Genomic DNA, 72,089 nt, shown 5'->3' with positions numbered 1-72,089 from the left:
ATTAGTTAAACGTAAAAGGTATGTGAGGCTAGTCCTTTATTTCTATGGCATGAATCCGATGGCATGATTTTTCTTTCTCCTCCATGAATCCTCTATACCCCGGAAAACTAAGAATCTATGTTCATGAATAGCCATATGAGATGAGAGATACATTATGAGCCAATAAAGATGAAGATGAGCTTAAGTCTAAAGATTCTAGAGTTCATGATATGATGTTCCTATAAAGTTAATGATGTCGTTTATTGTATACACTCACCTTATATACTATTTCCTTCAAGGTGTGGCAGAATACTTATAAATGTTCCATAATGGAATCGGGGGTTCACGACCTTATTTCACCTCGATAAAGTATAGCTATCTTTGAGTTACTATGCATGCATTATGACGAGTACATATTGATGATATTACACCGCGCCTATATGGTACGGGCAGCACCGTTAAGGCGGGCGGCTCATGGATATTACACCGCGCTTATATGGCACGGGAAACACCGTTAAGGCAGGCGGCTTATGGATGATTACATCGTGTCTATATGGCATGGATAGCACCACTAGTGGGCGGCATGAGATGGTACCCCGGACGCTGGAGGTCTGGATGCGGGCTAATGATTACCACACCGTACCTATATGGTCGGAAGGCTTATACATATATGCATACACGATATGATGATGATTATAAAGTAAGCCAGCATGCATTGTATCTTTTATATTTGACAGTTAGATACAGTTGTTCCTTATTTGATGCTTCATTTATCTCATTAACGTATTATTATTATTACTAATGCCTCTCATACTCTATACAATGTTCGTACTGACGTCCGTTTTCTTTGGACACTGTGTTCATGCCCAAAGGTAGATAGGGAGGTGATCTTCATCCATACTCATAAGAGCTATTAGCTGACTTGAGAGCACTCCATTGTTCTCGAGGTGCCTTTGATTATTCTTTTGTGTACATATGTATATTTTGGGGATGACGGGGTCCTGTCCCGTCCCTATGTCTAGCACTTTAGTAGAGGCTCGTAGATACGCAGGTGTGGGTTACATGGTCTCACGATGTTTCTGCTGAATATATATATGTGTATTATCATTTTGATGGCCGAAAGGCTTATGTATATAAAAGTATTTATGTTGTCAAATGAAAAATGATTTTCTTATGATTTGAGTATGATGAGTAATAGAATTAGTGGTGCTCGGTGGTTAGCCTCGGGTACCCGTCACGGCCCCTAGTTGGGTCGTGACATAGTTCACACTGCTCTCTGTTACGAGTCCTATCTAGAGATGGACAAAGTTGAGCGTGAAAGCAAAAGGCAACGTAACACATGTGGGTTTAGTGTTGCTTTATCTAGGGGCAAGATTGGTTTTTATCATGGGCAGTCTAGATCTACTCAGTCAGAATCAGTGGTGCAGTATTCTAGGGGTTATTCTGCTAGACAGGGCCAGCAGCAGATCCAAAGGAAAGGTAATAGCTCATATCAGTCAGGTTATCATCCGAGGTTTCTAACTGTGGTAGAAATCACAGTGGTCGTTGCTTTGGGGCAGATGGGGCTTGTTTTATTGTGGTGAAAAGTGGCATATTGCTAAATATTGTCCTAAAGGAAATTCTGGTGCTAGTCGAGCTACTACATAGCCGCAGGGAACTATTACAGCTACACAGGGTTAGATTCAGCCAGCTAGGACCGCTCCACAGGGTGTTCGTGGACAGGGTCGACAGGGTGCACAGGTTTCTCAGAGAGGGGGTGGACCGCCGAGATTCCTTGCTATGACCAGACAGGATGTCGAGGCATCTAATGCATAGTCACAGGTATTATTACTATTAGTTCTCACGGTGCATATGCTCTTATTGATCCCGGTTCTACGTATTCGTATGTATCTCCTTCTTCTGCTATATTCTTAGAATGGGGAATTGAGTCTATTAATGTGACGTATGTGGTAGAAACCCCAGTGGGGGGGTAGTATTTTAGTGGATAGAGTTAATAGAGATTGTGTGATATTTGTTCAGGGCAGGGACACCGTAGTTGATATATGTGTGTTACCGATGTCCACTTTCGATGGGATTATGGGCATGGATTGGTTGGCATCATGTTATGCATCGGTTGATTACTATGCTAAGCTTATACGGTTTAATTTTCCTGGAGAAACTTTAGTGTGGAAGGCATGACTCAAAGAAAAATAATATCTTATGTAAAGGCACGCCAAATGATTAATCATGGGTTTTTGGGTTTTATTGCCACCATTCATGATACTCGAGCGAAGAATGATACTATTGATAGTGTTCCTGTTGTTCGCGAATTTGCGGATGTTTTACCTGAAGATTTACCCGGCCTACCCCCGATGAGAGAAATCGAGTTCAGCATTGATTTAGTTCCAGGGACTCAACCTATCTCTATTCCTCCATAGCGTATGGCTCCAGCTGAGTTGAGAGAACTGAAGGCTCAACTCCAAGAGCTACTTGATAAGGGGTTCATTAGGCCTAGCGTATTGCCTTAGGGTGCACCTGTGTTATTTGTGAAGAAGAAAGATGGCATGATGAGAATATGCATTGACTACAGGCAACTGAACAAGGCGACTATCAAGAATAAGTATCCATTGCCTCGTATTGATGATTTGTTTGATCAACTACAGGATGCTACTCATTTTTCCAAAATCGACTTGAGATCAGGTTATCATCAACTGAGAATCAAGACTGAGGGCATCTCCAAGACAGCTTTTCGGACAAGATATGGGCACTTCGAATTTTTGGTGATGTCATTCGGGTTGACTAATGCCCCCGCATGATTTATGGACCTCATGAACAGGGTATTTAAGCCATACTTAAACCATTTTGTGATTGTGTTCATTGATGATATTTTGGTCTACTCTCGGAGTGAGGCTGAGCATGGACAGCACTTGAGAATTGTGCTACACACACTTAAGGAACGAAAGCTTTATGCCAAGTTCTCAAAATGTTAGTTCTGGTTGAGCACAGTTTCCTTTTTAGGACACGTGGTGTCCCGAGATGGGATTCAAGTTGATCTAAAGAAAATTGAAGCAGTTCGAGATTGGCCTCAACCCACTACTCCCACAGAGATAAGTAGCTTCATGGGACTAGCTGGATATTACAGAAGGTTTGTGGAGGGTTTCTCAAAGATAGCTGCTCCACTGACACGTTTAACTCAGAAAGGTGTGGTATTCCATTGGTCAGATGAATGTTCAGAAATCTTTCAGAAATTAAAGACTGCATTGACTACGGCTCTGATTTTGACCTTACCTACTGATGAGGGTGGTTTCACCATTTATTGTGATGCATCTCGAGTCAGGTTGGTTGTGTCTTGATCCAGAATGGTAAAGTGGTAGCTTATGCGTCTCGACAGCTAAAGAAACATGAGAAGAATTATCCAACTCATGACTTAGAATTGGCCGCAATTGTATTTACACTCAAGATCTGGCGTCACTATCTTTATGGTGAGCCGTGTGAAATCTATACTGATCACAAGAGTTTGCAATACATTTTCAAGCAAAGAGATCTGAATTTGAGACAACGACGGTGGTTAGAGTTACTTAAAGATTATGATCTTACTATTTTCTATCATCCTGGTAAGGCAAATGTGGTGGCAAACGCTTTGAGTAGAAAGTCTATGGGCAGCTTGGCCCGATTTTCTGCTGAAGAACGACCTATGGCTAAGGATATTCAGGCATTAGCCAACCGCAGAGTTCGGATTGATCATACAGTACAGGGCAGGTTACTTGCAGTTGTGGTTGTACAATCGTCCTTAGTGGGGCAGGTCAAGGCTTGCCAATATGAAGATCCCCGTCTTGCTAGACTGTAAGATCGAGTGCAAAATGGGGGCGTTAAGTCAGTCTCTATTAATAGCGATGGCGTGTTACGTTGTCATGGCAGACTATGTATTCCTGTGGTGGGTAATGTGAAGCAACTAATTCTTGAAGAGGCTCATAGCTCGCGATACTCCATCCACCCAGGTGCTACGAAGATGTACCAAGACTTGCGTGGATTATATTGGTGGAAAGGTATGAAGGTTGATATTTTGAAACATGTGACTAGTTGCTTAAATTGTCAGCAGGTCAAACATGAACATCAAAAACCCGGCGGAGTAATGCGAAACTTGATTATCCCAGAGTGGAAGTGGGAAAGGATTACGATGGATTTCGTAGTTGGTTTGCCGAATACTTTCAAGAAACATGACTCAGTCTGGGTGATTGTGGATAGACTCACCAAATTCGCTCATTTTATACCAGTTCAGGTTACTTATACCGCAGAGAAGATAGCAAATATTTACCTCCGTGAGATAGTACGACTTCATGGTATGCCTATTTCTATAATATCTGATCGAGGTGCACAATTTACTGCTGAGTCTTGGAAGTCTTTTCAGAAGTCGTTGGGTTCACAGGTCGAGTTGAGTACAGCTTTTCGTCCACGAACTGATGGACAGTCTGAGCGAGTTATTCAGATTTTAGAGGACATGCTTAGAGCTTGCGCGATTAATTTTAGTGGTCATTGGGACGATCAGTTGCCTTTGGCAGAGTTTTCTTATAATAACAACTAGCAATCGAGTATACAGATGGCGCCGTTTGAGGCTCTATATAGTCGCAGGTGTCGTTCACTAGTTAGATGGTTCGAACCGGGCGAAGCACAACTATTAGGTCCAGATCTGGTTCAGCAAGCCTTGGAAAATGTTGCATTGATACGAGAACGGCTTCGGACAGCACAAAACAGACAAAAGTCCTATGCAGATAAGAAAGTACGTGATATGGAGTTCATGAAGGGGAAAAAGTCTTTCTAAAAGTATCCCGTATGAAAGGAGTTATGAGATTCGGTCGGAAAGGTAAGTTAAGTCCTAGGTACATTGGTCTTTATGAGATTTTGGATCGAATTGGGTTGGAGGCATATAGACTTGCTTTACCTCCGAGATTGTCAGTTGTTCATCCTGTATTTCACGTGTCTATGCTAAGCCGATATGTTGGTGATGATAGCCTTAAGATTCAACCAGAGTGTCACGACCCAACCCCATGGGCCGTGACTAGTGCCCGAGCTGGACACCCGCACACACTCACTTACCAGAATCGGCATACAGATGGCTTATCCAGATACGAAGGTCAGACGTCGTCTCAAGCGGTCGCATATAAACAAATGTATCACACAGAAGCCGGCAAGGCTGTCGCAAAACACATCGCCCCAGAAATATATATATGTATGTACAAACAAGCCGATAAGGCTGTCACAGCAAATGGAACCGCTTAAGACATAAATCACACAGACACGACTGGACAGTAACTATTCACAACCCACTTGTATGTCTACAGGCCTCTAATAAATACAACAGAATCACATGACAGGACAGGGCCCCGCCGTACCCCTGAACATATACATACATATATATACCAGAATGTAGGCTCCATAACAAGGGGAGCACTCCAAAACAGCAGAATAGGTGTACTAAGCTGGCGGGTTACCAGAACGAGCGTCTGTACCTGCGGGCATGAAACGCAGCCCCCGAAGAAAGGGGGTCAGTACGAAATAGATACTGAGTATATAAAGCGTGAAATACAATAATCAGGATCATAACTGAAATAAGAAGTATGGAAAACGAGTACAAGAATCAAAATAACAAAATGCTTGTTTTTGAAACACAAATAATGCATGTCAAAATCATGTATAGGGCTCGGGAACATTGTCCCCACCCCGTCATTGGCACCACAGCACATCATACTCGAGAAGATTTCATATCCCCGTTACATCTCCGTAACACATCATAGCAACATAACACATCATAACACCATAACATACATAAACGGTACCCGACCCTCTAGTGGGGGACTCGGGGAAACCGTAACACATCATACTGCCGAATATAACATAGTGCGCACGATGACAAAATCGGCCCGGGACTCGGCGAAAGTTATAATAACAGTATGCACGAGCAGAGTAGTGAGAAACCATATGCACATAAATCAATTTTTAAGACTCGATAGACAAGTACACTTACCGACCCCTGAAGGATCAAAAACACGTTTCGAGTCAATCCGATTTAGTATAAGAAAGTTATGGGCATTTTACTACAGGAACCTCTACGAACGATTCAAAGCAATCCGAGACCGCCTACGAAAGTTACAGACATTATTCGCTTTAGAACTCCCTAAGAACGTATAGGAGCGATCCGAGCTCGTCTAGGAAAGTTAGAGACATTATTCGACATAAGACCTTTAAGAACAAAAAAAATTCTTTATACACGTTCATTATCCAATTATACAAAAGACCTAAGGACCATAGTTCGCCTATATTAGGAGTGTAACATCAAGAAGTGAATGAGAATCGTCGACATGCTCGGATCTCATGAGAGGAGTTACCCCGAGGTTTGTATCACATCTTATTTGCATCTAAGGCATGCCAAAAGAAAGAAAGGTAAACTTTACATACCTTGCCCGCTTCCTAAGCTAATCCCCACTCAAGTCTCGGGCTCCTCAAGATCTACAATAACGTCATTAAATATCAAACGTTAGCTACAAGTACTTAGGAATTCAATCCTAAGCTAGCACTTGTCTACAGAAATTTGGGCAGCATTTCCCCTGTAAATTCAACAACCCCGAGAATTCAACTCGGCCAAATCATCAACAACAATACCAACAGCCATATTAACAACATCAACAATTAATTCAAATCACATTATACCATTAGCAACTCCCTTTTACATAATTCGACGGCATTCCATCTACATTCACTTCAACTACATACAATCAAGCTAACTCCAATGCTCGCACACTCAAATACTATTCCGAAACCATTAAAACCTAACTCAAGAACACTTCAAACAATCCGCATGACATTCAAATGGCCCAACCAACACACACTACCCGAAACCTTCCAAATGCAACAAGAGCAATAACAACACACTTCCTTCTTTCAAATTCATGAACAACACCAACAATTCACACACTAACAACATTATTTTCCCTAAATACAAGAAGACTACATTAAAATCACATTGGCTTCTAAAACAACCCACAACAATTTCAACTTCAATTTGAATCATTAAAATCTCATTTTCATCATAGAATCCATGATGACAACAACCAAAATACTAGATAAAATTAGTTCATTCCTTGCCATGAAAAGCAGCCCATATTCGGCCACCACCCTAACACACAAAATTTCATGACTTTCATTCATTTCTACATACTACAACAAACACAAACCATCCATAACATATAAAAAGAAGATTAAACCTTACCTTTTTCCACTTATCTTCTTACTTGGCTAGGGTTGTAATTGTCACAAACAAATGGTTTGTTGACTTCAAAAACTATCTCACGTTAAAGAGGACCTTCCAAATGGTTGAATTGCTAGAAGAAAATATTTTTTTGATCAAGATTTTCCAAGTTGGTTGTTCGGCTAGCTATGGCCGAATAGCTCCTTTTTTTTCTCGAAGGTTCTTGAATTTTCTAAGGGATGAAGATGAAGAATATGATAAACTTATCATCTTTTATCTAATTATATTATGCATCCATGTGGGCCAAGTCCCACACCACACTACACGGCCACTTGGCCTTTTTTTTTTCCAAGAATTATTAACTTCCCATAATTCACTTTTAACCCCAAATCTTCCCTAATATTCCATACCAATGATACTTACAAGCAACTTGTGCACTAAAACAAAACTGGAAAATGGCCTTGTCCTTAACTTATCGCGGTTAGCTCGGAATGTCCCAATGTATAAAAATACGGGATATAACATCCTCCCCCCCTTTAGAACATTCGTCCTCGAATGTTGAATTAGTCTTATAGGGTCTTATGAATACTTCGGGGGAATTTTCTTTATAACTATCACACACAATCCACCTATCAACCAACATAACCAATTCAGAAATTTAAATTACCTATAGATATCAGAAACAAGTGAGGGTACTTTTTCATCTCTTCCTCAGCTTCCCAGGTTATCTCCTCGCTGTTATTGTTGCGCCACAATACCTTAACAGAAGCCACATCTTTAGTACGCAGTCTTCTCGCCTGACGATCTAGTATGGCTATCAGCTGTTCCTCGTAGGACAGCTCCCCTGTTACCTGGACATCATCTATGGGAAATATTCTGGAAGGGTCACTAATACATTTGCGAAGCATCGACACATGGAAGACCGGATGCACTGCTTCTAAATCAGACGGTAAGTCTAATTCATAAGCGACCTTGCCTAACTTGCGGATGATCTGATAAGGTCCAATATACCTCGGACTGAGCTTCCCCTTCTTGCCGAATCTCATTACACCCTTCATGGGTGACACTTTCAGAAATACCCAATCGCCAATCTGGAATTCTAAATGTCGACGTCGATTATCCGCATATGATTTCTGTCGACTCTGAGCTGCTAGTAACTGTTCCCGAATAAGCTTCACTTTATCCACTGCCTGTTGAACCATGTCCGGACCAATTAACTTAGTTTCACCCACATCGAACCAGCCGATCGGTGACCTGCACCTCCTACCATACAGAGCCTTATACGGTGCCATCTGGATGCTGGAATGGTAGCAATTATTATAAGAGAACTCAATAAGTGGCAAATGGTCATCCCAGCTACCCTTGAAGTCAATAACACAGGCCCGTAGCATATCTTCTAGTGTCTGAATAGTACGCTCGGCCTGTCCGTCAGACTGCAGGTGAAATGCGGTACTAAGACTTACCTGGGTCCCCAATCCTTCTTGAAATGATCTCTAGAAGTTAGCTGTAAACTGAGCACCTCTGTCGGATATAATAGATGTGGGAACTCCGTGAAGTCTTACTATCTCCTTAATATATAACCGGGCATAATCCTCAGCCGAATAGGTGGTCCTGACTGGGAGGAAATGGGCTGATTTTGTCAGCCTATCAACAATAACCCATATGGAATCATACCTCCGTGGAGTGTGTGGTAAACCTGTAATGAAATCCATATTAATTTCTTCCCACTTCCAAGTCGGAATCTCCATTTCCTGTAACAACCCACCAGGCTTCTGATTCTCGATCTTAACCTGTTGGCAATTTGGGCACTAAGCAACGAACTCTGTGATGTTCCTTTTCATACCATCCCACCAATATAAGCATCTGAGGTCATGGTACATCTTTGTTAATCCCGGATGAGCAGAATACCGAGCATAATGTGCCTCTCTCATAATCTGCCGCCGCATCTCTGCAACGTCAGGTACACATAACCTGCCTCTATATAATAATACTCCGTCAGGTGTAATCTCGAACGGGGTCCTCTCCTTATCAAGGGCTGCATCTCTGTACTGTGCCAGAACAGGATCCTCGTATTGGTGTCGCTTTATCTCTTCCATAATAGATGATTCGGCAACCCCTCGGACAGAAACTTTCGTACCTCAAGAATCGGCTAGACGAACTCCAAGATTAGCTAGCTGGTGGATATCACGTACCAATTTTCTCTTTTCTGGTTGCATATCTGTCAAGATGCCCAAAGACATACGGCTGAGCGCATCTGCTACAACATTGGCTTTCCTAGGATGATATAAAATGTCAACGTCATAATCTTTCAATAACTCGAGCCATCTCCTTTGTCGCAAATTCAGCTCCTTCTGCTTAAAGATGTACTGAAGGCTTTTGTGGTCCGTATAAATATCAACATGAACGCCATATAGATAATGTCTCCATATTTTAAAAGCATGAATTACCGCTGCTAATTCCAGGTCATGAGTAGGATAATTCCTTTCGTGCGGTCTGAGCTGCCGGGAGGCATAGGCTATAACTCGACCATGCTGCATTAATACACAACCAATCCCAACACCGGAAGCATCACAATAAATGACATACCCGTCTGGCCCCTCGGGGAGAGTCAGAACTGGAGCTGTAATCAACTTTTCCTTCAGCAACTGGAAGCTTCGTTCACAAGCATCGGTCCACTAGAACTTTGTTGCCTTCTGAGTTAGCTTCGTTAATGGTGTTGCAATCGAAGTAAAATTCTCCACAAATCTCCTGTAATACCCTGCTAATCCCAGAAAACTATGTACCTCAGTAGGCGTCGTAGGCCTAGGCCAATTCTTTACGGCCTCGATCTTCTTTGTATCGACCCGAATACCATCTGCTCCGACGATATGCCCCAAAAATGGCACTGAAGTCAACCAGAATTCACGTTTGGAGAACTTAGCATATAATTTCTATTGCCGGAGTGTTCCGAGTACTGTCCTCAGATGATCTGAATGCTCCTCTTCTGCTCCTCTCAGACAATCACGAACATGTCTAGGAACGGCCTGAATACTCGATTCATCAAATCCATGAACACTGCTGGAGCGTTGGTCAGCCCAAAGACATCAGTCTAAACTCATAGTGCCCATATCGGGTCCTAAACGTAGTCTTCAGAATATCTGCCTCTCTTACCCGTACCTGGTGATAGCCCGAGCACAAATCTATCTTCGAAAAATACTTAGCACCCTGCAACTGGTCAAATAAATCATCAATCCGGGGGAGGGGATATTTATTCTTTATGGTCACCTTGTTCAGCTGCCTATAATCAATGCACATCCGTAGCGACCCATCTTTCTTCATCACGAACAGTACCGGTGCTCCACAAGGTGATGTACTGGGTCTGATGAAGCCTTTCTCTAATAAATCCATCAGCTGCTCCTTCAATTCCTTCAGTTCTGCAGGTGCCATTCTGTAAGGAGGAATAGATATAGGCTTGGTTTCTGGCAGGACATCTATCATAAACTCTATTGTCTTTTCAGGAGGAAGGCCTGGAAGCTCGTCCGGAAATACATCTGGAAATTCATTGACTACTGGAACTGACTGGAGAGTCCTCTGCTTTAATATCATGCACGCGAACCAGGTGATAAATATACCCCTTCTGAATCATCTTTCTGGCCTTGAGGTAAGAAATAAACTTACCCCTCGGTGATGTTGTATTTCCTGCCCATTCTATAATTGGTTCTCCAGGAAATTGGAAGCGGACTACCTTCTTCTGACAGTCGACGTTGGCATAACAAGAGGCTAACCAATCCATGCCCATAATAACATCGAATTCAGTCATATCCAGCTCTATCAAATCGGCTTTGGTGCAACGGCCACATATAATGACTGAGCAATCTCTATATACCTATCTTGCTATAACAGAATCCCCGACCGGTGTAGCTACCTCGAACGGTTCTATCGGTTTAGGTTTTATCCCAATTCTATTAGCGACAAGGGGAGAAATATTCGACAAAGTAGAGCCCGGATCTATCAATGCATACACATCTCGGGAAAAGATCAATAGTATATCTGTAACCACATTTGGTGACGCCTCCTGGTCTTGCCAGCTGGCCAAGGCATATATGCGGTTCGAGGGACCGCTAGAATCAGAAACTCCGCCACGACCTCTACCATGGCCTACTGGTGTTGGCATACCCCGCCCCATAGGGCGCATAGCTACAAAAGTGGAAGATGAATCAGCAGCTGACCCCGTAGGCAGAGCTGCACCACCAGAACTACTCGCCAACGGGCAATCTCTCATAATATGGTCTTGACGGCCACAAGAAAAACAGGCACCCGTAGCACGATAGCACTCCCCTGGGTGAGACCTCCCACAATGAGAACACCGAGGAATGGGTGGCCTTGACTGATTGGAACCTCTGCTCACCTGCGAACCCGAAGCCCTGGAACTCTGGCCTGCTCCTGAGTGCCCTGCACCATCGAATCGTCTACCCGTGGACTGTGGATGTGTACTCTGGCCTGCCTGAGAAGGATATCTGCTATACTGCTGCTGAGGCTGCCCGCCTCGAAACTCCCCGGAATAACCAGCTGATCTAGCCCTCTGGGTTGACCTCTATCACGATCTCTATCGGGTTGGCGCCCTCTGTATCGATCCTCCATTCCTTGTGCATATGCCTGCACCCGAGCAATATCCATCCCAGGCTGGGATGCCACTGCCATACAGCTATCAATCAAATAACGATCCAACCCCATCACGTATCGATGCAACCTGTCAGCCATATCAGCTACAATGGTGGGCGCATATCTGGCTAGGGAGTCAAACTCTAGGCTATACTCTTGAACACTTCTGCCCCTCTGTCTCAGCTGTAAGAATCTGTCAACCCTCGCTCGCCGCATCTCTGGAGGCAGAAAGTGGTCGAGAAAGGCTGCCGCAAACTCATCCCACACCGCTGCAGGAGCACCCTCGCCTCTAGACAGCTCCCAAGACTCATACCAATTAACAGCTACATCACGCAACCGATATGAAGCTAGCTCGACAGACTCAGTCTCAGAAGCTCTGACTAACCTCAGCGTACGCTGCATCTGTCGAATAAAGTCCTGGGGATCCTCCTCGGGCTTTGACCCTTAGAACTCTGAGGAATTACAAGTCAAGAAGTCACGAACCCTTAAGCTGTCATGTCTATCTGCATAATCACCTCCTTGCCCGTGTCTGCGAGCCTGCCCCGCTACTAATCTAGTAAGCAACTGTACTGCATCTCTCATCGCCCTATCCTCCGCTCCTGGCTGAGGAGCTAGAGGCTCGGGCGCTGGAGCCTCCGGAGCTAACGGGGAGCCGCCCCCTGATTTATAGCGGCAGCGGCTGTTGCTCTAGGCTCCTTCGATAATGGCGGCGTAATAGAGCCCGCTGACTAGGGCATAATCTCGGGCATAGTCTGGGCATGGGCCCGAGTAACTCTCCGAGTCTGACTGGTCTTTCCTGCTACTGCTTTGCCCTTCTGGGCAGTTGTCGCTTTTTCGGAGGCATCACTGTAAACATAGCAATCTGTTAGAAAGGAACCATCCTAATAATACAGCTCTATCGCACGATCTAAGATCGAAGGAAAGGTGACATCCTAAATGTCCTGTAGCTTCCTGTTTATAGGTGTGGTGCACAACACACCGATAAACAAGACTCCACTAGACACGGCCTGTAGCCATTCCGAGGACGAACCGCTCTGATACCACTTTTGTCACAACCCAACCCCATAGGCCGTGACTAGTGCCCGAGCTGGACACCCGCACACACTCACTTACCAGAATCGGCATACAGATGGCTTATCCAGATACGAAGGTCAGACGTCGTCTCAAGCGGTCGCATATAAACAAATGTATCACACAGAAGACGGCAAGGCTGTCGCAAAAGACATCACCCCAGAATTATATATATGTATATACAAACAAGCCGATAAGGCTTTCACAGCAAATGGAACCGCTTAAGACATAAATCACACAGACACGACTGGACAGTAACTATTCACAACCCACATGTATGTCTACAGGCCTCTAATAAAGACAACAGAATCACATGACGGGACTGGGCCCCGCCGTACCCCTGAACATATACATACATATATACAACGGAAGAGTCTATACCAGAATGTAGGCTCCAGAACAAAGGGAGCACTCCAAAACAGCAGAATAGGTGTACTAAGCTTGCGGGTCACCAGAAGGAGCGTCTGTACCTACGTGCATGAAACGCAGCCCCCGAAGAAAGGGGGTCAGTACGAAATAGGTACTGAGTATATAATGCGTGAAATACAATAATCAGGATCATAACTGAAATAAGAAGTATGGAAAACGAATACAAGAATCAAAATACCAAAATGCTTGTTTTTGAAACACAAATAATGCATGTGAAAATCATGTATAGGGCTCAGGAACATGGTCACCAACCCGTCATTGGCGCCACAGCACATCATACTCGAGAAGATTTCATATCCCCGTAACATCTCCGTAACACATCATAGCAACATAACACATCATAACACCATAACATACATAAACGGTACCCGGCCCGCTAGTGGGGGACTCGGGGAAACCGTAACACATCATACTGCCGAATATAACATAGTGCGCACGATGACAAAACCGGCCCGGGACTCGGCGAAAGTAATAATAACAGTATGCACAAGCAGAGTAGTGAGAAACCATATGCACATATATCAATTTTTAAGACTCAATAGACAAGTACACTTACCGACCCCTGAAGGATCATAAACACGTTTCGAGTCAATCCGATTTAGTATAAGAAAGTTATGGGCATTTTACTACAGGAACCTCTACGAACGATTCAAAGCAATCCGAGACCGCCTACGAAAGTTACAGACATTATTCGCTTTAGAACTCCCTAAGAATGTATCGGAGCGATCCGAGCTCGTCTAGGAAAGTTAGAGACATTATTCGACATAAGACCTTTAAGAAAAAAAAATCTGTATACACGTTCATTATCCAATTATACAAAAGACCTAAGGACCATAGTTCGACTATATTAGGAGTGTAACATCAAGAAGTGAATGAGAATCGTCGACATGCTCGGATCTTATGAGAGGAGTTACCCCGAGGTTTGTATCACATCTTATTTGCATCTAAGGCATGCCAAAAGAAAGAAAGGTAAACTTTACATACCTTGCCCGCTTCCTAAGCTAATCCCAACTCAAGTCTCGGGCTCCCCAAGATCTACAATAACGTCATTAAATACCAAACGTTAGCTATAAGTACTTAGGAATTCAATCCTAAGCTAGCACTTGTCTACAGAAATTTGGGCAGCATTTTCCCTATAAATTCAACAACCCCGAGAATTCAACTCGGCCAAATCATCAACAACAATACCAACTCCCATATTAACAACATCAACAATTAATTCAAAACACATTCTAACATTAGCAACTCCCTTTTACATAATTCGACGGCATTCCATCTACTTTCACTTCAACTACATACAATCAAGCTAACATCAATGCTCGCACACTCAAATACTATTCTGAAACCATTCAAACAAAACTCAAGAACACTTCAAACAATCCGCATGACATTCAAATGTCCCAACCAACACACACTACCCGAAACCTTCAAAATGCAACAAGAGCAATAACAATACATTTCCTTCTTTCAAATTCATGAACTACACCAGCAATTCACACACTAACAATATTATTTTCCCTAAATACAAGAAGACTGCATTCAAATCACATTGGCTTCTAAAACAGCCCACAACAATTTCAACTTCAATTTGAATCATTAAACTCTCATTTTCATCATAGAATCCATGACGACAACAACCAAAATACTAGATAAAATTAGTTCATTCCTTGCCACACAAAGCAACCCATATTCGGCTACCACCCCAACACACAAAATTTCATGACTTTCATTCATTTCTACATACTACAACATACACAAACCATCCATAACATATAAAAAGAAGATTAAACCTTACCTTTTTCCACTTATCTTCTTACTTGGCTAGGGTTGTTGACTTCAACAACTATCTCACGTTAAAGAGGACCTTCCAATTGGTTGAATTGCTAGAAGAAAATATTTTTTTGATCATGATTTTCCAAGGTGGTTGTTCGGCTAGCTATGGCCGAATAGCTCCCTTTTTTTTTTCTCCAAGGTTCTTGAATTTTCTAAGGGATGAAGATGAAGAATATGATAAACTTATCATCTTTTATCTAATTATATTATGCATCCATGTTGGCCAAGGCCCACACCACACTACACGACCACTTGGCCTTTTTTTTTCCAAGAATTATTAACTTCCCATAATTCACTTTTAACCCCAAATCTTCCATAATATTCCATAGCAATGATACTTACAAGCAGCTTGTGCACTAAAACAAAACTGGAAAATGGCCTTGTCCTTAACTTATCGCGGTTAGCTCGGAATGTCCCAATGTATAAAAATACGGGATATAACACAGAGGATGTGGGGCTCGATGAAAATTTTACTTATGAGGAGGTTTCGATATCTATTCTTGATAGGCAAGTGCGACAATTGAGGTTGAAGAAGGTAGCTTCAGTCAAAGTGTTGTGGCGTAACATCCAATCGAGGAGGCTACATGGGAGTGTGAGACGGATATGCGAGATAAATATCCTCAATTAGTTGACGCGACAGGTATGATCTAGATCCGTTCGAGGACGAACGTTATTTTAAGTGGTGGCGAATGTAATAGCCCAATTTTTAAATAAGGGTTTAGTTGGTAATTTTATCTAAAAGGAATTTAAATGAAAAGAAATTCGTAACTAGAATTAAAGAGAAAATAGAAAAAAGAAGAAATTTAGTGGGCCAAGCCCAAAAAGGAAAAGGAAAAGGAAAAGGAAAAAAGAAAAAAAAGGGCTTTAAAATTCTGATGGCTAAGCCATCAGACGTGAATCACTAAATTGCTGAAAGAAAAAAAAAGGGGAAATGTGCCAACAGAGGGAGAAAAAAACAAGTGGGACTAAGGAAAAGAAAGGGAGAAAAAGAAAGGAAAAGAGAGGATAAAAACAAGAACTTTCATCCCAAATCATCAAGGTAATGACTCTAATCTTTTATTTATGTTTATTACATAATTATGGGTGAATCTTTATGGTGGAAACATGGGGATATTTTGAGGAATTGAGAAAGTTTAGCTCTAGGGTTCTTCAACCAAAATCATTGATTTGAAAGGGCAAATAGCGTCGGATTTTAGACTTCAGCCGCATATATTTTATTTTCAAATACTCTAAGACTCTCTTTATAAATTGTTTCGTAATGTAATACGGCTGTGAGCCATGATATTGGGGCATTGTGTATGCTTTCCTTAGCATTGTGTATGCTTCTTGATGATATTGGGGTATTGTGTATGCTTCCCTTAGCATTGTGTATGCTTCTTGATGATATTGGGTATTGTGTATGCTTCCCTTAGCATTGTGTATGCTTCCTGACATATTTGGCACATTGTGTATGTTGCCGTGGATTCATAGTGTTGACTAATTATTTAACTGCCACTTATGACGGTTCGTAGTGTAAATTGTGTTGAGATATATAATATATTTGATAAACAGTGGTTTGGACCTTGGTTGCTATTATATAATGATATATTCATGTGCATAATATTTTTGTGCTTGTTGTGTTTGTATTTTCTAACACTTGTTCCAGGGGTAGTTGAAGTGGCGGGTCGAGGATCTTACTGGGTTATATGTAGGTATAACTCACTCCTTACCTGCATTTCCATGCAGATACTGTCGTTGATAACGAGGCTGGTAATTGAAGACTTCGTGAGTGGATTCTATTGCTGAGGTGAGCCACCGCATTGTTCGTGGAGGTAGCCATTTCAGCTATATCTAGTTTATTTCTAGTTATTTCTTTTATTTTGGGTTTACATGCCCGACACTCAAACTCATGTAACTCTGTTAGATGCTCCATGGTCTTAGCGTGGGATGTGGGCTAGAGATTCTTTTTATCTTAGCGTTGATTGGTTTTCATAAATCGATTACGGATTTGGTTGGCGACTATTTCGCATTTTTATCATTAATAACGTTGTTGTACCTGCACTTATTTTCTTTTAGTGCTTTTGTAAATGATTAATAGTATGATATATGGTTCGCCTGGCGGGTGGTGTTTGCTGGGTGCCAATCACGTCTAGCGGGTATTTTGGGACGTGACAATAAGCCACAAGGGAATCACAATTCTCAACAGTACCTCCCAGGCACACAAGTAATATCAATGATAAGGCTACACAATAAGTCATAATGGAATCATAACTCTCAGCAGTACCTCCCAGGGCACACAAGTAGTATTAATGATAAGGTTACACAATAAGCCACAATGGAATCACTATTCTCATCTCAATATCAATCGAGTAAAGTACCGCAATATCATAGCCGTGATATATCTCTAATCACCAATATCCGATGTCTCAACATGGAAACGAGCCAATAAGTAAATAGAACAAGATATGTCAACAACGCAACGGGGTGGCTAGCCCCCAAATCACACAACAAGGCCCAACCTAAAACAATATCCGACCCAACTTCATACCCAAAAGTTTACACGCATTCTCCGATAATATCATCTAAACATATGCTTCACTAATCAAAGTCTCATCATAAGGTAAATCATAACCTACCTGGAAAGCCGAACAACAAAGTCTCCGAGAATCAAACCTTAGTCTTCTCTTTCGTTTGAGCCTCGAGATAATAAAAGTCTAAACATATCCAAAATATGGAATTAGAATCAAGAAGAACATCATTCAAACTCTACTTCTATTCAAGACCTAAATTCCTAACCTATGGAATAGGGTTTATGAACTAGAAAGGTGAAATTAGGAATCAAAAGGTCTCAACATGAAATTAAAGCTCTGGGTGATCAATTCCCATCAATATCAAGCTATAAGAACCAACAATTTACTCAAATTTGGACTCTAGGCAAAACCCCCAAATTTGGGTATAAACTCTAACTTTCCAATTCAAGAATTTATCACTAATAAAGGAAGATTCATGCAATAATAGATTCTAGTCATCAATTTCATGCTTAATGAAGCTAATCCTATCAATAAATCAAGATTTAGAAGCCTAGAAAGAAGAACTCATTGAACCCTCTTTTAATCCCTAAGTTAGTAAACTAGCATGATAATGGAATCCTAAGGCGATTATGGAAAATAGAATAGCCAATGAGATAGAAGAACTTACCATAAAGAGTTTCCTCCAAGAATCACCTTGAAAAGCTCTCGAAAACTCTAAAGTCGAAATAATAAAGAATAAGGGACTTAAGGATTTTAATACTTATTAAACGAAATTATCTGCCCGATACCGCTTCTGTGACAACAGGACCGCTGTGGCGGTCCCGCTTCGACGCCCACTCAGACCACTGTAGCGGTCAGCCAACATAGCACTAGGTCGTTGTTGCGGCAAGTCCATCACTATAGTGGTGCCACTGATGCGGTACTAGTGCCGCTATAGTAGGCACCAGAACCAGAAATTCTCCAAGATAACCACAATCTCAACCTGAAATCTCAACTATCACCCGAGGGCATCTGCTCACATACCACATATATAGACACACAAAAAAATACGCTACGAACGCACTCGTGGCCTTAAAATTCCCAACAGGGGTTTCGTTGACCGAGTCGACCCCCGATACCTCAACATCAACTTCCCAACCCAAGTCCCAAAATGCACCCGAGTGCATTGGGAACAAATCCAAATATACTTACAAGTTCTAAAAGACCATCCGGACCTCTCAAAATCGACGGATTTTCGAAAAAGGTCTGTTTACCCAAAAGTCAACTCTTTTTCGCTTAAGCCCAAATTTCCCCAAAAGTCTCCCAAATCCTATCCATATACCTCGAAAAGTGTACCAATGGTCCATGCGGGTCAAATAAGAGCTAATAAAGCTTGAAAAGGGATCAAAAGGGTCGGAGACACAATAACGACCAAACGGGTCGTCACACTTTCTTTGTATGAATTGGTTGTTGTTATGCATTATATAAGATTGGTTGGAAGGAATTGATTCATGTGATACCTGTACTATGATGGCTTTCCTTAAATGAATTGGTTGGAATCCATGTGTTATTTATGATATTCTTATTGCATGACATACTTTCTCATATCCATGATATATTTGTATTGAACTTGATATTGGGAAATGGTGATGACGGAGGTAAGTATGATTCATGTGACATTACTATATTTTTATAGCCATCTCTATACTATGTGATATGTAGTGGTTAGCAATATTATTGGATGGAGGGATCATTCTAGGTTGTGTGATACGGAATGACGGTATATGAACTTAGTGGTCCTCCATAGGTTATAACTGTCGAGAGGTGGACATCGTCCCCCTAGAGCATGTGTGTATTATTGCATTGCATTCCATTTGCATACACCTTATATGTTCTTATAGTCATTTGGATTGACATTGATCTTTGGTGATACTTGAGTTATTGGGCGATTATTTGGTTATGTTTGGATTCGTGAATTATTTGAGACACTGTAGGCTGATTAATTGTACTAGTTGGACTTGTTGACTTGTATCTATGTGTGAGCATGATTATCTTTCCATTTCCTTGTTTGCATGCGTGATCTAACTGTTGCCGGCCTATGATGCTAACTCAGTACCGTGTTTTGTACTGATGCTACCTTGTTGTACTCTTTTTATGAGTGCAGAGTTCACTGTTGGAGAGACTTCCACACCTCGCGACTGATCCCGAGGCGACATTCCTAGAGTTCAAGGGTGAGCTAATGATGATCCATGCAGCCCGAGAATCTATCTTCTTTATTGTCCCATTTCTATTTTGAGACAATAAGTATTTTAGATGATGTATTGACTATTCAGACTTGTAGTAGTATTTAGTAGCTCTTGTACTGATCAGACCAGATTTTTGGGATTAGTCTATCTTCTGCACTTAGTATTTATATATTATGTCAGACTTAGTGTAGTATTCTTAGGTTTTCATTTATTTATTTATTGTTGGTTTGTTGCATAAGGGACGGGTTCACCTACTAAGGTGGAAATTAGTAGGTGCCCGCACATTTCTCGAGTTGGGGCGTGATAGTTGGGATGGATATTCTTAGGATTGGTATTGTTATCATATTTGTGGTCTTGTTGCCTCTTTTTGGTTTATTGGCCTGTTGCCATGTGTGTGATATTGGAATTGTCCTTAGTTGCCATATTGTTAGTATGATATGATTGTCTCTCGCTTATCTTGACATTAACATGGATAGAGGAAAGGGCTTGACTTGATATTGATATTGGTGATATGTGTCCATGTGTAGCACGATTGAGATTTGATTATGATTTACACTTGAGATTGATACATGCATATCATTCATACACATTCTACATGATTCATTGACGTGAGCCGTGATTTGATATTAACAATAATTAAAGGGAAAGTGAAACAACTGAAGCTTCTTATCATGGTGTTTGCTATTGGCATGTTTCGTATGGCCTCTCTTGCATATATATATATATATATATATATATATATATATTTGGTGTTACCTATGTGGTCTGAAGGGAAATTGTTTCGGATGTGGCATTGTACAGATTAGGGAGTAAGTTCATATTGGTAATTGATTTACGGATGTTGTTATCCTTATCCACCCTCTTGATTATTGTTGAAATTGGCATTCATACATGCATTTCATCCTGCATTGATTTAGCATTATTGTATTCACTCACTCATACATGATGGAAATGGTTCGGAAATGATTGATGAAAGATTTATGGCAACCATGAAAGTAAATGTGACACTTTTGATGAAAGTATGATATGAATCCGTGATCTGAGGTCTGTTTCGGAGTGGAAGGTATGTGAATCCGTGATCCGAGGTCTGTTTTGGAGTGGAAGGTATATGTGCTCGTGATCCGAGATCTGTTTTAGAGCGAGTGGGTACATAGACGCCATGGGTCCCCCACATGTCATGACAATGGAAGCGTGGAGGTATTCCATCCGTAGCATGTGTTTACGATATGAGACAGTTGGCACGTGCATTGGATTGCATCGCACACACATTCGTACTACATCCATTCACATCTCTGATTCTGGTTGTTGTATCTGTTGTATTGCATGGTGCATTTTAGCCTTGATTCCTTGGATGTTGATTTATTTGAGATGTTATGTGCTTGTTAATCACTTACATAGACACTTGATGGATTCGATGGCTAGAGGTTCCGCCTAGGCTATGACTGTAGACTATTGAAATTTAGTGTGTTTCACATGTTACACCTCGGAAATTTTTCCGTTGGTACGAAAGTGAATGAACTAGTGATGAATATGAGTGCATGATATCCATGAGCAAGAAACGACGTTTGATGACCTTAGGCGAGATTGCAAATGTATCTGATGTGAAATGAGAAAGTTGGCTAAGTTAAGATGAGATATAAGGTGAGCAATGCATGTGCATGGACGTGGGTGATTAAAATGAGAAGTCTAAGAAATATGGGAAGTTGCAGATTTGCAACTGCCCAGTGGTCGTAAAGTGCTAGGACGGACCGTAAATTGGTATACGGTCCGTAAACTAGCAGGTCGTAAATTGGCATGCAAAACTTCAACTTTCTGCCAGTTGAGGAAATGGCTAAATACGACCTGGAGGACGGACCGTAAAGTGATTTACGGCCCGTAAACCATGGTCGTAAATCACCATGTTGCAGCCTTAAGTTTCTGGTTCTGAATATGGTTAAAGACGACCACGAAGGACGATCCGTAAACTGGAATACGGACCGTAAACCCCCATGGACGACCATTGTGCACTTCAGTTCAGATTTTGCAAGTCATTAAATAAAGGGACCAACACTTGTTTTATTTCATTTCAAAATTTCACCACTTCTCTCTAAAACATCTCTCTACATTTATTATCCAATTTTTCAAGGATCATAAGTCATCAACAACATAAAACAAAGTGAATCAAGAGTAAGAACATCATCAAAGGTCATCTAAGTCAAGAAATCCAAATGGAGAAAAACTAGGGTTTTGCTCAAAGTGGAGTATTATCAACTAAAGCTTGTTCCTATAACTTCTAAGGTAAGATTCATGATATTTATATGATGTTTAAGATATTGGAGAGTTGAAATGCATGGATTGTAGAAAATATGGTCAACTAGGTCATGAATGATGAATAGTGACATTTTGAGGAATTGTTTGAATTGAATCACGAATGTTGTTGTGTTGTGATATGAATGTGTTATAAATAGTATTGAGATCATGAACTAGACACTTTAGACGGATGGACAAAGTTGGGTGTTATGACCTTGAATATGGATGAATTAGAAGCAAGTTGAGAAATCTAGATAATGTGGATAATGTGAATGACTAATGGCCATTTTTATGATATTAATGAAGGTAGAAACGCTAACATTGGAAGGAGGCGTGCAAGTGTAGAATAGTTCGACGAAAAGGTATGTAAGGCCGCCCTTCTTTCATAAGGCATGGTTCCTTGGCCAAACTCTTAAATCCTCTATATGAGTACATTGTTTATAATTGGTTGATATTCAGAGCTCATAAGCTCACGATCCTTGATATGTACTACGATTGTACCACGCACTTCATACGACGAGTAGGCCTATGATAGAGAAGTAACGATAATGATGACGATAGTAATGATAAGGATGATAATAATGATGCTAAAGGTGCCTATGGGCTATTATACTTATATGTGTGCCTATGAAGGGCTATAATGAAACCCCGAGCTTATAACGTCGAGTAGAATATATGTATATGATTATGTATAAAGTATGTATACGATTACGAAACGCGCGCACACCTCTGCAGATGGTACAGATAACCCTGAAGCCTTGGTAGGGCCAGGTATGAGTAACCTTGAGCCTTGGTTGGCCAAGTATGTATGAAACACCGATCCTATAAGGTCGGGTATGCTATGTCAAATGCTATGTATATGAAATGACAAAGTATATAATATGAATATGGATGTGATAAGTCTATGTATGAGAATACGACTAAGGACATGTATACAAATATGAGCACGAGTATGGTACGAGTACTATTATGGAATACGGATGATGACGTAGGTGTACGAATACGTATAAAAATGGGAAGCCCCTATGAAAGGCAAGTAAGTGTAATGATGATGATGTTATTGTCTCCCCTCCTATGCTATTTCATATGTTGTTCCTTATGCTTATATATATCGATGTTGATCATGCTTTACATACTCAGTACACTTTTCGTACTGCCGTCCTTTTGTTTGTGGACGCTACGTCATGCCCGCAGGTGCACAGGGAGACAGACTTGATCCATAGCTGCCTATTTAGAGATTACATAGAGATCTCCATTTCCTTCGGAGCCATATCTTTTGGGTACTCATTCTTTTGTGTATAGAATTTTGGGCATAGCGGGGTCCTGTCCAGCTAATGTGATATGTTATACTCTTAGAGGCTCGTAGACATGTGTGTGTGTGGGTAGATGTGTTTGGCCTTGTCGGCCTATGTTTTGTATATCATTTTGTTGGCCTTGTCGGCCTTGTACATTTGATGTGGCATAGATGCCTATGATGTTATCCAAGATGATTGTCGTCCAATGGGACTAATATGATGGATGACTAGAATGCATGAACTGATTTATGGATCACCTAGATATTATGTAAAGCATGTCAAGGGGGGTGCCCGGGTGAGGATAGCACCGGGTGCTCGTCGCGGCCCCTAGTCGGGTCATGACATCACATTATTGCAAGACTTACGTGGATGTGCTTAGTGACTGCATTTGGACTACTTATTTGTCTACTTATTAATTTCTTTCGTTTATATATGTTAGCTAATTGTTGTCGGCCTGTGATGCCTACCAATACGTGTTGTTTGTACTGATACTACTCTTGCTACATCCTTTTTGGGGTGTAGATTTATTCCAGGTACTTGAGAAAGATTCAGTTAGCCTTCAAGGATCTCGCGGAGTTCATCAAGACATTTCTGTTAAATTTTCATTCTAAACAGCAGTTGTATTCAAGTTGTGATTGTAACTTTTATTCAAGTTATATTCTTAGAAGCTCTTGTACTATTTAGAACAGATTCCTTGGGAAGTTTATATATTTTCCTCAATTATTACTTTTATATGATATTTGACACTTATTAGCATTTATATTATTCTTCCGCATTGATAGATTGTATGTTAGGTAAGGGAAGGGTTTGCCCACTGGCGGGGAGTGTGTGGGTGCCCGTTCGACCCACGTTTTGGGTCATGAGATCTAATCTGATAAAGACCTTGCAATTACTTATCGAGTTAGCCTTACCCATGCGAAGCGAAATGATGTCTTAACATTGCTCTATTGTACTATCTAGAATGTGAAAAAAAGATAACATTTCCTAAATGCCTGTAGCCTCCCAATTATAAGTGTGGCGTGCAACACACCCATAAGTGAGACTCCACTAGACACAGTTTCATAAACGCCCTAGGACTGAATTTCTCTGATTACACTTTGTCACGGCCCAGTCTCGACTGGGATGGACTACATTCTACGTGCATCTACTATGAACCTGTACTTTAGGAACATGACGTAGTAAAGCCTGAAAATTATTAAACATGATCTATAAGATGCTCTGTCTGTATAACTGAATATAAAACCTGCACCGGACTAAACCTAACCATAGATGTCTATGAAGCCTTAAGTATAACTGAAATTGTACAACTGACATGCTTTCGGGACAGGGCCTGACCTACCCATAATCTCTATTCATAAGGTACAAGACCCGACTCAGCTCCAGGAAGAAATGAAGCTTACACCATCTCGCTGAACATTTATACCATCTAGAATGCACGCCTACCACTCGTTATACCTGAACATGCAATGTGAGATATAAACAAATGTAGTGCCCCTGGCCAAGGGACGTCTGTACAGAAAGATAGTACCGAGTACGAAAGGCAGACATGAAACATATACATTAAACTGAAGCTGAGTAAGGGAGCAACAAAAGAACAATCAAACATATATGGCTAAAGGCCCTGTAACTCTCTATGGAAACACAGGTTAAGTCGTACTGTACTTCTGTCTTTCTGAATCTTCTTTAGAGTCTTCTGATTATAAATTTGGGTGGCTATCCGGAGCAACGTTCTGGGATCGTTCACTGTAATACTTGGGACCAATGTTCATTAGATCTTTTGTTTACTTTAAGCCATACTTGGCCAAAGGAATACAACATATGAAATGATCGAGGTAGCACCTATGGGTTTCATAGCCCGTCCATAGGAACCATCTGTATATGTATAGCCTCAAAGGCAACCGTATATGCATAGCCCCAATGCAACTATATTTGTATAGCCTCGAATGCAAGCGCACATTTATATGGCCCCGAAGGCACGTGTATAAATGAATAGCCCCGAAGGAAAAAGTATGAATAGATAGCCCCATAGGCAAGTGCATAACTGTGTGCCTATGCGTTTCATAGTCCGTCCATAGGGCATATCATTTACGAGCATGCAATGCAACTGACTTCTTACATAACATACATAGCGCATACATTATGAGCATTCTGGGGATCTTTGATTTTTAGCTTTTGGAAATACGTAAATTGCTTCGTATAAAATTAATCATCTATAGGATTGATACCCTAACATACTTGGGACATATAGTTTGTTTACAAAAAAAAAAATTGTGTACGTAACCGAAATTGCCCTTCTTGCTAGTCTCGAAGGATTCTGTGTAACCACCTGGAACTGAACGTCATACTTATAGGAATCCGTGCAAAGAGTAGCTGCATATGGGTGAAAACTGTCCTTTCTATGTTTTGTAGTATTCATGGTACGGAACAACACACGACTCGACCACATGTCGAGAGATGCGATAATAACTTAGACGCTTACGTTCTATAATTCTCGTTCGATACTCGACAACCTCATATTCTAGATTTCTAATTCATCTAACCCTCAGAGAGGATCCTACTTAACTAGAACATCTTGGTCTCTCTTTACTCCCGTTCTAACTTCATGAGCTTACTAGATCCTTATAAAGGCTCGTGTATTTCTGTATTAGCTTGACTCGTCCTAAAGGACGCTCTATGACTTGATAGGGGCAACATGGATTCTGTTAATCTATTCACCTTACATTACACCCTATATTCCATAGCAATTTCCTAAACATTGACCACATAACATCATTTATCTTAAGCTTCATTCATTTGACAACGCTCTATAACCTCTTTAGTTATACCTCTATACTATCAATGTTGTCATACTTAAGGGAAACTCTAATCCCTTCATAGAAACTAATAACTCGATTCATATGACTAAAACACTTGAATATAACTGAATCTGAACATATATTGCTTAAAAGGCTCGCAAGACTTACAATCATGGAGGCAACACATTCATAAGCTCTAGGCATTCATGACGCATATAAGAAACAAACAACACACATCGTGCCATAGCAGCGAGTGAAGAATAGCCTCACGTACCTTAATTCAATCTCCTAATGACTACGACCAGTCAAGCCTTCCAATATACACTCAACCTGTTTAAGACGGCTAATATCAACAACACAATATGCCAACTAGGTATTGTATCTATACTAACACTATTGTCAAGCAATCAAAGAGCGACGAGCTCCCGGGGGTATATACAATGGTGTACTCCACTCCCGCCCTCCTTTTAACTACAAACAAGTTCTACACGGGTTACTAAACCCCCACCCATCTCCATACCATAAGAAAACAACCCGTAATCCATTTATACAGCTATTACAACATTAAGTCACTACTTCCGTTCATCGTCCCATGAATTCTTGTCACAACCCAACCGGAGGGCCATGACGGGCACCCGGTGCTAACCCACCTGGGCACCCTTTAACGTACATTCACATTTACATCTAGGTGAGCCACATAGCTTAGTCATAATTTCTATCCATCTTTCATGCTAATCTCATTGGGCAACAATACATTTATATCATCATTAGCAATAATGCCCATATCCGTACACACAAGCCGACAAGGCTATCAAAATGATATGCAAAAATATGAGCCGACAAGGCTACAAGACATCTAACTAAACACAACTGTCTACGAGCCTCTAAGAAGAGTAGGTAACATCATATAGGCGGGACAGGGCCCCGCCATGCCCATAGGTATGTACACAAAAAGAATAATACCAAAAGTTGTAGCTCCGGATGAAATGGAGCTCCTCTATATAGTCCCTGAATAAGAAAGCTATGGATCAAGCCTGTCTCCCTGGCCACCTGCGGGCATGACGCAGCGTCTACAAACAAAAGGACGTCAGTACGAATAATGTACTGAGTTTGTAAAGCAGAATCAATATCATAATAGGACTATAAGAGACAGCATAAGAAATAGCATAAGATGGGAGAATCGGGAGATAGTAGAGTCATCGTCATAATTACTTACTTGTCTTTCATAAGGACCTTCCATTTCTAATGCGTGCTCGTGTACACACATATATACATATACATATATCTATGTCCGTATCCATATTCGTATCTGTATTCATATTCGTATCCATAGCATACCCGACCATGAAGGTTCGGTGGTTTCACATACCCGACCATGACAAAGCTCGGTGATTATACATACCTGGCCCTACCAAGGCTTAGTGTTATCCGTACCCAACTGCAATGGTGGGCTCGCAATAGATATCATACCCGGCCATATAAGCTCAGAGTTACATAATAGTCATACATACTTAGACACGTATACTTAAGAGTCCATAAGTATCATCAACATCATTACCACTATCATTTTCGTTACGTCTATCCTTGGAGAATCATCTATCATATAAAGGATGCAATGGAACCATGAAAGTATCAAGGATCATGAGCCTTAGTGACTTTAGAGATAGAACCGTTTGGGGAACATTATGGAACTCATGAAAGGATATATATATATAGCCAAGGAACCATGCCTTATTGAAAGAAGGGTTAGCCTTACATACCTCGTCGTCCTCTTAACTATTTAACGTTCATCGTTGAAGCTTGAAATATCTACATTTAGAAAGATTCATACCATGGTTAAGCCTTAATGATACTATTAAATTCAAACTAGATTAACTCATGATCTAATGAAAATTGGGCAACATTACCCCTATTTCGTCAACTTCCACCATATTACTAAAAAACTCCCAACAACCACAATAACATCCATAATACACTCATAATATCATAATCAAGTAACCACACTTCATTAAGCCTTCAAAATTCATCCTTATGTTCAACTTATGCCAACAACTTCACACCCATTTTAGCACATTTTCATATAACGCTTCTTCATCACCATTATTACCTTCCATAACCTGATTATATCCATATCATACTAAGAATCATGACTCAACATAGTTTACTACTCATAAACATCATAAAAGCTACATTTAGACTTCATTTTTCTGCTTTCTTCTTCCACCCAAGTTTTGCTACAACCAAACATTCTCATTAACATGAAATAAGCATGGAAACTAACCTTTTTGTTACACCTCGGAAAAGTCCCCGTACATGTACAAGGAATAGACCAACGAAGGGTATGAGTGTGTGGTGTTTTACTAAGTAAGGGGTGATGATTCATGAATTTTTGGAAATAAGAAAGTGGTAGAATTTTATCCAGCCCAGTGGTCGTAAAGTGATTTACGACCCGTAAAGTGATTTACGGACCGTAAATCACCATCGTCCTCCAGCCTTCCAAAATCTCAACTTTCTGTTAAGTGTGGAAATCGTTAAATACGACTTGGTATACGGCCCGTAAACTGGTTTATGGACCGTAAACCTCGATCGTAAACTACCATGATCACTAGCCAACCTTTCTGTTTTGGACATGGTTAAATACGAACACACTATACGGTCCGTAAACTGTGGTTTACGACCACTGTTCACCCCGACAATTGTTCATTAAAAATCAGATTTTGAGTTATTAAAAAGGGACCCAAGCCTCATTTTATTTCATTACTCATCCATACCATTCAAGAACACTCTAGAACTCTCAACACTTCATCCCTAGAAATTCGAGTGAATCAAAGGAAAACTAAGATCATCAACACTAAATCCAAGCAACAAAGTGTATGAAACCTAGTTGGAGGTCATCTTCTTCAAGAAATTCCAAAAGAGGTGAAGAAGTGTTTTAGTGCTAGAGGAGTATTCCCATTCAAATCTTGTTCAACCCTCATTTAAGGTAAGTTTCATGACTTTATCATGTTGTTTAAAGCATTAGAAGACTAAGACACTTGAATTGTGGTAAGACATAGAAAATGGACCATTACTGAGTGAATAGTGTCACTATGGAATGATAGTTGAATGGAATCATGAAAGTTGATATGATATGATTATAAATACATTATAAATGACGTATAGGCCATGGAATAGGTGTGAAGTAAGCAAAATTACGATGATAAGCGAAAAAACCATTAAATGTGGAGGGTGGTGGATTTTGCTTAAGGTATATGAATGATGATTGTTGCTTGCAATATTATGAGTGTTGTTGTAAATGTTTAGGAGTTGGAATAGAATGGGGAAAAAGGTAGTAGAAACAAAGGAAATGCCGCTTAATTTTCATTGGAGATAACGATGCGTTTTTATAGCCGGTTAACTAATGTTAATACGATTCTCTCGTGAAGGTAACGTTGTGACTCCGAAGGAAGACAAGTGAGCGATAACGTAGCTAAACGACAAAGGTATATGAGGCTAGTCCTTTCTTTCCAATGGCATGAATCCTATGGTATAAGTTTTTTCCTCTTCATGAGTTCATGTATCCCGAGAAGCTAAAAGCCTATATTCCTATATATCTATTTAAGATAAGAGATATGATATGATGATGCCATATTGACAATGATGTCCTGGATTGCTTACACTCACCTTATGTATTAATTCCTTCAAGGTGAGGCAGAATGTCAATAATTGCTCCATAATGAAATCGGGGGATCACGACCTTACGTCACCCCGATAGAGTATGTATGATCTTGAGCCTTATGCATGTATTATGTTAAGATAAGAATATTTTGATAATCATATTATTATAAGTATTTTATAATGAGCATGTCATGATTGCATCACACCGCGCCTAGTTGGCCGGGCAGTCACCGCTACGGCGGGCAGCTATACGGATACACCACGACCTTCGGGCGTGGGCAGACACCACTAGTGGGCGGCATGAGATGGTACCCCAGACGTGGGAGGCCTGGACGCGGGCTTATATTATTGATTATCACACCGTTCCGGTAAGGACGGACAGCTTGCATGTCATGCATATATGATTTGATGATGGGTATGAGTAAGACAGCCTGTATCACTTCTTTCATGATTATCGTTCAGAATCAGATGTTCATATTGATGCTCTCATTATATTATGGTTGTCCTTCTTCATTGTTTATGCCTCTCATACTCGGTACAATATTCGTACTGACGTCCTTTTCTTTGGACGCTGTGTTCATGACCACAGGTGGACAGGGAGGCGAGCTTGATCTAGATTCTTAGGAGCTGTCAGTGGACTGAAAGCACTCCATTGTTCGGAGGTGCTTATGATTATTCCCTTGGTATATATACATTTTGGGCACGATGGAGTCTTGTTCCGTCTATATGTACAGCATGTCAGTAGAGGCTCGTAGATGCGCGGTGTGGGTAGTATGGTCTCACATTTTTCATGTATATGTGTACTTATTATTTTGATATACTAAAGATCCATATATATGTAAAAGTATTTATGTTTCCCTATAAACTATCACTTTTCCATGCTTTGAGTGAAAAGAAATAAAAAGGGTATTAATCGAGTAAAGTGAGTAATAGAGCGAGCGGTGCTCGGTGGTTAGCCCCGGGTACCCGTCGCGGCCCCTAGCTGGGTCGTGACACTTTTCATCCCATATAAACATGATTTGGAGCAGCTATCAACTTTTGCAAAAACCGTAGCCACAATGTCTATGTTTTCTAGAAATCTACCAACCCTAGGAAGCCTTCTAACACATGAACACTTTGATTCTTGCTACTTGATCTTTGTAATCTCTTGGGTTTGGGTAAAATATGTTGGGATAAGGGTTTTTGAGCTTTTGGAGAGTTTGGATGAAATGTCGGAAATGAAAAATGAGTAAGGGTCGTTCCCCCTTTAAACAAAAATCTGACCCGACCCGATTATACGACCTATTATACTGGTCGTACAATTTATACAGTCCGTATAATTGGACTGTATAATCATACCAGGGATCACCCTTCTTTGTAAAATTTCGGTCCGTACAAATGGTCGTACAACTGGAAAAATCCCGATTTTCATTCTCGTCGACTAGTTTGACTTCCAATCCTCGTGGAACCTTCTAAATAGGTCCTATAGAAGCCCTTTAAGAAATTTATAAATAAACATTAACTCAATTATAGCGGAAACCTTTCCGAACACGACTTGCATTTCATTTCTTTCAACAACTTAGGCTCATATATTCATATAACCTCAAACTCTTATAGTATACACTTTAAGCTATCTAATGCTTCCCTTAATCTCATAAGGATTTCATAATTACCTTAAGCTCACATTAGCCTATCCACAAGGCAACACATACGGAATTTCTAATGTGTAACAATTCTACACAATAAACATATCGATATGATCCTCTATACGATTTGATGAAGCGATTAAATACCTTAACATAAGCTGGAACTAGTCCACTCTATCCCGAGCTTTCAAGAAAGAAGGGACATGTTGCCGCCAATGTTTTCTTATTTCAAAATAACTTATTCCCAAAGTGAAAGTATGAATGAACTCTTAACTAAAAGTGTTGCTAAATTTCCGGTTAAATCAAGAAAGAAACTTAATCTTCTTATCCAATAATTTAATAATATACTATTACATATATATCCATTATGGAAACAAGTCCACGTGACCACCTGGAAAGGTTAAAGAAATGTTACATCTCCGAAATTTTGAATTTGTTGCCTTGTGAGTAGGCTAACGTGAGCTTAAGGTGATTATGAAACCCTTACGAGATTAAGGAAAGTATTAGGTAGCTTAAAGTGCATACTACAAGATTTTGAAGTCATATGGATATGTGAAATTTAGTTTGTTGAAGGAAGTGAAATGTAAATCGCGTTCGGAAAATTTTTCGCTATAATTGAGCTAATATTTATTTGGTAATGTCTTGAGAGGCTGCTATTGTTATATCCCGTATTTTTTAACGTCAGATTATTTGCTGAGGTGGGACCCACACATCGAGATTTTTTTTTGGGACATCTAAAAATTCATATGAATCGCATATGAGAAGTTAAACACGACTCAAGAAGGACCCATGGGCCAAATCAAAGTGGAAGTCCTCCAAACGAATATTTTTAAGAAAACATTTTCGGGTGATCCGACTTCAAGGGGCAAAAACGGTATTATAAGTTTGAAATTTGGAAAAGTACCAAGAAATAGAAGTTGTAGATAGTTGAATTATCTTTCCAACCATAGGTCGTGGGTCCCCAGGTGACGTCGGTACAAGGAGATATGAACGTTTTAAAGTCGAAAGGTCAGTGGGCTAGGCCCAACTCGGGACCAAACCGAGTTGGCCCAAAAAAATCAAACAAAATAATAAGGCCCAAATTTGTGAGGCCCAACCGGCAATGGTTATGGCCCAAGCCAATATTAAATAAAATTTGGTCAATAAAAGGATGACTAAGTCATCCTTATCACAATAAGTTCTAGAGGTTTCAAGAAAAGAAGAACAAGAGAAAGAAGAGAGAAAAGCTTAAGGCCATTTCGGCCATAGAGAAAGTCCATGAGCAAAATTGATAAAAATTCTTCAAAAATCAATCCCTACCAAGTAAAGGGTGCTTAACAAGGTGGAGTTGTTGTTGGAGCAAGAAAGATTCAAAATCATACAAGTTGCCAAGTTGTAGTCAAGTGAGAAGTTGAAGAAGAAAGGTGAGTTTTGATCTTTCTTTATGTGTTATGAATGGTTTATATGTGTTGTAGTATGTTAAAATGGATGAAATTCATGAAAGAGATAAAAATAGGGGTGTGGCCGTGAGGTATGGAACATGTATATGTGTGTAGAAATTGTGTTTTAATTAATTTATCTAGTGTTTGGTTGTTATTGTTGTGAATGATATGTGGAAAATGGAAGTTGAATAAATTTGGAGGGGTTGTAGTGTGTATGCTTGATGTTGGCCGTGTAGTTGTAGAGTAATATGGAAGAAAAGGAGTCAATTCTATTTAATGTTTTGGTTGTAGTTGAATTGTGGATGCTAGATTGCTAATGAATGCATAATAATCTTGTGAAGTTGAAGTAGGTGGAGGTTTGTTTTAGAAGTTATGTGAATTGAATGTAATGTTCTTGCATGCATGAAAGGTAATGTGGTTAGTATGATGTTGTTGGAATATAGATCATGAGGTTGTGATTGTTTTCATTAAAGTTAGAAAGTTTTTGGAAGAAGTAGTAAGTTGATTGAATATGGAAGTTGTTAGTATTGTTGTTGTTGGAATTGTGGTTGATATTTTGGCCGGGTTTGAATTCCCGGGATTGTTGTTGATTGAAATTAGCCAAGTTGAACTTGGTGGGATGGAGTATTTATAGGGGAAGTGCTGCCGAAATTTCGGTAGCCAAATGTTTCCTTAAGAATTCAACTCTAAGTATCCTAATAAGAGTTTTGGTAAACATGACCAATTTGCAGATTTTGACGAGATTGCAACGTGAATTCGGAATAGCAAAAGAAGCGGAAAGAGGTATGTAAGGTTTCACCCTTCTTTCTATGGAACGTCTTAGACGGAATAAGTTGGGTACGCGCCTCGGGGACAACTCTCTTCCCCGGAATCCGCATCCAAAGTTTTCCACTTTTTGTTCAATAGAATTGAACTAGAAAGTGTGCAAATGATGGAAAGACCTCTTAAACCCCTAGAACTTGCATAAGTGGGACCCGATTACCATAGGACCCTCACAAGTAATGACATGACACGTAATATATGTAAATCATATACGTCACCCCATCCGGCCCGAGGTGGGCCCGATACTCTCGAATTTTTCCTTATAGTCTTGCTTGACTTACTTGAAGTGAATCCAAAGGGAACCTTTGATCCCGATTTCGTTACCAAATGATAAATACTATGACTCCTCTAACGAGGGCACTTTCATGACGATAATGATAACAATGATGTTAGATAAGAGAATATGCCTATGATACGTACTACCGGAACGACTCTATGACTAAGATGACTAAGCTAAGTATCTTATGTAAACATGAAAATGATAAACTAATTTTTGAATCTTATTTATATTTCCTAGCTATGACTTTATTTTCTAAAAGATTTCAAAGTCTATGAACTGTCATCTATGATGCCCCGATTTCATTCTACGTTTACTTTAATATTATTCCCCGTTGGTAGTCTCACCTTAAAATACTCGTTCCTTCAAGGTGAGACAAAGCGATCACGAGTATTCTATAATATAATTGGAGGTCACCGACCTTACGTCACTCCGATGACTACATGATTCTTCTTTGGGCTTTCCTGCGTGCCTATGAGACATATGTATATAGGATACGTAAATGCATATAAGACATGTAAATGTATGCAAGATATGTGTATATATTTTTAAAACAGGCACATGACGAAAGAGCTAGAGCGCTATAGACGCTGATACATGCACATGATACACGTATATGTATATGATAAAAGAGCTAGAGCGCTATAGACGCTGATATATGTACATGATATATGCATGTGTATACGGGGAAAATGGAGGTAAGGGCAGAGCGTTATGAACGCATATCCACCTGATCAGTTGGCATTACATGATATGATATCGTCCCGGACGCGGGATGCCCGGACGCGGGATGTGTATATTTATGGTTAAATGGATCGGCTGCCGACGCCTCGGCAATATGAGATGTCCTATTTTATATGTATATGTATATGAACAAGGAAAAATTCTTAAAGGAAAGCTAAGTACGCATAGCACCTGCCAAGGGTATATATATATACAGGTTATGTTTCTACCTCAGGACATGTGCTATTATTCTCTTATGTCGTTATTTCCGTTTTATACTTTCCGTATGCTACTATTCATGCCTTACATACTCGGTACACTATTCGTACTGATGTCCCTTCTTGTGGACGCTGCGTTTCATGCCGCGCAGGTCAGCAGACAGGGGGACTTTATCCTTAGGAGCTCTACCAGCGATACTCCACAGCGCTCTAGTTGTTCCGGAGCCTCACTTCAGTGGTACTATTTTTGTGTAGGTATTCTCGGGCACGACAGTACTTGGCCCTTTCTATGTATAAATGTACTATGTCTAGAGGCTCGTAGACAGATATGCACAGTCAGTTATGTACAGTTAGATATGTGGTATTTTGGCATCTTAATGCTGCTATGTAAAGTGATAGCGAAGTTTACTAGTCTATGTTCATAATGACGCTGCTAATGTTAATGTTCAAAAAAAAAAAATATAATAAACATATGGCACAGTTCATACGGCCTGCTAAGAGGTAAAAGTAAAACGATAGACAAGGGGTGCTCGGTACAAGTATCGGGTACTCGTCACGGCCCCTAGTCGGGTCGTGACAGAAGTGGTATCAGAGCAGTTCGGTCCTAGGAGTTTGTCTACGAGCCGTGTCCAGTAGAGTCTTGTTTATGGGTGTGTTGCGCGCCACACTTATAAACAGGAGGCTACAGGACATTTAGGAAATATGACCTTCTTTGTACTCAAGATCGTGCGATAGAGCTATGCTACCAGGTTTCCACATTCCTTTCCTAATCCTGTGTTATGGTTTCAGTAATGCCGCCGAAAAGGAACGCTACGACGGCCCAGAAGGGCAAGAGGGTGGCTGGCAGCAGAGTTGAACGGGAGCTAGAAGAAGGAGAATCTCATAATGAATCTCCCCCTCAGACCTTTCCTGCTCCCCTACACCAGCAGAGCAGGAAAGAGTTTCAGCTCCAGCCCCCGCACCTCCAGTTCCACCGCCAGCAGCTCCGGGCCAACAGATGGCCGAGGCCATTCAATTACTGACCCAGTTAATTGCCGCACAGGCTCAGCGGCAAGATGTAGACCTAAGAGACAGGGCGGTAAGTGCAAGGGCCCGCGACTTTATCACCCTGAAGCCTCCAGAGTTTTATGGATCCAGACCAGAGGAGGACCCGCAGAGTTTTATAGATGAGATGCTGAGGACTCTAAGGATCATACATGCTTCGGATACGGAGTCCGTAGAGTTGTCTTCATACAGGCTGCGGGATGTGGCAGTTTTGTGGTATAGTAGTTGGATATCCTCGAGGGGAGCGAATGCACCTCCCCCGGTTTGGCAGGAGTTTACCGAGGAATTTCTGCGACATTTCTTACCGCCAGAGGTTCGACGAGCACGATCCGAGATGTTCTTGAACCTTAAACAAGGAAATATGAGTGTTCGGGAGTACGACCTTCGTTTCAACTCACTAGCCAGGTATGCCCCAGCCCTGATAGCAGATAGGGGAGATCATGCGCACCGATTCGTGAGTGGGCTAGGGCCACATTTAGTTAAGGAGTGCCTGACGGCTTCACTCCAGGATGGGATGACTATTACCCGCATTCAGGCCCACGCCCAAAATTTGGAAGAGCAGTAGCAGTCACAGAGGGGGGAGCGGTATCCAGATAGGGGTTCCAGAAAAAGGGGCAGATTTTCCAGGGCTAGAAGCGAGTATAGAGGGGGACAGGCACCTGAGCAATTTAGGTATTCAGACCAATCGACGGCCAGTGTACCTCCTCGATTTGCGGATAGGGGGCTTGACCGTTCTACTCACTCGAGACCAGATCAGGGTACTAAGGCGTCAGGATCCCAGTATAGAGCTGATTCTACCAGGATGATGCCACCCCCGCCACGGTGTGCGCGATGTGGTAGACCACACTCTGGAGAGTGTCGCGCAGGTACAGGTGCATGTTATACTTGTGGGCGGGTTGGCCATTTGATGCGTGATTGCCCACTGAGGTATGAGGGAGACCAAGCCCAGCCCGCCGGGTCCGCGGTTGGTTCATCATCGACCGTACGCCCTCTTGGACAGACTTCCCAAGCTCCAGCAGGCCGCGGCCGAGGTAGAGGAGGGACACCTAGTTTAGCTGGTCCTCCGCACCGCCTATATGCATTGACAGGACGACAGGACCCTGAGCCTTCCGCAGACGCGGCCACAGGTACTTTTTCGGCACCTTCTATGATATGTATGTTAATTGATTCGGATTCTATCCTATCCTACGTTGCCTTTATATTGCTGATCATATTAAGAATTCAGAAATTAGAACGAAAGGTAGCCATACGCACAGGTAAAAAGACGAATACTAGAGATTGCGGAGGTTAGAACCGTAAATAAAAGAAGAGATGTGTTACGCGGCGTTTCGAAAACTGCTAAGACCCCAACTAGTTCCATAATATGTGATATAAGTAGTGCGAGGGAGTGGGGGCGAAAATACTAAATCTAAGACGCTGAAATGCACTAAAGTTTCAAGGTTAAGCGTGCTAGGGTGAGAGTAATTTCATGATGGGTGACCCCCTGGGAAATATGCTGAAATTTTCACAAATGTGGGAACAAGAGACGAATGTGAAGCTAGGTAGTCCAATGTAAATTAGAGTGTGTGGAGTGGTTACAAACCCTATAAAAGTCATGTAGGCTGAGACGGACAAGACTAACGAAAGAGGAGAAAGCGTGACAGAAAGGAGACTTATTAACGTAGGGCCAACGTTCGGAGCTTACTCAATGGACTTACGACATAAAAGCGACCTAAGCGACATGTGAGATGTCTACGAAGGAGACCTCCCCGAAGTATTATGATACACTATGAAGGCAGTTTAACATTCGAGGACGAATGTTCTAAAGGGGGGGAGAATGTTATATCCCGTATTTTTGAACGTCAGATTATTTGCTGAGGTGGGACCCACACATCGAGATTTTTTTTTTGGGACATCTAAAAATTCATATGAATCACATATGAGAAGTTAAACACGACTCAAGAAGGACCCTTGGGCCAAATCAAAGTGCAAGTCCTCCAAACGAATATTTTTAAGAAAACGTTTTCGGGTGATCTGACTTCAAGGGGCAAAAACGGTATTATAAGTTTGGAATTTGGAAAAGTACCCAGAAATAGAAGTTGTAGATAATTGAATTAGCTTTCCAACCATAGATCGTGGGTCCCCAGGTGACGTCGGTACAAGGAGATATGAACGTTTTAAGGTCGAAAGGTCAGTGGGCTAGGCCCAACTCGGGACCAAACCGAGTTGGCCCAAAAAAATTAAAAAACATAATAAGGCCCAAATTTGTGAGGCCCAACCGGCCATGGTTATGGCCCAAGCCAATATTAAATAAAATTTGGTCAATAAAAGGATGACTAAGTCATCCTTATCACAATAAGTTCTAGAGGTTTCAAGAAAAGAAGAACAAGAGAAAGAAGAGAGAAAAGCTTAAGGCCATTTCGGCCATAGAGAAAGTCCATGAGAAAAATTGATAAAAATTCTTCAAAAATTAATCCCTACCAAGTAAAGGGTGCTTAACAAGGTGGAGTTGTTGTTGGAGCAAGAAAGATTCAAAATCATACAAGTTGCCAAGTTGTAGTCAAGTGAGAAGTTGAAGAAGAAAGGTGAGTTTTGATCTTTCTTTATGTGTTATGAATGGTTTATATGTGTTGTAGTATGTTAAAATGGATGAAATTCATGAAAGAGATAAAAATAGGGGTGTGGCCGTGAGGTATGGAACATGTATATGTGTGTAGAAATTGTGTTTTAATTAATTTATCTAGTGTTTGGTTGTTATTGTTGTGAATGATATGTGGAAAATGGAAGTTGAATAAATTTGGAGGGGTTGTAGTGTGTATGCTTGATGTTGGCCGTGTAGTTGTAGAGTAATATGGAAGAAAAGGAGTCAATTCTATTTAATGTTTTGGTTGTAGTTGAATTGTGGATGCTAGATTGCTAATGAATGCATAATAATCTTGTGAAGTTGAAGTAGGTGGAGGTTTGTTTTAGAAGTTATGTGAATTGAATGTAATGTTCTTGCATGCATGAAAGGTAATGTGGTTAGTATGATGTTGTTGGAATATAGATCATGAGGTTGTGATTGTTTTCATTAAAGTTAGAAAGTTTTTGGAAGAAGTAGTAAGTTGATTGAATATGGAAGTTGTTAGTATTGTTGTTGTTGGAATTGTGGTTGATATTTTGGCCGGGTTTGAATTCCCGGGATTGTTGTTGATTGAAATTAGCCAAGTTGAACTTGGTGGGATGGAGTATTTATAGGGGAAGTGCTGCCGAAATTTCGGTAGCAAAATGTTTCCTTAAGAATTCAACTCTAAGTATCCTAATAAGAGTTTTGGTAAACATGACCAATTTGCAGATTTTGACGAGATTGCAACGTGAATTCGGAATAGCAAAAGAAGCGGAAAGAGGTATGTAAGGTTTCACCCTTCTTTCTATGGCACGTCTTAGACGGAATAAGTTGGGTACGCGCCTCGGGGACAACTCTCTTCCCCGGAATCCGCATCCAAAGTTTTCCACTTTTTGTTCAATAGAATTGAACTAGATAGTGTGCAAATGATGGAAAGACCTCTTAAACCCCTAGAACTTGCATAAGTGGGACCCGATTACCCTAGGACCCTCACAAGTAATGACATGACACGTAATATATGTAAATCATATACGTCACCCCATCCGGCCCGAGGTGGGCCCGATACTCTCGAATTTTTCCTTATAGTCTTGCTTGACTTACTTGAAGTGAATCCAAAGGGAACCTTTGATCCCGATTTCGTTACCAAATGATAAATACTATGACTCCTCTAACGAGGGCACTTTCATGACGATAATGATAACAATGATGTTAGATAAGAGAATATGCCTATGATACGTACTACCGGAACGACTCTATGACTAAGATGACTAAGCTAAGTATCTTATGTAAACATGAAAATGATAAACTAATTTTTGAATCTTATTTATATTTCCTAGCTATGACTTTATTTTCTAAAAGATTTCAAAGTCTATGAACTGTCATCTATGATGCCCCGATTTCATTCTACGTTTACTTTAATATTATTCCCCGTTGGTAGTCTCACCTTAAAATACTCGTTCCTTCAAGGTGAGACAAAGCGATCACGAGTATTCTATAATATAATTGGAGGTCACCGACCTTACGTCACTCCGATGACTACATGATTCTTCTTTGGGCTTTCCTGCGTGCCTATGAGACATATGTATATAGGATACGTAAATGCATATAAGACATGTAAATGTATGCAAGATATGTGTATATATTTTTAAAACATGCACATGACGAAAGAGCTAGAGCGCTATAGACGCTGATACATGCACATGATACACGTATATGTATATGAGCTAGAGCGCTATAGACGCTGATATATGTACATGATATATGCATGTGTATACGGGGAAAATGGAGGTAAGGGCAGAGCGTTATGAACGCATATCCACCTGATCAGTTGGCATTACATGATATGATATCGTCCCGGACGCGGGATGCCCGGACGCGGGATGCCCGGACGCGGGATGTGTATATTTATGGTTAAATGGATCGGCTGCCGACGCCTCGGCAATATGAGATGTCCTATTTTATAAGTATATGTATATGAACAAGGAAAGATTCTTAAAGGAAAGCTAAGTACGCATAGCACCTGCCAAGGGTATATATATATACAGGTTATGTTTCTACCTCAGGACATGTGCTATTATTCTCTTATGTCGTTATTTCCGTTTTATACTTTCCGTATGCTACTATTCATGCCTTACATACTCGGTACACTATTCGTACTGACGTCCTTTCTTGTGGACGCTGCGTTTCATGCCGCGCAGGTCAGCAGACAGGGGGACCTGATCCTTAGGAGCTCTACCAGCGGTACTCCACAGCGCTCCAGTTGTTCCGGAGCCTCACTTCAGTGGTACTATTTTTGTGTAGGTATTCTCGGGCACGACAATACTTGGCCCTTTCTATGTATAAATGTACTATGTCTAGAGGCTCGTAGACAGATATGCACAGTCAGTTATGTACAGTTAGATATGTGGTATTTTGGCATCTTAATGCTGCTATGTAAAGTGATAGCGAAGTTTACTAGTCTATGTTCATAATGACGCTACTAATGTTAATGTTCAAAAAAAAATATAATAAACATATGGCACAGTTCATACGGCCTACTAAGAGGTAAAAGTAAAATGATAGACAAGGGGTGCTCGGTACAAGTATCGGGTACTCGTCACGGTCCCTTGTCGGGCCGTGACAGAAGTGGTATCAGAGCAGTTCGGTCCTAGGAGTTTGTCTACGAGCCGTGTCCAGTAGAGTCTTGTTTATGGGTGTGTTGCGCGCCACACTTATAAACAGGAGGCTACAGGACATTTAGGAAATATGACCTTCTTTGTACTCAAGATCATGCGATTGAGCTATGCTACCAGGTTTCCACATTCCTTTCCTAATCCTGTGTTATGGTTTCAGTAATGCCGCCGAAAAGGAAGGCTACGACGGCCCAGAAGGGCAAGAGGGTGGCTGGCAGCAGAGTTGAATGGGAGCTAGAAGAAGGAGAATCTCATAATGAAGCTCCCCCTCAGACCTTTCCTGCTCCCCCTGCACCAGCAGAGCAGGAAAGAGTTTCAGCTCCAGCCCCCGCACCTCCAGTTCCACCGCCAGCAGCACCGGGCCAACAGATGGCCGAGGCCATTCAATTACTGACCCAGTTAATTGCCGCACAGGCTCAGCGTCAAGATGTAGACCTAGGAGACAGGGCGGTAAGTGCAAGGGCCCGCGACTTTATCACCCTGAAGCCTCCAGAGTTTTATGGATCCAGACCAGAGGAGGACCCGCAGAGTTTTATAGATGAGATGCTGAGGACTCTAAGGATCATACATGCTTCGGATACGGAGTCCGTAGAGTTGGCTTCATACAGGCTGCGGGATGTGGCAGTTTTGTGGTATAGTAGTTGGATATCCTCGAGGGGAGCGAATGCACCTCCCCCGGTTTGGCAGGAGTTTACCGAGGCATTTCTGCGACATTTCTTACCGCCAGAGGTTCGACGAGCACAAGCCGAGATGTTCTTGAACGTTAAACAAGGAAATATGAGTGTTCGGGATTACGACCTTCGTTTCAACTCACTAGCCAGGTATGCCCCTGCCTTGATAGCAGATAGGGGAGATCATGTGCACCGATTCGTGAGTGGGCTAGGGCCACATTTAGTTAAGGAGTGCCTGACGGCTTCACTCCAGGATGGGATGACTATTACCCGCATTCAGGCCCACGCCCAAAATTTGGAAGAGTAGTACCAGTCACAGAGGGGGGAGCGGTATCCAGATAGGGGTTCCAGAAAAAGGGGCAGATTTTCCAAGGCTAGAAGCGAGTATAGTGGGGGACAGGCACCGGAGCAATTTAGGTATTCAGACCAATCGACGGCCAGTGCACCTCCTCGATTTGCGGATAGGGGGCTTGATCGTTCTACTCACTCGAGACCAGATCAGGGTACTAAGGCGTCAGGATCCCAGTATAGAGCTGATTCTAGCAGGATGATGCCACCCCCGCCACGGTGTGCGCGATGTGGTAGACCACACTCTGGAGAGTGTCGCGCAGGTACAGGTGCATGTTATACTTGTGGGCGGGTTGGCCATTTGATGCGTGATTGCCCACTGAGGTATGAGGGAGACCAAGCCCAGCCCGCCGGGTCCGCGGTTGGTTCATCGTCGACCGTACGCCCTCTTGGACAGACTTCCCAAGCTCCAGCGGGCCGCGGCCGAGGTAGAGGAGGGACACCTAGTTTAGCTGGTCCTCCGCACCGCCTATATGCATTGACAGGACGACAGGACCCTGAGCCTTCCGCAGACGCGGCCACAGGTACTTTTTCGGCACCTTCTATGATATGTATGTTAATTGATTCGAATTCTATCCTATCCTACGTTGCCTTTATATTGTTGATCATATTAAGAATTCAGAAATTATGACAAAAGGTAGCCACACGCACAGGTAAAAAGACGAATACTAGAGATTGCGGAGGTTAGAACCGTAAATAAAAGAAGAGATGTGTTACGCGGCGTTTCGAAAACTGCTAAGACCCCAACTAGTTCCATAATATGTGATATAAGTAGTGCGAGGGAGTGGGGGCGAAAATACTAACGCTAAGACGCTGAAATGCACTAAAGTTTCAAGGTTAAGCGTGCTAGGGTGAGAGTAATTTCATGATAGGTCACCCCCTGGGAAATATGTTGAAATTTTCACAAATGTGGGAACAAGAGACGAATGTGAAGCTAGGTAGTCCAATGTAAATTAGAGTGTGTGGAGTGGTTACAAACCCTATAAAAGTCATGTAGGTTGAGACGGACAAGACTAATGGAAGAGGAGAAAGCGTGACAGAAAGGGGACTTATTAACGTAGGGCCAACGTTCGGAGCTTACTCAATGGACTTACGACATAAAAGCGACCTAAGCGACATGTGAGATGTCTACGAAGGAGACCTCCCCGAAGTATTATGATACACTATGAGGCCAGTTTATCATTCGAGGACGAATGTTCTAAAGGGGGGGAGAATGTTATATCCCGTATTTTTGAACGTCAGATTATTTGCTGAGGTGGGACCCACACATCGAGATTGTTTTTTGGGACATCTAAAAATTCATACGAATCACATATGAGAAGTTAAACACGACTCAAGAAGGACCCTTGGGCCGAATCAAAGTGGAAGTCCTCCAAACGAATATTTTTAAGAAAACGTTTTCGGGTGATCTGACTTCAAGGGGCAAAAACGGTATTATAAGTTTGGAATTTGGAAAAGTACCAAGCAATAGAAGTTGTAGATAATTGAATTAGTTTTCCAACGATAGATCGTGGGTCCCCAGGTGACGTCGGTACAAGGAGATATGAACGTTTTAAGGTCGAAAGGTCAGTGGGCTAGGCCCAGCTCGGGACCAAACCGAGTTGGCCCAAAAAAATAAAAATAATAATAAGGCCCAAATTTGTGAGGCCCAACCGGCCATGGTTATGGCCCAAGCCAATATTAAATAAAATTTGGTCAATAAAAGGATGACTAAGTCATCCTTATCACAATAAGTTCTAGAGGTTTCAAGAAAAGAAGAACAAGAGAAAGAAGAGAGAAAAGCTTAAGGCCATTTCGGCCATAGAGAAAGTCCATGAGAAAAATTGATAAAAATTCTTCAAAAATCAATCCCTACCAAGTAAAGGGTGCTTAACAAGGTGGAGTTGTTGTTGGAGCAAGAAAGATTCAAAATCATACAAGTTGCCAAGTTGTAGTCAAGTGAGAAGTTGAAGAAGAAAGGTGAGTTTTGATCTTTCTTTATGTGTTATGAATGGTTTATATGTGTTGTAGTATGTTAAAATGGATGAAATTCATGAAAGAGATAAAAATAGGGGTGTAGCCGTGAGGTATGGAACATGTATATGTGTGTAGAAATTGTGTTTTAATTAATTTATCTAATGTTTGGTTGTTATTGTTGTGAATGATATGTGGAAAATGGAAGTTGAATAAATTTGGAGGGGTTGTAGTGTGTATGCTTGATGTTGGCCGTGTAGTTGTATAGTAATATGGAAGAAAAAGAGTCAATTCTATTTAATGTTTTGGTTGTAGTTGAATTGTGGATGCTAGATTGCTAATGAATGCATAATAATCTTGTGAAGTTGAAGTAGGTGGAGGTTTGTTTTAGAAGTTATGTGAATTGAATGTAATGTTCTTGCATGCAGGAAAGGTAATGTGGTTAGTATGATGTTGTTGGTATATAGATCATGAGGTTGTGATTGTTTTCATTAAAGTTAGAAAGTTTTTGGAAGAAGTAGTAAGTTGATTGAATATGGAAGTTGTTAGTATTGTTGTTGTTGGAATTGTGGTTGATATTTTGGCCGGGTTTGAATTCCCGGGATTGTTGTTGATTGAAATTAGCCAAGTTGAACTTGGTGGGATGGAGTATTTATAGGGGAAGTGCTGCCGAAATTTCGGTAGCCAAATGTTTCCTTAAGAATTCAACTCTAAGTATCCTAATAAGAATTTTGGTAAACATGACCAATTTGCAGATTTTGACGAGATTGCAACGTGAATTCAGAATAGCAAAAGAAGCGGCAAGAGGTATGTAAGGTTTCACCCTTCTTTCTATGGCATGTCTTAGACGGAATAAGTTGGGTACGCGCCTCGGGGACAACTCTCTTGCCCGAAATCCGCGTCCAAAGTTTTCTACTTTTTGTTCAATAGAATTGAACTAGAAAGATTGCAAATGATGGAAAGACCTCTTAAACCCCTAGAACTTGCATAAGTGGGACCCGATTACCCTATGACCCTCACAAGTAATGACATGACACGTAATATATGTAAATCATATACGTCACCCCATCCGGCCCGAGGTGGGCCCGCTACTCTCGGATTTTTCCTTACAGTCTTGCTTGACTTACTTGAAGTGAATCCAAAGGGAACCTTTGATCCCGATTTCGTTACCAAATGATAAATACTATGACTCCTCTAACGAGGGCACTTCCATGACGATAATGATAACAATGGTATTAGATAAGAGAATATGCCTATGATACGTACTACCGGAACGACTCTATGACTAAGATGACTAAGCTAAGTATCTTATGTAAACATGAAAATGATAAACTAATTTTTGAATCTTATTTATATTTCCTAGCTATGACTTTATTTTCTAAAAGATTTCAAAGTCTATGAACTGTCATCTATGATGCCCCGATTTCATTCTACGTTTACTTTAATATTATTCCCCGTTGGTAGTCTCACCTTAAAATACTCGTTCCTTCAAGGTGAGACAAAGCGATCACGAGTATTCTATAATATAATTGGAGGTCACCGACCTTACGTCACTCCGATGACTACATGATTCTTCTTTGGGCTTTCCTGCGTGCCAATGAGACTTATGTATATAGGATACGTAAATGCATATAAGACATGTAAATGTATGCAAGATACGTGTATATATTTTTAAAACATGCACATGACGAAAGAGCTAGAGCGCTATAGACGCTGATACATGCACATGATACACGTATATGTATATGATAAAAGAGCTAGAGCGCTATAGACGCTGATATTTGTACATGATATATGCATGTGTATACGGGGAAAATGGAGGTAAGGGCAGAGCGTTATGAACGCATATCCACCTGATCAGTTGGCATTACATGATATGATATCGTCCCGGACGCGGGATGCCCGGACGCGGGATGTGTATATTTATGGTTAAATGGATCGGCTGCCGACGCCTCGGCAATATGAGATGTCCTATTTTATAAGTATATGTATATGAACAAGGAAAGATTCTTAAAGGAAAGCTAAGTACGCATAGCACCTGCCAAGGGTATATATATATATACAGGTTATGTTTCTACCTCAGGACATGTGCTATTATTCTCTTATGTCATTATTTTCGTTTTATACTTTCCGTATGCTACTATTCATGCCTTACATACTCGGTACACTATTCGTACTGACGTCCCTTCTTGTGGACGCTGCGTTTCATGCCGCGCAGGTCAGCAGACAGGGGGACTTGATCCTTAGGAGCTCTACTAGCGGTACTCCACAGCGCTCCAGTTGTTCCGGAGCCTCACTTCAGTGGTACTATTTTTGTGTAGGTATTCTCGGGCACGACAGTACTTGGCCCTTTCTATGTATAAATGTACTATGTCTACAGGCTCGTAGACAGATATGCACAATCAGTTATGTACAGTTAGATATGTGGTATTTTGGCATCTTAATGCTGCTATGTAAAGTGATAGCGAAGTTTACTAGTCTATGTTCATAATGACGCTGCTAATGTTAATGTTCAAAAAAAAATATAATAAACATATGGCACAGTTCATACGGCCTGCTAAGAGGTAAAAGTAAAACGATAGACAAGGGGTGCTCGGTACAAGTATCGGGTACTCGTCACGGCCCCTAGTCGGGTCGTGACAGCTATAGAGCCTATTGTATGGTTAATGAAGTGTTATATAAGTGCCAAGGAGGTTCCACAAGGATTGGGCGTCAAACGAGTCGATGAGAATGAAATTCGGGAATTCCCAGTTGTACGACCATTTATACGGACCGTATAATTGTCCGTAGATTACTTCCAAAGAGGAGTGATTTCATGGTGAGATTATACAATCCAATTATACGGTCCGTATAATTAATTTCATGATAAGATTATACGGTCCAATTATACGGCCCGTATAATTAGCCGTATATCTGGGTCGGGCCAGAATTTTATTTCGTTATATATGGCCCCATTGTTCATTTATTTCATTTCCCACCTTCTCTCCAAGTATTGAGAGCTCCTAAAACCCTTCTCCCAACATATTTCACTCAAACCCAAGAGATTACAAATATCAAATAGCAAGAATTGAAGTGTTCACGTGTTAAAAGGCTCCCTTGGGTTGGTAGATTTCAAGATTTACTTGGGCATTGTAGCTAGGGTTTTGCACAAGTTGACATCTTGCTCCAAATCTTGTTACTATGAGATAAAAAGGTTAGTTTTCATGCTTATTTCATGTTATTAAGAATGCTTGGTTGTAGCAAAACTTGGGTGAAAGGAGAAATGTAGAGGATGAGTTCTAAAGGTGGATTTCATGATGTTTATGAGTAGTAAACTAATTTGAGCCATGATGTTTAGTAAGATATGGATATAATCTCATTAAGGAAGATAATAATGATGATGAGGAAGTGTTGTATGAAAATGTGTTAAGGTTGGGTGTGAAGTTGTTAGTATAAGTTGAACATGGGAATGAATTTTGAAGACGTAATGGAATGTGATTACTTAATTATGATATTGTGGACGTTTGGGAGTTGTTTTGTAATATGGTGGAAGTCGATCAAATAGAAGAAATGCTGCCCAATTTTTGTTAGCTCAAGAATCATTCTAGTTTGGGCTTAAGAGTATCATTAAGGCTTAACCATAGTATAAATCCTTGTAAATGTAGATTTCTAAAGCTTCGACGGTGAACGTTAAGTAGTTAAGAAGACGATGAGGTATATAAGGCTAACCCTTCTTTCATTAAGGCATGATTCCATTGTTATATACCTTCTCATGCGTTCCAAAATGTCCTCCAAATGACTCCATCCCTAGAATTACTAAAGCTCATGATTCTTGATACTTTCACAATGTTATTACCTCCTTTATATGATAGTTGATCCTCTAAGGAAAGATGTAACAAAAACGATGATGGTGACGATGTTGATGATACTTATGGACTATTATGTATACGTGTCTAAGTATGTATGGCTACTATGTAACACCGAGCTTATATGGCTGGTTATGATATCTATCGCGCGCACACCACTACAGTTGGGTATGAACAACACTTAGCCTTGGTAGGGCCAGGTATGTATAACACCGAGCCTTGTCATGGTCAGGTATATGAGACACCGAACCTTTATGGTCGGGTATGGTACTAATATATAAGTAAGCATTAGAAATGGAAGGTTCCTATTAGGAAAATGGTAAGAAAATATGATGACCGCCACTGGAGCTACAAATGGCTCTATTACCTCAAGACTCTCCTATCTTATGTTATTTCTTATGCTTCTATTATGATGTTGATTATACTTTACATACTCAGTACATTATTCGTACTGACGTCCTTTTTTTTGTGGACGTTGTGTCATGCCCTTAGGTGGACAGAGAGACAGACTTGATCCATAGATTACTTGTTCAGGGACGGCATAGAGGAGCTCCATTTGATCCGGAGTTGCAGCTGTTGGTATTATTATTTTGTGTACATATATATGGGCATGGCGGGACCCTGTCCCGTCTATATGATGCTACATACTCTCTTTAGAGGCTCGTAGACATTTATGTATAGTTAGATGTCTTTTAGCCTTGTCAGCTCATATTTTTCATATGATTTTGTTAGCCTCGTTGGCTTGTGTATATGGATATGGGCATAGTTGTTGATGATGATATAAATGTGTCATTGCCAATGAGATTAGTATTATTGATGTATAGAAATCATGAGTAGGCCATGTGGCTCACCTAGATGTGAATTAGAATGTATAATGAGAGGTGCCCTGGTGGGCTAGCACCGGGTGTCCGTCATGGCCCTCCAGTTGGGTCGTGACAAGAAAATAATCATTTTGTCTTCCTCCTAATGTAGAACTATTAAAATATCCAAATACTAATAAATCATGGGCATTTTATAAATTTAATACATACACTAATATTTCATAAAGACAGGAAGATTATGACATTGGCAAAAAATTATAATTCATCATATTATAATTTTTCCCATCTAACCTCAAGAGTACAATTTTTTGTACTATTAATTCTCAAAATGGGAAAAAATAACTTTTCTTGTGAGAAAGTAATTTCTATCTTAATAACAAACAAAATCCCTTTTATAAACTTCCTCATATCAAATGTATAATTTAAAGCATATCCGGAAATAGTAATAATAGTAACTACCCGAAATCGTACTTGTATATTTTCTTACTAAAAGGTTCTATTAAAAGAAAATACCATATCAAGGCTATATCTAACGGTTTTGAAATTCGTCAAACTGATAAGGTCCTACATCTATAACCTCAAGTATGACCTTAATCCCTTCCAACTCAAGTGGTTTTATCATGACGCATCCCAACGTCAAGGTATGACGTGTTACATACTTCCCCCCTTTGGAACATTCGTCCTCGAATGTGGACCATAACTTTTGGGATCTAATACATGATTTGCACATCTAAGATACGTCTGATCTGATAAAGACCTTGCAATTACTTATCGCTTTGGTCTTACTCATATGCATACGAAGCGAAATGATGTCTTAACATCGCTCTATTGCACTATCCAGAATGTGAAAAAAGATTAAAATTTTAAATGCCCTGTAGCCTCCAAATTATAAGTGTGGCGCGCAACACACCCATAAGTGAGACTCTACTAGACAAGGCTTCATAGACGACCTTGGACTGAACTGCTCATATACCAATTTGTCATGCCCCAGTCTCGATTGGGACGGAAAACATTCTACATGCGTCTACTATGAACCTGTACTGGAGGAACATGACATTGTAAAGGCTGAAAATCTGTAAACATAATCTATAAGATTCTCTATCTATATAACTAAACATAAAACTTGTACATGACTGAACCTGACCACAGGAATCTATGATGCCTTCTGGATAATTGAAATTGTACAATTGACATGCTGTCGCGATAGGGCCCCAACCTACCCATAATCTCTATGCATAAAGTACAAGACCTAACTCAACTCCTGGAAGAAATGGAGCTTACACTATCTCGCTGAACATTTATACCACCTAGAATGAACGCTTGCCACTCGGTATACCTGAACTTGCAATGTGAAACATAATGAAATGCAGCGTCCCTGGCCAACGGACATTAGTACAAAAAGATTGTACCGATTATGTAAGGCATACATGAAACATATACAATAAACTGAAGCTGAGTAAGGGAGCAACAAAAGAACAATCAAACATATATGACTAAAGGCCCTGTAACTCTCTATGAAAACATAAGTTAAGTCTTACTATACTTTTTTCTTTCTAAATCGTTTTTTAGAGTCTTCTGATGATTAATTTGGTTCACTATGTGGAGCGACGTTCTGGGATCATTCACTATAATATTTGGGACCACTGTTAATTAGATTTTTTCTGTAAAATCTGTAAGCCATACTTGGCAAAAGGAATGTGATGTAGTACATATGAAATGCTCGAGGTTGCACCTATGCGTTTCACAGCCCGTCCATAGGAACCATTTGTATATGTATAGCCCTGAAGGCAACTGTAAAGACTTGTTAGGTTGTTTAGGCTTTTGTCCCTTTTACCCCTGTTGACCCTTGACCTAGCTTAGTTAGAGCATGTTTGATCCCTGGGGATGGGTAGCAAGGTTCCCTAGATGATCGAGAATGTCTTTGAGGAAATTAGAGACTTAAAGAGAAAAGCCATTGACCAATAGTTGACTTTTGGGTAAACAAACCGTTTGAGAATTTTTTTAAGTCCATGAGGTCCGGAGAGTCATTTATAACTTAGTGGGGTAGTTGGTTCAGGTCCCGAGGCACTGGGGAGCATTTTGGTCACTTGGTTGGAAACTTGTTTTTGGGATTTTAGGGGTTGGCCGGCTCAAAATGACCTCCGTTGGGAATTCTGAGGGCACGATGAGTTCGTAGCATGTTTTTACATTAGGATAAATATCTGGTTTGAATTCGAGAGGTTTCGCAAACGCGAAGAAGTGAGGTGGCAAGTGGCACCGCGTATGCGGTGTTTTCTTTGCGAAAGCGATTCCGCATCCGCGGATGCGAGAATCGCTGAACGGAAACCCTTATATTTTCCAACTTTGAAATCACTTTTTCCCATTCACTAAATTGGCAAGCTAGAGAGTAATTTGGGGCGATTGTGAAGAGCTTTGAGAGAAATCTTTGTCGGGGTAAGTGTCTTAAACTACCTTTTGTGATTTTATTATGAATATTATGAAATCCTTGGTAGTCTTCATGAATAAGTTGGGAAGATGGGGTCATAAAACCTAGGATGATTAATATAAATCCTTTTTAATCTAATTGGGTTTTGTTGGGAAATTTACTGATTTCTATCATCTAATCAATGAGTAATTAGTCCCTAGGCTTTAATCCTCCTTTTATTTCAAGAATATAAGTCATGGAATTGGGGGTTTTCAATTAATGATGAAATTAATGCTAAATTGGGTTTCCCGACTTGAATTTCCATTTTGACCCTTTTGGGCCCGGGCTTCTTCTTTTAAAGGTCGTTTTTCCATTCGAATAATTTTATGGAAATATGGGTATCGTTAGTTCCAGTTTCTAATATAGATTACATTGTTGATTAGACTTCGATCGTTCAGAAGCTCTTCGTAAAGGGAACAGTCATGTTGGATAGTTTGTGGCACCTGCTCGGCACTGAGGTAGGTTATGTCTTACCTTATGGTTAGACTTCGGTTAGTGACGCATATGTAGAGTTTCATTATTGACGGAGAATGCATGATAGGCCTTTAGGAATGGAGTGGAGGTGAAATCCACAAAGTTGGTTCCATCAGTTGTTATGTGAGCATGTCGCCATGTTTGATGTAGTTGTGATGCGTGTTTACTTTCATCTCACTCTTGATATAGTGGACATTATTTTAAAAAAAAAAAAACTAAACCCCACGCTCTCTTCTCTGTCATGCGATAAAAAATTCCACGCCCAAACCTTGCTTCCTTCGGCCATGGAGCAGCCTCCTTCTGAGGTTGCTCCACCCCAGCCAACACTAGACTATTTGTTCCATCTCGGAGATTTCAGATTTGTTGCATTGTCAGTAGATCAACGCGAGCCTTAAGTGTGTATCATGAGATTATGAAGTACGGTGGAACTAAGTTCGTCAAAGAAAGTGAAACGCAAGTTATGTTGAGAAGGTTTCATAACAATTGAGCTAATAATTATTTAGTAATGACTTGAGGATGAGCTATAGGGCTTCTTATATTGTTAATGAAGTGTTATCCAAGTGCAAATAAAGTTCCATAAGGATTGGGAGTTGAACGAATTGACTCGAGAAAGTTTCAAAAAATGTTGGCTTGTACGACCACTTATACGGACTGTATAAGTTATATGGCCCATCTAATGGTCTGTATAACCATTCCAGAGAAGGGTGCAACCATGGTGGGATTAAATGGACCGTATAAGTTATATAGACCGTATAAATGGCCGTATAATCGGGTCGGGCTAGTTTTTATTTTTATTTTTTATATATGGACGACCCTTGCTCATTTATTTCATTTCCAACATTTCCCCAAGTCTTAAAAGCTCTAGAACCTTTCTCCAAGCATATCCACACAACGCAAGAGAGATCATATATCAAATAGCAAGAATCAAAGGATCCAAGTGTTGGAAGGCTCTTTAGGGTTTGTAGAACCCAAGATTTTCTTTAGTGTTGAAGTTGGGGTTTCACACAAGTGAATGATTTGATTCACGCTTGATATTTTGTGATTAAGGTGAGTTTTATACTTGTTTCCATGTTATTAAGAATGTCTAGTTGTTGAATAACTTGATTGAGGGAAAGAAAGCAAAAGAGGAAGTCCAAATGTGGGTTTGATAATGTTAGGAGTAATAAATTGACTTGAGTTGTAATTATCGGAGTACTTTGGGTATAATCTTGTTATGAATGGTAGTAATGATGATGAGGAAGTGTGGTACACGAATGTATATAGAGTTGTATTGAAATTGTTGTTGTGTGTTGGTTATGAAAGGAGTTTTGGGCATGTAATGAGGTCTCTTAACAACAAAATTGATGATATTGTGATTGTTGATTGGGAGTTATTTTATGATATACTGGAAGTTGATAAAGTAGGGGAAATGCTGCCTAATTTTCGCTAGCTCATGAATTATTCTAGTTTGAACTTAAGAGTGTCTTTATGACTTAACCTTAGTACGATCCTTTTAAATGTAGATCTTGTGAACATGGAAGGAGAACGTTAAACGATTAAGGAGACATTAAGGTATGTTAAGGCTATTCCCTCTTCATTTTGGCATGATCCTATGTTATAAGCCAACAAGCGATTAAATGAGATTCCATATTACTCTACTCTTTGGAGCATTAGGAGTACTTCAGTCTTCGATGTTCCTATACCCCGCTTATAATCGTTCCTTCTGTTCATGGGTCCAGTTCTATGTATATAGTTTATTCATGCATTACATTCATTCATATATATATATATATATATATATATATATATATATATATATATATATATATATATGTATATTGACCCGTGACCAGAAGGCGTTATATACGTGTATATTATATGTACATGGGGTATGGGAAAATGGATAGGCGTTATATACGCACTACCACCTAATCAGCTGGTGCACCTTGATGATGATATATGGATCGGGCCGTACGTTCCTCGGCATTATTATATGATATATGGATCGAGCCGTACGTTCCTCGGCATTATTATATGATATATGGATCGGACCGTACGTTCCTCGGCACACTGACCTATATTTATATACATGAGCATGATTATCATTGAGAGCATGCAGATTATGCGCCCACAGAGGCATTGTCAGTTATGCAGGTACTTTTTCATACAAATCTATGCAGACAGTCAGTTTTGCTTTGAGTTCTAGATTCCGTTCCTGATTCTTATGCTTATACTTATGTTACTCTTATGCCTTACATACTCAGTACCTTGTCCATACTAACTCCCCTGTTGCTCGGGGGGCTGCGTTCATGCCCAGGTTCAGGTAGACAGACAGTTGGTCCAGCTCCGTAGGACCTCTCTATCCAGCATTGGTCAGTGCGCTTCATTTGATCCAGAGCTGCAGTCTATTTTGGTATGCCATTCTTTTGAGATGTATATGCATATGGGTATGACGGGGCCCTGTCCCATCCTTTCTACAATTTTCTATTCTACTAGAGGTCTGTAGACAGTGTATGTGTATGACGGATTATATAGCCTTGTCGGCTCCCTTTTGTTTACAGTATATGTAGCGGCCTAGTTGGCTTGCACTATTCTTTCAGCTTGTATGTATGTAAATATATAGAGTTCATGATCTCACCCCTTCATGAGGCGGTATGAGATCAGTTTAAGTCACTTATAGGCCCTTGATGTTCAGTATGCTTCAGATATGAGTATAGGAGTGTTTGGTCACTAGAGGTCAGACACTTGTCACGGCTCATCAGTTTGGGCCGTGGCAGAAGTGGTATCAGAGTAGTTTCGTCCTAGGGTTGTCTACAGACCGTGTCTAGTAGAGTCTTATTTATGGGTGTGTTGTACACCACACTTATAAACAGGAGGCTACAGGACGTTTAGGATGATGTCATTCTTTTCACTTTTAGATTGTGCGATATAGCCGTGAGTTAAGAGTTCAACTTATAATGATTTGTTCTGATTTCAGCGATGCCTCGCAAGAAAGTTACGGCTGCCAAGAAGGGCAAGGGAGTGTCTGGTGAGGCCACTAGCCATACGCAGCGGGCTACTAGGACTCGAGATGAGATTCAGAGTGAGAGCCCATCTCAGACTTCACATACCCCGCCTCCAGCACCTGCCCCCGTTCCTTAGCTAGATGCACCGATCCAGGATATGCGGGATGCTGTACAGTTATTGACTAGATTGGTAACCGCCCAGGCTCAGCGGTAGGGGATTGATGTTGATCAGGCTGATATGGCTAGTAGTTCGAGCGTTAAGACTTTCCTCAAATTAGACTCTCTAGATTTTTCGGTGATAAAGCAAAATATGGACCCCTAAGACTTCATTAATGGTATGCAGAGGACCTTGAGGGTTATGCACGCGGATGAGGTCGAGTCTGTGGAATTGGCTTCGTATAGGCTTCGTGATATTGCAGTACAGTGGTATCAGACTTGGGAGCTATATGGGGGAGAGAATGCCCCTCCAGCTGTTTGGCGAGTGTTTTCAGATGCTTTTATTTGCCATCATTTACCTCTAAAAGTCAGACGAGCCCGAGCATATAAGTTTTTGCGTATCGAGCAAGGCAGTATAAGTGTCTAGGAGTATTGTGTGTATTTTGATTCTATGGCTAGATATGCCCCAGCCATGGTGGCTGAGATGGAGGACAGAGTTCATCGTTTTGTGGCGGGTTTAGGGCCGCATTTGATAGATGCTTGTACGACTGCCGCATTACAGCCGGGCATGGATATCTCTCATATACAGGCATGTGCACAGAATTTAGAGGACCGCAAGCATCAACGGAGGACAGAGCGTGACCATGACCGGGGCCATGGCAAGAGGGCCACATCTTTAGATACCGAGGGTAATTCCAGGTCCGAGATTTGATCGGTCTTTTTATTCCGGAGCGGGTCAGAGTTCTAGAGCTTCGGGTTCTCAGCATAGACCGGAGTCAGTCCAGATGAGACGCCCTTTGCCACGGTGTGCCCAGTGTGGAAAGTTATACGCAGTTCTGTGTCGGCTGAGATCAAATGTTTTTAATGCTTATGGCCAGCCAAGTCATAGGATGCGGCAGTGTCTGATAAGAGAGAGTGGGGGTATGGTTCAGCCTACAGAGTCTATGGCTGGTTCTTCTTCTGCAGTATGGCCTTCAGGGCAAGCTTTCCAGTCACCAGTAGAACGATGTAGAGGGAGGAGTGGAGCATCCAGCTCGAGCGGTCCTCAGCACCGCATATATGCACTAGCCGGTAGGTAGGATCGTGAGTCGTCTCCTGATGTCATCACAGGTATATTATCAGTCTCCTACTATGATGTGTATGCACTGATTTACCCAGGTTCCACTTTATCATATGGTACTCCATTTGTCGCCGGCAAGTTTGGGATAAAAGCTGAATCGATTAAACCGTTTGAGGTGTCGACACCAGTTGGTGATCCAGTCATACCTAGGCGGATATATCGAGGCTGTGTAGTGATAGTTTGTAATCACCATACCTTAGCAGATTTTATTGAGTTAGACATGGTTGATTTTGATGTGATCATGGGTATGGATTGGTTGGCTTCCTGTTACGCTAATGTTGATTGCAGAACGAAGGTAGTTCGATTCCAATTTCCGGGGGAGCCAATCCTTGAGTGGAAAAGCAAGGTTGCTTCGCCGAGGGGTATGTTTATTTCCTACCTTAAGGCAAGGAAGATGATTAGAAAGGGATACATTTATCACTTGGTTCGGGTTCAGGTCGTACAAGCAGAGTCACCGACCTTTTAGTCTGTCGCTGTGGTTAATGAGTTCCTAGAAGTGTTTCCAGATGAACTTCCAGGAATTTCGCTAGAGCGAGAGATTGATTTCACTATTGATTTATTGCTAGATACTCAGCCAATATCTATTCCTCCTTATAGAATGGCACCTGCGGAGTTAAATGAATTAAAGGAGAAGTTGAGGGATTTACTTGAGAAGGATTTTATTAGGCCCAGTACGTCGCCGTAGGGAGCACCGGTATTATTTGTAAGAAAGAAGGATGGCTCCTTGCGAATGTGTATTGATTATAGGCAATTGAATAAGGTGACTGTAAAGAATAAATATCCACTCCCGAGAATTGATGACTTGTTTGATCAGCTACGAGGTGCCAAATACTTCTCAAAAATAGACTTAAGATTGGGGTATCATCAGGTTAGGATGAAAGAGGAAGGCAATCCGAAGACGACATTCCAGACCAGATATGGGCACTATGAGTTCCGTGTTATGTCATTCGGATTAACTAATGCTCCAGCTGTGTTCATGGACTTGATGAATCGCGTATTCAGACCCTTCCTAGATCTGTTCGTGATTATGTTTATGGATGATATTTTGGTTTATTCGCCGTCGGAGGCGGAACATGCTTCTATGAGCAGTGCTTAGAATCCTTCGAGACAGAGAGCTGTATGCTAAGTTCTCCAAGTGTGAGTGATGGTTGAACTCTGTGGCTTTCCTTGGACCCATTATTTCAGATGAAGGCATTAGAGTGGATACTCAAAAGATTGAAGCTGTGAAGAATTGGCCAAGGCCCACAACACCAATGGAGATACGTAGTTTCTTGGGTTTGGCTAGTTATTACAGAAGGTTCATAGAAGGATTTTCTTCTCTTTCAGCCCCGTTGACCAAGCTGACTCAGAAATCAGCTAAATTCCAGTGGACAGATGCATGTGAGCGGAGTTTCATATATTGAAGGACAAGTTGACCTCAACACCCGTTTTGACTCTTCCAAAAGGAATAGATGGCTATGTGATATATTGTGATGCTTCGGGTATTGGTTTGGGATGTGTATTGATGCAGCACGGTATGGTTGTTGTTTATGCCTCTAGGCATTTGAAGAAGCACAAGAAGAATTGTCCAACCCATGATCTTGAGTTAGCTGCGGTGATCCATTCTTTAAAATTGCGGAGACATTATTTATATGGTTCCCATGTTGATATCTATACTGATCACAAGAACCTCTAGTATATCTTTAAGCAGAATAACTTGAATTTACGTTAGAGGCGATGGATAGAATTGCTAAAGGATTATGATGTTGACATTCTGTACCATCCTGGGAAGGCCAAAGTAGTAGCTGATGCTCTTAGTCGTAAATCTATGGGTACTTTGTCATATTTATAGCTAGGGAAGAGGGATCTAGCCCGTGATGTTTGCCAGCTAGCTAGTTTGGGAGTCTGATTGATGGACTCAGGTGATGCAGAGGTTACAGTTCAGGATACAGCAATGTCATCTTTGGTGGCGGAGATAAAGGAGCGTCAGTACGAGGATCCTATTCTAATCCATTATCGGGATATACCTCAAAAATAAAATACACCCTTCCTGATCACGGGAGATGTAGTACTCAGGTATCGAGGTAGGTTATGCATTCCTAATATTGGAGGCCTTCGTCAGCAAGTTATGGGGGAAGCCCATTATTCTCGCTATTCTATCCATCTGGGTACAACAAAGATGTATCATGATCTCAAAGAAGTTTATTGGTAGGATGGTATGAAAAGAGATGTAGCGGAGTTTGTCGCTCAGTGTCTAAATTTTCAGCAAGTTAAAAAAGAGCATCAGAAGCCTTAAGGTTTATTACAAGCTATGGAGATCCCGACATGGAAATGAGAGGTAATTAATATAGATTTCATTACAGGGTTGCCCCGTACTCAGCGGAAGTATAATTCAATATAGGTCATAGTTGATAGGCTTACAAATTCAACTCATTTCCTACCTGTCAGAACTACTTATTCAGCTAAAGATTATGCGAAGCTCTATCTTAGAGAGATTGTATGACTTCATGGGGTCCCTACAACCATTATCTCAGATAGAGGGGCACAGTTCATAACTAATTTCTGGAGGTCTTTTCAGGATGGATTGGGGACTCAGGTGAATCTTAGTACCGCTCTTCATCCGCAGACCGATGGACAAGCTGTGCATACTATACAGACCTTTGAGGATATGCTGAGAGCTTGTGTACTTGATTTTCAAGGTAGCTGGGATGACCATTTTCCTCTTATTGAATTTGCTTATAATAACAGTTACCATTCCAGCATTCAAATGACTCCTTATGAGGCTTTGTATGGACGAAGATGTAGATCCCCTACAGGATGGTTTGATGTTGGAGAAAATCAGTTAGTTGGCCCAGATTTGATACAGCAAGCAGTTGACAAAGTGAAAGTAATTCAGGAAAGATTGCTAGCGGCTCAGAGTCGACAGAAATCCTATGCAGATAATCGACGACGCAAGTTAGATTTTGAGGTAGGCGATTGGGTCTTCCTGAAAGTTTTGCCTATGAAAGGAGTAATGAGATTTGGAAAGAAAGGAAAATTAAGCCCTCGATACATAGGACCATACAAAATTATTCGTATAGTGGGTAAGGTGGCATACGAGCTAGAGCTACCTTCTTCGTTAGAGTCTGTGCATCCGGTTTTTTATGCGTCGATGCTTCGTAAGTGCATTGGGGATCCTTCCAGAATTGTATCTATAGATGATGTCAAAGTCACCGAGAAACTGTCTGTCACGACCCAACCCCGTGGGCCGCGACTGGTGCCCTACTTAGGCACCCCAAACAGACTCACAACCCAGATCATCATATTAAGACTCATTCAGACTTAACATACGTTGTTCAAACTGAAAACTAATAGCAGACGTCACACAAACATTGATCGAACACTTATCTTAAGCGGTCGCCCGTGCAGAACAGTCATATCAAAATCAGAAAGGTGGCGGAATATACCTCGCCCAAATGCACACACACACGTACGAACTCATGGGCCGTCTTGGCCATAGTAGCATACGGGCCGCTTAAGAACGCAAAACAGATCCACATACAAACACACCGGACCCACGACCCACAAATATGACTACAGGCCTCTCAAACAAAACAGAACATACGAACATATGACGGGACAGGGCCCCGCCGTACCCACACAGCCACAAATGTACAGAAACACACACAGCAAAAGGTATGTACCAAAAGTTAAGCTCCGGATCAAGGGGAGCTCTCCAAAATAGCAGAATTGGTAGCCTAAACCGGAGGATCACCCAAACGAGCTTCTGTACCTGCGGGCATGAAACGCAGCCCCCCCCCCCCGAAGAACAAGGGGGTCAGTACGGGAGAAGTACTGAGTATGTAAAGCAGAAGGTACAGAGATCCAAATCATAACTGGAGTCAGAAGGAACAAACACAAACATCAAAGTAGCAACTCAAACCTGTGCGGAAGATAAATATACAAATGCAATTAAAATCATGTATAGGGCTTAGGGACGTGGTCACCCCCGACGCTGGTGCCACAACACATCATACTCCAGAAGTTTTTCAAATCTCCGTACAGTCTCCAGACAAATCGTATCACACACATATCACATCATCAGAACATATCAAATGCCATATCACATCATAACTCCATAGATGGTAACCGGCCCTATGGCGAGGCCTCGGAAACTGTAACACATCATACTTCCGAATATGGTATAGCGCGCACGATCACAAAGCCGGCCCGGGTACCGACGAACGAAATCAGAGCGAATGGCACGAACGGAGTAGTGCAGAGACCATATGCATATTAAAAGTAAATTACAGGACTCGACATATAATTACATATAGGCATATACCGACGCCAGAAGGCTCGGGGTAGGAGTCAGGGCGATCAAAATTTATATATGGAAGTTACGAAGTTCCAAACTGTAAAACCTTTGAAAAGCAATTCACAGATCATTTTTCGAAAATCTAACATCATTCATAGTACAAAATGTTCAATAACGATACAGGAAATTTCAAACGGACCTTTGAGTCATAGGCAAATGATTACTTTTCATATCGAACGAAAATGAGCCAAACAAACCAAATAAGGGAAGCCTCGGGGCTTGCGGGCCCACCTTGAGTCAATCGAGGCGGCGGACACAGATCACAGATTTTAGGCTCCATAAAGCCATCTACGAAAGTTTCGGAGAGATTCGGACACAATAGCAAAAGTTATGAGGGTTTGAACATTCTTTCAACCAAATGTAAGGAATAGGTTTCAATTGCGCTGAATGAATAGTGCCCAAACTTGAACTCGGATTTCCAAGAGCAGAATTATCCCCGAGGGTCCGATCTTGACCTAGTGTAACTAGGACATGCCAAAAGAAGGAAAGGTAGGCTTTACATACCTGGATTGCGCCTTACGCTCGTCAAATCTCAATTCCCGTTTCGTCCAAAAACTGCAAATGGTCACTTTTACCAGTTACTATTCATGAAAGTTAACATCTTAATCTTTGGGCTATACTTGGCTACCGAAATTTCGGCAGCATTTCCCCTATAAATCTAACACCCCCGAGACTTATCTCGGCTCAAAATACATCAACAACAACAACCCAAACATCATCAAACAACATAAACCACAATCAACGCATTCTAACTTCATAGTTCTACCTTACTACACAAGTTGACAACTTTCATTCAAACTTCACAATTCCAAACTTATGCCCACATTATTGTATTCATTCACCCATTCAAGATTATTCAAACCCATCCCAATTACACTCCAACAATATACAAAATTTCCCGAAGTTCATTACTTTCCATATTTCATCCAAAACATCAAAAACTTACGGCGAACATTCTAACTCGCATTGTTTCATTCCAAATTCATTAACATCAACTATATGTCACATTTAAAGTCTTTAGCATCAAATATATACAATGATATGCGCAAATATACAAAAGGTATACACTTTCCCGTAATGATCCGAAATTCTTTTCCAACGCCAATTCAATTCTTTAAACGTTCATTTATGACATAAAGGTCACAATGACACATTGAACAAATCAAACAAGATCAATTCACATTTCTTTCTTCTTCCTAGGGCACACGGCCATGACATCAAATATACATATACCCACGATTTTGCACACACATCAAAACAACGGAATTCTCGTCTATTCTCAATCCTTAACACATTCACACCAATTCCATAACATTAGAGGGGCAAAATTCTTACCTTTTCTTGAATTTCCGACTTGTCGCAAACGCGCACCTTTTGACAAACTAATTGTACCCCGTTGAAGAGGGTCTTGAGTACTTTACAACTATGTGAAAACTAAGATTTTTGGATCATAACAAGGCTTGGGGAATTTTTTTCTTTCTCTTTTCCTTAGGTTCGGCCGAGAGCCCTTGGTGGGTGTTCTTCAATTTTTCTTTTGTTTTGATTTAGTTCTTGATAACTCTAAAGGGGGACTTAATATATATCCAATTATAGGTCATGTGATAATCACATGACCACTCAAAATGGATCATGGGCCAAGCCTTGGCCGGCTCCCTTCAAGACTTTGGGCCTCAATTTGTTCTAATTTTTTCTTGGCCCAATTCATTAAAAGTCCCGTTTTGTAATTCCCGAAACTAATTTCTAAAATTTCAAATTTACCCTCGGCCTTCCCCAATGTCTTAACATTAATGATTTCATAACCAACATAGTCACATCAACTAGAATCAAAATATTTCCTCATAACACACAAGTCTTAATTATTTCTCGATTTCCAATTATACGAAAACACGGGACATAACACTGTCCTACGAAAAAGTTCCTATTTCCATTCCAGATAGGCAAGTACAGAGACTCAGAACTAAAGAAGTAGCTTCAGTTAAAGTCTTATGGAGAAATAATAATAGAGAGGAAATGACATGGGAAGCGGAAGAAGACATGAAGCTCAAGTACCCACATTTATTTCCATCTCCAGAGGAGACTCAGGCAGAGACGCTATTTTCCCCAGGTATGTGATGCTTTCTTGGTCGTGTGTGGCCATGGTAGTTGTTGTAGCCCTGTGAGGCGATATATTTTGGTTTGCTATGATAGGATGGTAGTGCCATATTACCGGGGAAACTCTGGCAAATTTTTTGTAGAATCCCCAAGAACTCAACATTCGAGGACGAATGTTCCTAAGGGGGAGGGGGGGCGAATGTTACATCTCAAAGATTTTGGATTTGTTGCATTGTGAGTAGACCAACGCGAGCTTAAGGTGAACACGAAGTACTTATGAGATAAAAGAGAGTATTTGATAACCATAACTGCGTAGCATGAGATTTTGAAGTCATACGAACCGGTGGAACTAAGTTTGTCAAAGAAAGTGAAACGCAAGTTATGTTGAGAAGGTTTCCTAACAATTGAGCTAATAATTATTTAGTAATGTCTTGAGGAAGAGCTATAGGGCTTCTTAGATGGTTAATGAAGTGTTATGCAAGTGCCAATAAAGTTCCATAAGGATTGGGAGTTGAACGAATCGACTCGAGAAAGTTTCGGAAAATGTTGGTTTGTACGACCACTTATACGGACCGTATAAGTTATATGGCCCGTATAATGGGCCGTATAACCATTCCAGAGAAGGGTACAACCATGGTGGGATTATACGGTCCATTTATATGGACCTTATAAGTTATACGAACCGTATAAATGGCCGTATAATCGGGTTATCTATGGACGACCCTTGCTCATTTATTTCATTTCCAACATTTCCCCAAGTCTTAAAATCTCTAGAACCTTTATCCAAGCATATCCACACAAACCAAGAGAGATCATAGATCAAATAGCAAGAATCAAAGGATCCAAGTGTTAGAAGGCTCTCTAGGGTTTGTAGAACTCAAGATTTTCTTTGTTGTTGAAGTTGGGGTTTCCTCAAGTGAATGATTTCATTCACGATTTCTCTTTTGTGATTAAGGTGAGTTTTATACTTGTTTCCATGTTATTAAGAATGTCTAGTTGTTGAATAACTTGATTGAGGGAAAGAAAGCAAAAGAGGAAGTCCAAATGTGGGTTTGATGATGTTTGGAGTAATGAATTGACTTGAGTTGTAATTGTCTGAGTACTTTGGGTATAATCTTGCTATGAATGGTAGTAATGATGATGAGGAAGTGTGGTACACGAGTGTATATAGAGTTGTATGGAAATTGTTGTTGTGTGGTTGTTATGAAAAGGTGTTTTGGGCATGTAATGAAGTCTCTTAATTAAAAAAGTGATGATATTGTCATTGTTGATTGAGAGCTGTTTTTATGATATACTGGAAGTCAATAAAGAAGGGGAAATGCTGCCCAATTTTCGCTAGCTCATGAATTATTCTAGTTTGAACTTAAGAGTGTCTTTAAGACTTAACCTTAGTATGATCCTTTTAAATGTAGATCTTGTGAACGTGGAAGGAGAACGTTAAACGATTAAGGAGACGTTAAGGTATGTTAAGGCTATTCCTTCTTCATTTTGGCATGATCCTATGTTATAAGACAACAAGCGATTAAATGAGATTCCATATTCCTCTACTCTTAGGAGCATTAGGAGTACTTCAGTCTTCGATGTTCCTGTACCCCGCTTATAATTGTTCCTTCTGTTCATGGGTCCAGTTCTATGTATGCAGTTTATTCATGCATTACATTCATTCATATATATATATGTATATTGACCCGTGACCAGAAGGCGTTATATACGTGTATATTATATGTACATGGGGTATGGGAAAATGGACAGGCGCTATATACGCACTACCACCTGATCAGCTGGTGCACCTTGATGATGATATATGGATCAGGGCCGTACGTTCCTCGGCATTATTATATGATATATGGATAGGACCGTACATTCCTCGGCATTATTATATGGGATATAGATCGGGCTGAACGTTCGTCAGCACTATGACCTATATTTATATACATGAGCATGATTATCATTGAGAGCATGCAGATTATGCGCCCACAGAGGCATTGTCAGTTATGCAGATACTTGTTCATACAAATCTATGCAGACATTCACTTTAGCTTTGAGTTCCAGATTTCGTTCATGATTCTTATGCTTATACTTATGTTACTCTTATGCCTTACATACTCAGTACATTGTCCGTGCTGACTCCCCTGTTGCTCGGGGGGCTGCGTTCATGCCTAGGTTCAGGTAGACAGACAGTTGGTCTAGATCTGTGGGACCTCTCTATCCAGCAGTGGTCAGTGCGCTCCATTTGATCCGGAGCTGCAGATTTTGGTATGCCATTATTTTGAGATGTATATGCATATGGGTATGACGAGGCCCTGTCCCATCCTTTCTACAGTTTTCTATTCCACTAGAGGTGTGTAGATAGTGTATGTGTATGTCGGATTATGTAGCCATGTCGGCTCCCTTTTGTGTATAGTATATGTAGCGGCCTAGTTGGCTTGCACTGTTCTTTCAGCTTGTATGTGTCACGACCCAACCCCGTAGGCCATGACTAGTGCCCGAGTTGGACACTCATATTATCTGTTAACTATAATAATTTATAATCAGCATGTCATGATCTCATTTGTATAAAAAGGTAGAGTGTTATTTTAAAGCTGCCAAGTTTTGTATGTCTTAGGCACCTGTCTCCTGAGGAGTTGCACTTTTTAAACAACAACATGTATATATTCCTACGCAAGCCGACAAGACTGCCACGATATGCAAAATACCAAACATACATATATATGCAAGCCGACAAGGCTGCCATTACGAATGGGTACGCCCCAAACATAAGTCATAGTCGTAAAACGCATCAACAACTACAAACAGACCCACACAGATGTCCACACACCTCTAAGAGTAATGAATGTATCATATGGCGGGACAGGGCCCCGCCGTACCCAATTAAACACATATGAGTACAACATAAGGGAGTTATACCACAAGCTAGCTCCGGAACAAAGGAGCAGTCCAAAATAGCTGAATAAGTGTCCTAGGCTGGCGGATCTCCGAAACGAGCGTCTGTACTTGCGGGCATGAACGCAGCCCCCTGAAGAAAGGGGGTCAGTACGGAATATGTACTGAGCATGTAAAGCTTGAAACATAGTACTAGACTTATATTGAGACGAGGTATATAGGATTCAATGCAACAACCAAAATTTCATAAAACTTGCCTTTGAACATATTTCATCTGTATCATTCTCATATCAATGTCATTATAGTGTTTTGTAATCAAAGCTGCATAGCATAATCATTCTGTATATAACATATATTACGTGTCCCGGCCCTTTAATGAGGGACTCGGTAATTAAAATCATAGCATCATAATCATAAACATGTACGTGTCCCGGCCCTTTAATGAGGGACTCGGTAATAAGGAATATATGCCCTCCTGGCCACCATCTCCATATCATCATATCATCATCATCATATCATCATACCATCATATATATATATATATATATAACGTGTCCCGACCCTTTAATGAGGGACTCGGTGAATAATATAGTAAACATGCGCATGAAAACGTATCCTGGCCCGGGACTCAGTGAAGGATATAGCGGTAGGCACGGGCAGAATAACAGGCAACCATATATATGCAATTTATCTTTTTGAGACTCAATGGATAAGCAACTAACCAGCTCTAAAGTGTCAAAATAATATTCACATTCAGTTCATTTTAAGTCTCACAACAAACTATTACAAGGAACGTTTCAGATTTCATGTACGTATATCACTTTAACATAGTGTAGCTTTTGAAAGTCAAGTATGTCTCTAGTTGTGCAATTCTTTAAGAATAGGAACTTTCATGCATTATTCATTAGTCACTCATATTGTAGGCACATGACAATATCCTTAATGAAATATAGAATCATAAGTCATGCATGGAACTAGAGAATAGAATTTACCCCAAGGTTCATATCGTTTCATACTTACGTCTAGGACATGCCAAAAGAAAGAAGGAATAGGCTCTACATACCTTTAGCGTTTAGTTGTATTCTAACTTGTACTTGCTTCCCAAAAACACTTATCCTATATCAAGATATGAAGAGCTACAATTAGTCTACAAGGGAATTCAATACCTATTTTGACGCTCACAATCCCTTTCTAACATTTAAACGACGTTTCGTTCGCATTGAAACCAACTAGCGCTACAAGCTAACATTGCCAATCGTTCTTTCATGTATCAATCCAAACTTGTTTAAACACTACTTCGGGAACTTGGGCAGTCCATACATCATTCAAAACTGCCCCATACACACGGTTAAACAACACACATAACGTTTTCATTCTCGCTTAGCAATTTTCCAGTTTTAACTTGCAACAACAACAACACGTTTAATGACATTACTTTCATGGTTCTTGGAACTGTTTTAGCATCATCTTCATTCTTACAACAGTCCACAATTCATTTCAGTTTTAACTTGAATCATTGCACTTTACTTTCACTAAACGTTTGCAACAAGAATCAACATTCAACACACACAAATTAACTTCTAGTACCAAAACAGTCCACGGTTTTGGACTGCCTATACACTTCAACATAATTCATTTCTTTAACACCTCAATTCACATATTCAACATGCATACAATACACCACAATGTTCATAACAACAACAATCCAAATGTGACACAAAACGGTCCCTAAATCCCCCCAAAACAGTCCACTCACACGGCTACAATACCACTTCAACAACTTTATGATTTTCATCCATTTATCCATACTACAACACATTCAATTCACTTCCAATCCATGTACAAGAATATTAATCATGACTTCATTAAAATCAAGGGCACACGACTCATTTTAATTTCAAGAAAACAGTCCAATATCCAACATGCAACATCACAACCAAACTTCTACAATCTTTGTTCATTTACCTATGTTGATACCTATTCAATTCATCAACAATACATGCAAAATGAAATCAATCATGACTTCACCACACTCACGGCTCACTCTCTACTTCAACCACAACAACAATCCAACAACAACATGCATGAACTATACATTCAAATTATCATGCAACACAAGAACAATAAGCATTCTTACCTTTCAATCTTGTTCTTCACCTTGGCCGAAACTTCAACTCTATTTAGGTGCTACACTTTCTTGTTTCTTTTCAACAACTACTACACCTTCTTATACACTAGATGAGAAGTAAAATTGGTGGAGAAAACTGGAATTTTTGAGCAATTTTTGAACCTCACTCTCGGCTAGCTCTTAGCAGAGAGCTTCCCTCTCTCTCTAAGTGTTCTACACTTTGGAATGTTGAAATGAGTTGTTAAAATGTGGAGTGAAAAGATTTTCTTGTCTATATGTCCCCTCCATGCCTTGGACATATGGATCACACTAAATTGGGTCAAGATTCCTAGACCAAGGCACTATAGTGCACGGCCAAACATGGCCCAAAATAGTGGGCAGATTTTTGTCTTTCCAATCCCACTTATTAATCCAATTATGGTTAGTTTAATCCCAATTTTCCATTAATACTTCAATGCCAAACGAAAATTGTTGATAAATTGTGACTCGAAACGAAACCGGAAGTTAAAATCTCTACTTCGTACCTTAAGATAGTCTTGACTTTAACTTGTCGCGTTTATTTTAAAACGTCTCAATGTATGAAAATATGGGACATAACAGTATGTATGTAAATGTATAGAGTTCATGATCTCACCCCTTCATGAGGCGGTATGAGATCAGTTTAAGTCACTTATGAGCCCTTGATGTTCAGTATGCTTCAGATATGAGTATAGGGGTGTTTGGTCACTAGAGGTTAGACACTCATCATGACTCATCGGTTTAGGTCGTGACACTCTTCAAAACTCCTAAAACCAACAACTTTGAACTTTACAAATGATCCACAGGCTGCTGCTCTATGCGCAAATAGTGGAGAAACGAGCACTGTTACCCCTATCCCATTGAAGCCAGTCGTATATTTATATGGGGAACCAATAATACAATATAGCATTGAAGAAATTGATCGAATGATCATTCAAGAAAAACTCCAATACGCTGTTAGGGAAACTCACGTATGGACTACTCGACATGCAATTTTTACATACAGCAATCGCGAAACAATGCAAACTTAAAGAAGCGCCCATTATTGGTCTTCTATGTAATCATCACATTTTAATTAGGTGTAGTTTGTTTGAGGATTATGTGACTCTCATGTCCAAGTATAATTTTTGGATTAAAGAGATGCAATGGTATTCTTCTATGTGAACTTTAAAATGGGACCCTTGGTTTAATCCGGAGGAGGAAACTTCCATTGCCATTGCATGGATATCAATCCCTACATTAGCACCAAATTATTTTTCTCAATCTCAAATCTTTTCAATGGCTTCGGCAGTGAGGAAGCCATTAACATTAGATTTAGCTACCAAAAAGAAGACACGACCTAGCTGTGCTCGTGTAAAAGTGGAGATTAATTTGTTGAAAGAACACCCTAAGCGTGTGGCTATTCAACCTGTTAATAATGGGACTAGAGAGGTTAAAACCAAATAGGTGAAGATACAATATGATTTCTTGCCTAAGTATTGCAAAGAGTGTTGTTTGCAAGGTCATGATGAAGTTTTATGTTGGAAACTGCATCCAGAGTTACTTCTTGAGAAGGAAAGTGAAGATGGTGGTAATGTTGATGAGGAAAATCAAGTTCAAAGTGCTGAGGATAAGGGGAAGCAACTTGCAAGTTCAAATAATGCTCAGGAACAAGTCAAGGGCAAAAACAAAAGAAAAAACCATGTCAGTAATCACAACAATGCTAATAATAGAATTACAGTTCTTCAAAGTGGTAAGCTTATTGGGAATGTTCAGGATCTATTTAAGTGGAAAAATCATAGAGGAAAGAAGCAAGGGAATGCTAATGGTATTGGTCAAGAACAATAGACTTTACCAGTAGCAAAGGCAGTTGACACTGGTGCAGGGATCTGCAGTGAAGCCTAATCCTAAACCTAGTACTATTCAAACTAATAATAAGTTTGCAGCACTTAGGGAGGGTGCAGGAACATCTAATAAAGTTGTGGAGGTGTTAGATGGAGATTAGCAACATCAACTTGCTTTAACTGCTGCAGAGACTATGGAAAATAATGGAGTTAGGCAAGAACTTAGTTGCAGTAACACCTAGTTCTGGTGGCAAGAAGAATGCTAATGAGGCTAGTCATAAGCAGCAGCAGTTGGCATTGACACAAGTACAAAATGTTGTTCCTGCTACTGCTGAAAAGAATGCTGAGAAGCAAATAGTTTTAACAAATAAGTTTGCTGCTTTAGATAATGGTGAAGATGTGCAGGAGGAAGTTGTGGAGGTGGTGGATAATGATGCAGCCAAGTAATTGGTTATAGCAGTAGTACAAGTGGTGGAAAAATAACTGAATGTAAATGCTGAAAAACAGCTACATACAGCACAAGTTCAAAGAAATACAGTAACTGTTGATGTGATTAAAAATGTTTAGAAACCTCTTAATGTTAATCCTACTGCTTTTACACCTGGGAAAAAGAGGCAATCTCCTACTAAAACAAAGAAGTGGGTTGAAAGCTCTCTTCAAATAACTATGGAGCACTTGGTTACTGTGAATAAGGTTTGTGAAGAACTTCCTTCAACCACTTATGCTAATGACAATAACAACAGCGAAGAGAGGAAATTGTGGACTAATCAAGTGTGAGAGGATATTGAAGAAAGTGAATTATCAGGTGGTAAAGAAGGGGACCATAAACAGAGTTTAACTATTTCAGAATATTCACAGGAAGAAGTTGAGATCATGTTTGGGAAAAAGTCACATGCAGCTGTGTAAGTTGCAAACAAGGCAAAAAGAATAGATGAAGTAGTGGTTGCAAGAAAAGAGAAACAGGAAGCTGAAATTAGCACTAAGGTGCTGGTCAATGCTAAGTTGTAGCAAATGGATCATGAAGTTACATCTGAGCAAACAGTTAGCCAAGAAGTGGCTAAAACACCAGTTAAAGCACTAGCAAAATCAATTCAGCAAGAGGTACAGATTGAAGTATCTCAACATGTTGACAAGGTACTGGATAGTCATCTGGCTACTCCTATTGCTTTTGGTCATATGCAGCAGCAATTTCAAACTGGTGCTAATGTAGTAAGTCAAGCAGTGGATAAAGGGCCTGATTTAATACTTGTGACAGATGATCATAAAGAACAACAAAACAAAGCAAAGGGGATGGATTTAATTGCAGTTCATGAGGCTAAAAATATTGCTACCAAGCAGGCTATGTAGCAAAGTTTGGAAGGAAAGGAAATATTGCTAATCAGATTTCTCTGCAACAAAAGAATACAAGTACTTCAGGTACAAAACAGGAGCAAAACAAGCAGCAAGATCCAAGAATGATTTGAAGAAGCAGAACTAGGTTGTTGTTTCAAACACTTTAGGAAATCTACAAGTGGCAGTACCAGGGAAGTAAGAAACCAGAAATGACTTGGATGAGGAATCTGCTGCATAAAATTTTATGAATGTTGCAAGGGATGGGGACTTGTCTCCTAGATAGGTGGAAAGTGGAAAAAATAAAAATAAATCTCATGCAAGGAAGCACAGCTGGGATGGTAAAATGGCTGAGGATTTTGTTCCAAGGCATCTACCAATTAGATAGGCAAAGCAAAAGGGGGCAGTCCCTACAACTTCAACAAAGTCCACAAGATCAAAGAAAAACTGATGAAGTCCAAGACATTTTGGAAAGACAAGGTGATAGAATTACAAAGCTCAGAAGATTTTACAAGCTCAAAGAACAAGGGCCTTGACTCTATATTATTTCTTGTATTATTTTCTCATTATCTTAGTTTTATCATTTGTAATATCATCACAAAGTGTGTTATAAACTCTGTTATCATCATAGCTTATTTGGTCCTTTCTAATTCTTATTTTTACATGCTTGATAGCAGTAGAGGTTTTTATTTTCCTCAATAGAATTAGTAAGGTAAGGCCTAGCCCCCCTTACTTGTACTTTTTCCTTTGTGGTTTGCTTATTAGAAATTTTATAAAATTAGCCCTAGGCATCATTCCTAGTGGACTTTAATTAAAAAAAAAATCTCACTCATGATAACTCACTTATCATCAGAAAAAGGAAAGATTATGAAATTGACGTGTAAATGTGTTATGTACTTCATAATAAGCAACGCATGAGATTTGATATGATTTACCGTTGGTGTTGACCTCATTCATGGCAGACATTCTTATTATGTGTTGATGATTTGAGTTGTTGATTTGAGACATATTCACTCATTTATATACCATCCATGCATATGCATCAATGATTACTATGGAAACAAGTATACTCTATGTGGGCCCGTTTGGCAAAGGTAACAAAGGAATTTCTATGTGAACCCTAGAGGCGGCGTTCTATGTGGCCCCTAGTGGATAATGGTATTCTGAGTAAAACTAGTGGCGGCGTTCTGTGGGAGCCCTAATGGATATTTCTGTGTGAGTATATGGACTTTGCGGGTCCTCCATGGGTCATGGCTATGAGGCTTTGCCCTTAGAATGTGTTTACAGTTCAAGGTTGGCTAGTGCATTGCATG

This window comes from Lycium barbarum, chromosome 8, assembly GCF_019175385.1.
Source record: "Lycium barbarum isolate Lr01 chromosome 8, ASM1917538v2, whole genome shotgun sequence".
NCBI classification, from domain to species: domain Eukaryota; kingdom Viridiplantae; phylum Streptophyta; class Magnoliopsida; order Solanales; family Solanaceae; genus Lycium; species Lycium barbarum.
The sequence above is the reverse complement of the archived record's forward strand: the minus strand, read 5'-3'. Positions refer to the sequence as shown.